Consider the following 72,089-nt stretch of genomic DNA (forward strand, 5'->3'; position numbering starts at 1 on the left):
GGGATTATTTTATAACATGACAAAAGATTGCAATATAAAATTTGTTCCAATTAACATTCTTAAAATGTTTGCCTGCTGGAGGAAGAACTTTTCTTTAAAGTGCTGTGGATTTTCTTTTGACATGTTGTAGTATAGTGAAACCTCCTGTTTCAGCTTAATGGAGTTGGCCCTAAATAGAGTGGGATGGAGCCAGGAAATTTGATATAAGACAGAAACTAGCATGGCTATACTCTTAGGTTGCAAAAATAAATCTTGAACAATAAAAACATTGGGGTTATTTATTATTGTCTCATTTTTAAAAAAAGATTTTATTTATTTGAGAGAGAGAGAGAGAATGAGCTGGAGAGAGGGGCAGAGGGAGAAGCAGACTCCCTGCCAAGCAGAGAGCCCAGGCCAGGCAGAGAAGATGCTTAACCAGCTGAGCCACCCAGGCGCCCCATTGTCTCGTGTTTTATTTGAACTTTTCTTCACTGGCCTGTAGAATTATGTAGGTCACTTATTCATTACTTAACAAATATTTGCTACAGATACAAAAACAGTTTAAAATAACTTATTAAGTGTCAACCTAAATAAAGAGGTAAACTGAGGCAAGCTCAAGTTACCAGAAATTGAGCTTATTCGGCACTAACAGAAAAACTGCAATTCACGAAAGAAGAAAAGCAGCAAGCTACAGAAATTCCCAGTGAAATTTGAGGGCAGACTGCATTTATGGGCAAAGAGTGCAAAACCAGCAGATGCAAGCCGGAAGCTCATTGGCTGGAGCATGGGGGAAGATGTGTTTGGCGGCTGCTCATTGGTCAGGAAACAAGTTCCGGTTTTCCGTAAATCAGGCATTTACGGGGTATCAGCCTGTGGGTTCTTAAGTTTCATATGCTTGAGGGCGCCTCTGAGGTTCTCCGTTTCCTGTCTTCCTGGTTCCGTTTTAGACAGAAATCCTTTGGTGCTAGAAATATAGTGTCTGCTTCGTGGCTTCATAGTGTAGAGCTTTTAGCCCTCACTCACAGGGCCAGGGCCAAAGACTAGTCAGCTGTGGGCCGTTTTCCGCTTTGCGAGGGGGATGAGGGGCCGCGCACCTGAGGGAAGCCCTTCCCGCTGCCCCTCGTCCCACGGAAGCCGGACGGGAAGGAGTTTGGCATCCATCCTCCCCACTCGGGTAAGTGAACATTTCCGAAGAATTTTTTACTTTCCTTTGCTACCTCGTTCTTCCCACCACTGAGGGGTTTTCAGCACCTCAGGAAGGTACTCTGAGGAGCAGATTTAGAGAAAGTGAAGGACACAAGGTTCTGCGGGGCTTGTTTTCACGGGTGAAGGGGCGATTTTGTGTCGCCCAAGTGTGAAGTGAAAAACACTGAAGCAAAACGGTAAACCAGGTGGTATAGTTGGACAGCTTCCCCGTTTTTTTCAGAGTTGGCATTTCATGCTCCAGTTTTATTATTTTTTTAAAATATTTTTATTGAGGTATAATTGACAGAACAATGTACTGGTTTCGGGTGTACAACATAATGATTCAGTATTCGTGTATATTGAAAAATGATCACGACTGAAAGGCTGTTTAACAATCCATTCCTATATATAGTGACAACATTTTTTTTCTTGTGATGAGAACTTTTAAGTTTTATTCTCTTAGCAACTTTCGAATATACAATGTAGTATTATTAACTATAGTCACCATGCTATAACCTTACATGCTGAAGTATCTATTTTATAACTGGAAGTTTGTGCCTTTCGGCTCCTTTTATCCATTTCGCACCTCCACCCCCACCCCCCTTCCTCTGGCCACCACCCATCTGTTCTCTGCGCCTATGTGTTCAGTTCTGTTTTGTTTTGTTTTTTAAGATTCTGCGGACATCGTATAGTATTTGCAGTTCTCTGTCTTAACTTACTGTGAACACTTGGGTCATTTCCATTATCTGGGCTGTTGTAAATAATGCAGCAATGAACATGGGGGTGCATATATCCTTTTGAATTAGTTTTTTTTTTCCCTTTGGATAAATACCCAGAAGTGGAACTGCTGGATCATATGGGTGTTTTTCTTTTTAATTTTTTGAGGAACCTCCATACTGTATTCCATAGTGGTTGCATCAATTTGCATTCCAACCAACAGTGCACAAGGATTCCCTTTTCTTCATATCCTCGCCAACACTTGTTATCTCATCTTTTTGTTGTTAGCTATTCTGATGTGAGGCAGTATCTCATTGTGGTTTTGATTTGCACTTCCCTGATGATTAGTGATATTGAGCACCTTTTCATGTACTTGTTGGCCATCTGCATGTCATCTTTGGAAAAATGTCTATTCATATCTTCCCATTTTTTAATCAGATTGGTGTGTTTTTTTTGCTATTGAGTTGTATGAGTTCTTTATATATTTTAGATTTTTTATATTTTTTTCCAAAGATTTTATTTATTTTTATTTTAAGGAGAGTGCGGGCACATGAGCAGGGGGAGGGGCCAAGGGAGAGAGGGAGAGAGGAAGGATCTCAAGCAGACTCCGGGCTAAGTGCAGAGGCTGACATGGGGCTCCATCCCATGACCCTGGGATCATGACCTGAGCTGAAACCGAGAGTTGGATGCTTAACCGACTGAGCCACCCAGGTGCCCCATATTTTGGACTTTTAAAATGTATTAAATTTACAAAATGTCAGCCTTTTTCTAGTGTCTACAAAATCTACAAATCTAAAAATACTAATAAACATGGCAAGTCATGGGCTAATAGAGTCATTGGCTCTCCATTATTATGAATGATTAAAAACTGATTTTATTAAACTAAGCAAGGAGTAAAGGGAAAGAGATGTTAAGAACTAATATTTCTTATTACCAATGTCATACCCACTTGAGACCCTTTGCAGTTACTATTCCCTTTGCCTGCTGTTTAACAGTCTAAATGTACCAGATCATCTTTGCATAATTAGCTCCACTTAGGTCACAACTCAAAGGGTACCTTTCCAGGGAGGCCTTCCCTGACAACCTGATAGAAGGGAGCTCTTATAACATCCTTCTTTAATTTCTTTGTAGCAATTAGATTTTTCTAAAATGTATTTGTTCATTTTATTTGTTTGCTTGCTAATTTTTTTGGTCTCTTCCCTCAACCAAGTGGAAGGAAGTCAGAGCTCTTGTGTACTTTGTTCATTGCTGCTTCCTATGGGTGTGTGGCCCATAGTAAGAGCTCTGTGATTAGTTTTTTAACAAATATATGTGAATGGGTAATATTTAATTGCTTTGGGTTTCTGTAGTATATTCTTCATTGGGAATCCCATGATGGATTCCGACATTTAGATGATATATGCCATCAAAAGGAATGAGATCTTGCCATTTGCAATGACGTGGATGGAACTGGAGGGTGTTATGCTGAGCGAAGTAAGTCAATCAGAGAAAGACATGTATCATATGACCTCACTGTCCCCTTCATTTTATAAAATATTCCTTGGGGTACTAATTCTTTTGTATGTCTGTCTCCTGCCACTGGAGTCTAGGGCCCCTAAGAGGAGGGCAGGGACTGTTTTGTTCATCTTGATGTCTCTAGCACCAGTTCCATTGCCTGGCTGATTGTAATTGGTCAACTATTGCTTGTTGAATTTCTTTTTTTTTTAAATTTTATTTATTTATTTGATATAGAGAGACACAATGAGAGAGGGAACACAGGCAGGGGGAGTGGGAGAGGGAGAAGCAGGCTTCCCGCCGAGCAGAGAGCCCAATGCAGGGTTCGATCCCAGGACCCTGGGACCATGACCCGAGCCAAAGGCAGACACCCAACGACCGAGCTACCCAGGCGCCCTGTGCTTGTTGAATTTCTTTGTAATTAATGCAGATATTATAGTAATTCATATGAGAGGGAAAAAGGTGAGGATTGGGATGACCTTAGAGAAGGTTCAGAGAAGTGATGTTGGTGGTGATCCTGAAACACTGGATAGGATTTGAGTTGACAGAGAAGAGATGGGCAAATATTTTAAGTAGGGCATGAAGTGAATGATATATGATGACTAGAAAGCACAAGGCTCATTCATAACCAATTAAAACATAATTTATTTTACAAATATTTTTACATATAATTTTAAACTTTTGTTGTAAAAAATGAAGGTACCGTATTATTGAACTCAAAGACCAGCTAATATTAATAGAATTTCTTTAGGGTATTGAAGAAAGTAAAAGTACAGTGGGGATTTGTAAAAAAAAAAAAAAGAAAAAAAGCCATTTTCTTATTAGTATGTTGAAAACTGGTAATAGACACTTTCCAACCCCAAATCTGTTTTAATCCTATTGCCCCCAATTCCCCTAAAAATGCCAGTGAGATTTGCTTTGATCTGTATCTGTATATCATTATTCCTCATTTCTCAGACTTACCTTGAAGTACATTTGAATCAGATGGGTTCAATATGTTCTATCCATTTGCCTTTGGGCCCTAGTAGCAGGTGCTCAAAATATTTTCTGTTACTATTTATTATTAATATTTATATTACTAGTAATAACTAATGACGTTGACTCATTATGTCAGTTGTTCTGTGAGGTTGGTGCCAAATTTAAGTCTATTTCTCAGTTGAGGAAATTGAGGCACAGAGAGATTAAATGATTAAAAGATGAAGTACCAAGTCACACCAGGAGTAAGTGGCTGCACCATGACTCAAGTTCAGATATGCCTAACACCAACACCACGCTGTTTTGAATCAACCTGATGGTTTGGAAAACCATATAGAACCTACCACATGTCATTCATACTTCCTATTTTAGTCCATGGCCAAATATCACTGTACTATAAGATAATGCATTATATATTATATACATTTGTGTGTGTGAATATGTAGATACAGGGTGATTTGCCTTTCTCACTTCCTGATGATAAAACCTGAAAAATAATTGCTGCTATGACACACAAATTGCATGTATATATATATTTTTCATTATTACAGACCCTGGAATGCTCATTTATCCCTCTTTAGCTTGGGAGTTACAACATGCTCATAGCTAGCAAGAGCGAGCCTGCTGCTGACGCCTTAAAGTCAGTGCTTAAAGAATCTCATAAAAAATTGAAATTTCCACCTTTATTCAAGCTTGTCAGGAAATCTCCCCATAGCTCTTTGTATCTGAAAATGCATTATAGCTTGTTTAAAGCACTGTGGGAAACAATTTTACATTTCTTCAGTTGCACATAAAATCACCTTATGAGCTGCCAAATGAAAACTGGGAAAGCTCAGTGAATGGGGATGCCTTCTTCAAAACCTCCTTGTGAAATGGAGCTGCCACGATCCCTGTTTAAAACCCAGAGATTGGCAGAATAGATTTAAAAAATGATCCAGCTACTTTCTGTCTACAACAGACACACTTTATATTAAAGATATAAATAATCTGAAAACAAAAAGGATGGAAAGAATATACTATACAAGCAATAACCAATAGAGAGCTGGAGTGATATACTAATTTCAGAAAAAAATAGAATTTAAGACAAAAGTTGTCACTAGAGAGAAAAAAGATCATTTTATAATGATAAAAGGTCAATTTATGGTCAATCTATCAGGAAGACATAGATTGTGTCTTAGAATCTGAAGTACATAAAGCAAAAACTGACAGAATGGAAGGGAGAAGTAGACAGTTCTGCAATCATAGTTGGGGTCTTCAATATCCCACTTTGAGTAAAAGATGGAAGAGGCAGAAGAGCGATATGGAAATGGAAGACTTGAGCAACACTATAAACACTATAAACCAGACATCTATAGACCACTTCAGTCAACAGTAGCAGAATACACATTTTTCTCAAATTCACATGGAACAGTCTCTAGGATCAACCATATGTTAGCCATGGACAAGTCTCAATACATGAAAGAGAACTAAGTCGGGGCACTTGGGTGGCTCAGTCGTTAAGCATCTGCCTTCGGCTCAGGTCACGATCCCAGGGTCCTGGGATCGAGCCCCGCATCGGGCTCCCTGCTCGGCGGGAAGCCTGCTTCTCCCTCTCCCACTCCCCCTGCTTGTGTTCCCTCTCTCGCTGTGTCTCTCTCTGTCAAATAAATAAAAATAAAATCTTTAAAAAAAAAAAAAGAGAACTAAGTCATACAAAATATATTTTCTGACCACAACAAAATTGAATTAGAAAAAAAATACCAGAAGGAAATTTGGAAAATTCACAATTATGTGGAAGTTACAAAAACAAAACAAAACCAAAACCAAAAACCAAACACTTCTGGATAACTATGGGGTCAAAGAAGAAATCACAAGGGAAAGTTGGAAGGTTAGAAAATACTTCGAGAACATATGTATCATATCAAAAACTGTGGGATATAGCTACATGGTGCTTAGAAGAAATTTTATAGCTCTAAAAACCTATATTTAAAAAGAAAGATCTCAAGTCAATAACCAACCTTCTACCTTAAACTAGAAAAAGAAGAGTAAAAAAAAAAAGTAAACTCAAAGCAAGCAGAAGGAAGGAAGAAAAAGAGATGATTTTCCAAATGTTAAGGTACTTCGTGATTCTTCTATAAACTCTTAGTGAAATTTTTCATTTGAAGAGCTTATTGTAATTTATAAGTAGAGAGACCATTTAAACTTTTATTTTATTGTTATAAAAGTCACACTAGTTCACTGTAGAAGGATTGGAAATTTCCTAAAAGTATTTTAAAAAATCACAAAAGTATTTTTAAAAAATCACCATTAACATTTTGGTACATTCCCTTCCAGTCTTTATTTTAAGCCCATATGCATAAAACCTATATAGTGGACAGGAAATACATACATATTTCTCTTTATTTTTTCACTCAAATTTGATTATAAGTTTCCCTGTATTAAAAACATTTCTTTGAGATATATTCATTGACTGTATGATAAGGTGCAAACTGCTTCATTTATTGAACCATTTCTCTATTTTGGACTTTTGGAATTGCTTCTATTTTTTTCTTAGAACAAAGTTATAGGTGTGAGATTACTAAATCAAAGATTAAACTGCTTTAAAGTTTTCACCTGTTGTGATTTGCTTTTCAGAAAGGAAGTGCTAATTTACATTACCACCAGCAGTGCATTAGAATGCCTGTGGATATATTTTCTGAATCCTAATGGAATCATATAATTTGACAAATACTAATATACTTATAGGATCAAAAGTTTAAAATATTTAAAGTCAAGACCATTCCAGAAAATTTAGAACATTATTTAAAAAATCAATAAAGAAATTACTGTTTTCCTTTTCACAAATGACCAAAATACTACTAACTTGAGTTAATTTTTTTTTTTTGCTACATCTAATCATAAAATCTAGAGGTGGAATTTAGAAGTCCTCGCGTTCAACTACTTAAATTTACAGACTTAGTTCATTCAAGGCTAGAGGAATAGAGTAGCTCAAGTCACACAGTTATGCTCATGACTTAGAGTCCAGCACACTTTGTTTTTTAAACAATTTAATATCTTAAAAATACAAGTAATATGTGAATATAATCCTAGGAAAATTCAAACATTACAGATACAGAGATGTAGATCTCTCTCTTTCTCTCTTTCTCTCTAAGAAAAAGTGAATACCCCCTTCCCCCCATCCTCAGTTCCATTCTACTTCTCAGAGGTTTGGTGGGGATCCTTCCAGACACTTTCCAAATTCTTAAACTTTAAGTTAAAATTTTTATTTTAGTATATCTTCAACTTGCTTTTTTCTTTTCTCTTTTTCACTTAACCATATATTCTAGAGATCTTTTCATATTAGCACATATCTACCTATATTTTTAACTGCTACCTAGTGGTATAATATGGACATATCATAATTTACCTAAATATCCTTTTAATGTTATTTGTTGTAATCTCTTGCTTTCTCGAATGATGCTACAATGAACATCTTTGGACATACACTTTCATGCAAATGTGCATGTGTTTCTGTAGGATAGATTTTCAATATCAATTGCTGGGTATGCATATACTGCCGAACTGTCATCCAAATAGGGTATACTATCTCTATTAGTATGATAGGCAGAATATGCCCCCTTTCAAAAAGGTCCACTTCCTAATTCTGAGAACCTGTGACTATGTTACCTTAGCTGGTAAAAAGAACTTTGTAGATGTGATTAAGATTAAGAACCTTGAAATAGGGAGATTAATCTGATGACCAGAATCCTTAAATAAGCAGTGACTCTTTCCCAGCTGTGGTCAGAAAGGGTCATGTGACTACAGAAGAATGCTCAGAGAGATACAACATTGCTGGCTTTAATGATGAATGAAGGAAGCCAGGTTGCTGGTATCTTTTAGAAGCTGAAAAGGTAAGGAAATGGATTCCCTCCTAGAGCCTCTTTCAGAAGGTAATACAGCCCAGGTGACACGTTGATGTTAGCCCACTGAAATCTGTATTGGACTTCTGACGTACAGAACTGTAAGATAATAACTTTGTGTTTTTTAAAAATTTTTTATGGTTAGGTTAATTACCATACATTACATCATTAGTTTTAGAAGTAGTGTTCCATGATTAATTGTTTATGCATAACACCCAGTGCTCCATGCAGAACGTGCCCTCTTTAATACCCATCACCTGGCTAACCCATCCTCCCACCCCCCTCCCCTCTAGAACCCTCAGTTTTGTGTTGTTTTTTAAGTAACTAAGGTTGTCACATTTTGTTACTACAGCAATGGAAAACAAATATGATTCATTTAAGAGAATACCTGTTTCTTGAAATTCTTAATGTTAGATATTTATCAATATTTTTAACTTTTGCTAATCTTATAGTCAAAAGTGGTGAACCAATGTGCTTTCATTTGAATTTCCCAGATTCCTGATGAGGCTCAGCTTCTTTTTTTTTTTTTTTTTTAAGATTTTATTTATTTATTTGACAGAGAGAGACACAGCAAGAGAGGGAACACAAGCGGGGGGAGTGGGAGAAGGAGAGGCAGACTCCCCGCTGAGCAGGGAGCCTCATGTGGGGCTCCATGTGGGGCTCCATGTGGGGCTCCATGTGGGGCTCGATCCCAGGATCCCAGGATCATGACCTGAGCCGAAGGCAGAAGCTTAACAACTGAGCCACCCAGGCGCCCCGAGGCTCAGCTTCTTTTCGTATGTTTTCGACCCTTTGAATTTCTTTTGTGACTTGGCAGGAAATAACCTAGGTTCATTCTTCTGTTGTACTGTTTGACATTCTGGTTGGTTTGTAGGTTCTCTTTCACATTTTTTATATTCTGCATTTAGTAACTTATAGCCTTTACTTGTTATGTGTGTGCCAAATATTTTTTTCCCAATTTGTCACTTATTATTTTGCTTTCTTGCCACTTATTCTACTTTATTGCAGTTGCTTGATCTGCCTCGTGATTTCTTAGCTCATCCCTCAGTGTTGTCTATGGTAAACACTGCCTGCACATGCCCTACACTAGGATGTTGAAATGGGAACTGTCTGTGCTGGTGTACTTCTCCAGGTTTGAAGAGATTAAAATACGGGTTTCCCCTGCTATCTGAAAGTAGAGCATTCCCTTGAAAACTTTTCTAAGCTGAGAAGGCATAAAGCAAAGAAGCAATTACCATTAATTTATATGGAAAAATCTTTGAGCGTTCCTAAATCCAAAACCTAACCTTCTATTCAGCTTTTCTAATACTTAAGGACACATGTTGCTAACTGGCACATAAAATAAATTGAGATAAAGCACAAATGCTCACAGACACTGTTCAAAGCTGTGGTGGCTTGATGCTGAAATGCGAAGTATAGTTCCCAGGGAAGGAGCTTGGTGGGACCCCTCGCTGCTCGCTGCTCCAGGTGTGTGCTGCCTCTGTCACAGCTCCACTGCAGAACAAACACTGAATGCTAGTTTTTGCTTTTCTCCTTTTTTTCATTAAGGCAAAAACCCTTTTCAGATTTCTTTTGATTGGTGAAAACAGGTATTAATGTAGGTCTTTTGTAAAAGTGAATTGGTGTAATGAACTTTCGAAAAGTGGGGGATACCTGTACTGCCTAATTCTATGGAGGAGGTTGCTTTCTTAAGAAAAGAATCCCCAGATGCTGTAAAATCAATGAACTGAGAAATTGAAAGATTGAGTCAGATGATATATTTTTTTCCTTCAGATGCTACATGAGCTATTGTACTGAACAAAGAAGTGTCCAGTTGAGCGTTTGGCCCATGTGTCTTTAGGGCCTGCTCTATTCTGTACTCACCCTATTCTGTTCTCACTAAACCAAAATTTTAAAAAGGAAATGTCTTGGGGACCTAGGAGAGTCAGGTACATTTAAAATAAAATATGTGGCTAGAAAGATTAAAAGCTAATATTTATTGATGAATTACTATGTGCCAAGCTTGCCACTTAGTCCTCACAGCAGTTCCATAAGGTAGGTATTATTATCCCATCATACAGATGAGAAAACTGAGGTTCATTTGAAGAAGCAACTTGCCCATGGTAGTATTAAAGGGTAGATCCCAGACTTGAGCCATAACTATTTGATTCAAAAGCCTTAACCACTGTTAACTTATGCCAGATATCACATCTGAAAACTAGTCTTAGCCATCCTACAATAAAAACTCTCCAATAATTTGAATTAGTAAAGCATTCTGAATTATATCTTATTACTTTTGATGTATAGTAACTAGAAATCAGGCTACAAAGTGTCCAGTAGGAGAAGATTAAAAAGAATTTGAGTAGGCAGCAGCGATTTATAGTCATTGATTTATCAGTTGATTACCTGTTGGTTGCTTCTGAAATAGTGAGGGATGCTTGTAAAGTGGCTTTCCTCATTCCTCTGCAGTCTTATTCATTCTATAATTTGCAAAATCAATCTATTCAGAAATAATAAATACAGGAACTTCATTATAGTTCCTAACTGATTTATCTCAAATGCTGGATTTGTGGAATCTAGACTAATGAGTTAGGCCTTGCATTCCTGGTTTCTCTTTACGTGCCTATGGTGGGGGCAGAAGGGAGAAAAGAAAGCATTCAACTGCTAGTGTGCAGGGAGAGTGCACTAATTGGTTTCTGGAAAGAAATCTATTTTGGGGACTTTTACAGGTGGTTTAGAAGCTGTCAGAAAACCCAGGGGCAGCGGGAGAGCCATAAGGCTGGTCTTACCCTCAGTCCTCCTGCCCCAAGGGGGGCTCCAGGACAAGCTCACACAGAGCCATCTCAGCACTCACCCCAGGCCTATGCCTTCCTGCCACTCATCTCACAAAATCTGAGTCTATGCTCACAGAAAAGGTTGAATCAGCCTCTTCAATAAAAATTCCTTTTCTGGTATCTTCCCAGAAGAAATTAACTACTTCATTGCTGAGAACAACATCAGGCACATTTTCACCAAATAATGGAAAAGTGTGTGTGTGTGTGTGTGTGTGTGTTCTTTGTTGTTTTAAATTTTAAAAGCCACACCTAATCAGGGGTGAGGATTTTTTTTTAACCCTATTTTCTGTAGTCCTAGCCTTTGCATTTTTCAATTTCAATAGTAACCTACTTCCTAAAGTTACTGTTATTAAAGATGTCCATTGTGTAGTAGACACAGGTTGTGTACCAGAATTCTTTCCTGTAAGGAACCACTGACCTCCAGTCTGTGCCCCCAGTGCTCCCAGAGATGGAATCAGGAGCCTCACTGTCTTTGAGAATGAGCCCTGACCCTGGCCAGTCATTGCTTCAAGAAAGGGCTTGATCCCTCACTGGCTTGGAAGCAAACTGTCAGAGCCCTCCCTGGGGTTTTTGTGAGAACCAACAGAAAATTCTGTCTCCTATTCTTGCAGATCATTCTCTCAGGAAGATCTGAAGTTCACTTGCCATTGGCCATATTTTTTAACTAGGTGAGGGAGGCAGCTGTCTGGGATGAAAAAGAATGAGGACAAAACATGGAGGCAGAATCAGTGGAGAAACTGAGGACATTGCCTGAGCCCCCATATCCAGCTACCTCTTGGGTCACTTCTACTTACAGGTTCATGGTGATACGAGCCAAACCACCTTTTTAAGCTTATACTAGTTCTGCTCAGTTCTGTCTTTTTTTTTTTTTTTTTAAAGAGAGAGAGAGAGTGCGCGTGTGATCAAGCAGGAGTGAGGGGTTGGGGCAAAAGGATAGGGGGAGAGAGAGAATCTTAAGCAGGCTCCATGCCCAGCATGGAGCCCGACTCAGGGCTTGAACTTAAGACTGACCTAAGCCGAAATCAAGAGTCGGATGCTTAACCAAGCCACCCAGGTGCCCTCAGTTCTGTCATTTTAACTAAAGATTGTGAGTAAAACTTTCTTCCATGTACCTTCAAACACCTCTTGCTCTCCTCCCACTTTTACAAAATAGGATCACTCTATGCATATTGCTTTACACCTAGCCTTTTCACTTTATGTGTCATTAGTACTTCTCCAGGTACTATATTTAGACCAACTTCATTCTTTTTAAAACAGTAGGGCATGACACAGGAATGCATAGGTCTATTTATTTTTAAACTGTTCATTGACGGGTGGACATTTTGTTTATTCCCCAGTTTTTGATACCACAACCTAGCCTGCAGTGTACATCTTTGCAACAATATCTTTAGGCATTTGGGTAAATATTGTTACAAGATAAATTCATGGCAGTGGCATTTTTGGGTCAAAAATTTCATAGAATTTTTCATAGAAATTTCATAGAAATTGCCAAACTGCCCTCCAAGAAAGTTGTGTCAATACTAGGCTCACAGCAACAGCATATATGAAAGAAAGGTCCCCTTTTCCACACCCTAACCAAGGTGTGGGATATTATTACTTTTAAAATCTTTGGCATTCTTTGAGATAAATACATATCTCATTGTTTTAAGATGTGTTTCTTTAAATATTAGTGGATTGAAACTTTCCTTCTACTTAACGGTTATGTGTGTTTTTTTTTTTATCTTGGACATGCTTGTACATACCCCTTCCCTCTTTTTCTGCTGGGGTCTTCATGTTTTTCCTGGTAATTTGTAACAATTTGTTATCTATCAAGTTTATCAATTCACTGCCTGTCATATAGCCTGTCATTTTTTCCTAATTTGTCTCACTTAAAAAAATTCTTATGTGTGATGTCTTCTGCCAGATTTAAATTTAAATTTTCACATAGCCAAATATATAAATATTTTCCTCTTTTGTTTTAAAAACTCAATAATGTTATAAATCTACTAACATTTATTCCCAAATATTGTAATAGTTACCTATAAGAATTTAATCTTGTTGGTGAGAACATTGTGTGCTAACATCTTTAGGCTACTAGATGTAGTTAGGAATAATTTTGTGAGGAAATTACTGTATATCTCTTTTAAAACCGTTCTATTACAGTGCATGTAGTGATTTTGACTCTGGACAAGTTTGCAGCCCACTCTCAAGTAATGATTGGCAAGAGTTGAGATGAGGGTTAAGGGATTGGGTTCTATTCTATCTCTGCGTTCATCTTGGTGAATGATCTTGAGTGAATCATGTAATCCCTCTGGGTTTCATTTTCTCCATCTTGAAAGGAGTGCATTGAATGAGATAAGCTCTGCAAACCTTTCTAGCACTAAACTGTCAAAAGTCTATGAATTCTTTGCACATGTTTTATTTAATAGAGCCAAGATTTGAATCCAGAGTCTGAAGTCTGTGTCTTAAAACTATTACATTGTCTCTTGTGCAGCGCTCTATGTCTCTCACTGAAGGGAAAGAAAGAGATGTCAAAGTCTGTGTCTGAGAGGGCAAGTGAGGGGAGAATAGACCTGGTGAGAAATGAGAGTACAGAAAAGGATGAAGGGAGAAGAATTGTCCTTGGGGTAATATGTGGTGATTCTAGAGGTGGAGATCAAGGAAGACCAGAGGTGGGAGGAAGGTTGGAGGAAAATAAGACTATCAGGGGAGAAAGGGAGTGGAAATAGACTGCTTGTTTCTAAGAAAATTTACTTTTGTTGGCCATGTGTCTGTCAGGGTTATGTACATCAAATGCTAAGCCAAATTACAGGGCATCTTAGTTTACTTCTCAAAGAACTGACATACTCAAGCTGCTTAATACATCTGCCCGTGATGAAATATAAAACTTTATAATAGAGAGTGGGAAAATGAAACATATGAAAGAGATATATTATTTGTTTGCTTGCTTTGCCTTTTAGAGAAATCCATGGAAAAATTCACAAGAACTGAGGAGAATGAAGAACCAGACAGAATTAAGGGAGGAAAATTGGGGGGAAAATATCTATGTGTTCTTTAGAAAGCAGTGAGTAAACTTATCAATCAAATAATACTGTTAACTAACTAGAATTTAAATAAAAAATTGAAAAAATAAAATAGTTTCCAATAAAAAAAAAAAAAAAACAATGAGACCAAAAGGATCAAAAGCCTATGCTCAACGAACATTGGGACTGTTCCTCTTATTTACTATAGATCTTCCAAATGTGTCCAGTGGGAAAATTTTTATAACATTGTTTTTGGACTATGCTGGTGAAGATGGTGAGATTTTCTCTTTGTAACATATGGACCCAAATTCCTGGAGGTGATAGAATCAGTGTACTAGGCTAATTTAAGCTTTTGAAGTTTTGCTGATCTGATGGTGAAATTTATAAGGCTATTGTTTTAATCTGAGCTTTTTTATCTGATTAAAATTGAGGTTGACATCTTTTAATGTTAATTGAACATTCTATTCTTCTGTGAATGCATCTTTATATCCCTTGCTTATTTTTCTGTTAGGTTGTTTGCCTTTTTCTTATTGATTTATAGCATTCTTTATATATTCTGGTTATAAATACTTGGTCAGTCCTATGTGTTGCATGTAACTGTGGAAGTCTGTAGTTTATATTTTATCTTTATAGTAAATTTCATCATACAAAAAGCTTTCATTTTAATGTCACATTTGTCAGGTTTTTTTTTTTGTTTTTTTTTTTTTACTATGGTTTGCACTTTTTGTGTCTTACTTACAAAGTTGTTCACTACCCCCATAGTCATAAAAACATTCCTTGTTTTTCCTAAAAGTTTAGAAATTTTGCTTTTCTTTAGGCATTACTCCATTTGGAATTGCTTTTTACATACAGTTTGAGATAAGGAGTTCACTATATTTCTTTATATTAACCAGTTATACCAATATAATTTATTAAATCACCTGTCTTTTCTATACTAAATTGGAGATTTTGTAGGATTTTTACATAGACAATTAGTATGGTATTGGAGTAAAGATAGATACATGGATCAGTGCAGTAGATTACTTAATAGAGACTTTCTACTCAATAGAGAGTCTCTATATAGTCAGTTGATTTGGGATAAAGTAGTTAAGGCAATTTAATGGAGAAATGATCATCTCTTCAGTAAATGGTGCTGGAACAATTGGGTAGCTTTATGCAAAAATAAAATGCACCTTAACCCTTAACTCATATCATATACAAAATTTAACTCAAAGTGGATCATAGTCTAAAATGTAAGCGTTAAAACTATAAAACTTCTAAAAGAAAATATAGGAAAAAATCTTAGTGACCTTGGATTTGGTAAAAGACTTCTTAAATATGACACTGAAAGTCCAAACCTCAAAATAAGAAGTCAATAAATTAAAAACTTTTGTTTTTCTTTTCTTTTTAAAAATGTATTTATTTGAAAGGGGGGAGGGCCAGAGGGAGAGGAAGAGAGAGAATCTCAGGCAGACTCCCCACTGAGCTTGGAGCCCAACATGGGGCTTGATCTTATGGCCCTGGGATTGTGACCCAAGCCAAAATCAAGAGTCAGACACTTAACTGACTGAGCCAACAGGTGCCCCAAAAACTTTTGCTTTTCAAAACAACACCATTATGAAAATGAAAGTCAAGCCACAGCCTAGAAGCAAATACTTGCAAAATATGTATCTTATAACTAATTAGCAAGATAAACAACCCAATAAAAATTGGTAGGATTTAAACAGACACATCACTAAAGAAGAAATATGGATGCAAAAAAACATGAAAAGATGCTCAACATCATTAGCCATTAGGAAATGCAAATCACTTTGCACCCATTAGAGTGGCTGAAATTCCAAAATTGATAAAACCTGACTGTACCAAGTGTTGTGGAGGATGTACAGTAACCAGCAATCTTCTACAGTGCTGGTGGGAATGTAAAATGGTACAACTGTTTTGGAAGACACCATGGCAGTTTCTTAAAAAGTTAAACATGCACTTATCTGTGACCTAAGAGAAAAGAAAGCACATGTTTATACAAAGATTTATACATAAGTGTTTGAGCAACTTTATTAATAAAAATTAAATATTAGAAACATCTCAAGTGACCATCAACAGGTGAATGGATTTAAAAAAACCTCTGGTATATCCACATGATGAATTTAAATGAATGAAGGAATATCTGGGAATTCCGGGGAAGATGGTGGAGTAGGAGGATTCTAGGCTCACCTTGTCCCATGGATACACCTAGATAACATCCACATCAGTGTAAATAACCCAGAAAAGGACCTGAAGACTGGCAGAACAGGTTCTCTGCAGCTAAATTTAGAGAAGAGGCCACATTGAAGAAGGTAGGAAGGGCAGAGACACAATTGGGAGCCAAAGTGACCTGTGAGACTGTCTGCAGGGAGGGAGGATACAGCAGAGTACACAGAGAGGAGAGGAGCAGACCCCACATCAAGCATTCCAGGCACAGGGGACCCAGGCTGGAAAGGCGAATCTCCATAATATCTGGCTTTGAAAACCAGAGGAACCTAACTTCATGAGTTCTTACAATCAGTGGGGCTTAACACCTGGAACTTTAAAAAACAGCAACTTCAGCTCTGGCAGAGCTGGAGAGCAGGAGGAAACTGAGTCCCTGCCCTTAAAGACACAGCACAACAAACAGCCCTGCTGAGACACAGCATAGAAGCAGCAGTTTGAAAAATGCCTGGGGTATGTGGGAGGGAGATTTGTTTACTAATCTCAGAGTTGTGCTGGAAGGGCAGGGATCTTTGGAGAATTCCTTAGGAATAGAGGAGCTGGTGGATGCCATTTCCCTCTCTCAGCCCCTCCAGCCTAGATACATGGACAGCTGTTGGAACCAGTGGACTGCAAACACTCTTTACCTAGCTTGCTAACAGTGTACCTTACCCCCATGCTCTTTTGTGGACCCGCTCCCTCCATCCTGGCCTGGGCAGCAGTTTTCCAGTGGCTGCAGGTCCCCTCCTGCAGCAGATTAGTGCAAACTTCACTAACAGTGCACACCCCACACCGAAGTTCTCTTGCAGACCCACCCCCTCCAACACACCCTTGGTAGGAGTCCATCCAGAGCAGTGCCACAAGCCTGGCAGTAGGCAGGCAGCCCCAACAAGGGCCAGAATTGCAGGCCCTGCCTGTCAATGAAAGCTTCTCAGGAGACAACACAGGGAGAGCGTCCTGCAATTTGGTGCTGTTGCACTTCTGGCAAATGCCTGATCTGACTCAACTCAAGCCCAAGGCAGCCCCAGACTGGTCCACTAATGACATAGGGAGCAAAACTGCCTGCAACAGGCAGAGAGACATTGCAGATGACTGGACTGAAGACAAATACAGTTTAGCCACAATAGTAGGGTACATATAGTAGGGTGCAACATACATAGGAGATACCCCTGAAGTGCCAGGTTCTAGTGAACAGGGAACATTGTGCACATTGACATTACAGGGCCTCTTCTTCATAAGGCCATTACTTTTAAGAGTAAGAGATCGAATTGACTTTCCTACACATAGAAATAGACAAAGAATTAGACAAAATGAGGAGATACAGGAATATGTCTTAAATGAAAGGACAAAACCACAGCAAGAGAGCTAACTAAAATATAAGTAATATGCCTGATAAAGAATTTAAAGTAATGGTCATAAAGATATTCACTGGGCTTGAGAAAAGAGTGGAGGACCTCAGTGAGACCCTCAACAAAAGAGATAGAAACACCAAAAGAACCAGAGATAAATAACTCAATAACTGAAATTAAAATTACACTGGAGGGAATAAACAGTAGACTAGAGGAAGCAGGAGAATGGATCAGTGACCTGGAGGACAGAGTAATGAAAAGCAACCAAGCTGAACAGGAGAGAGAAAAAATAATAAAGAATGAGAATAGATTAAGAGAACTCAGTGGCACCACCAAGCATAATAAATTTGCATTATAGGGATCCCAGAAGGAGAAGAGAGAGAAAAGGGGGCAGAAAATGTTTTTGAAGAAATGAAACTTTTGAAGTTGTCCTCTCAGACACTTTTGAAGTTGTTGAAGTTGTTTTGAAGAAGCTGAAAACTTCCTGAATCTGGGAAATGAAGCAGATATCCAGCTCCAGGAGGCATAGAGATCCAACAAAATCAAACCAGGGAGGTCCACACCAAGACACATAATAGTTTAAGTGGCAAAAAGTAGTGATGAAGAGATAATTTTAAAAGCAGCAAGAGAAAACAGTCACATACAAAGGAAATCCCATAAGACTATCAGCTGATTTTTCAGCAGAAACTCTGCAGGCCAGAAGAGTATGGCATGATATATTCAAATGCTGAAAGAAAAAAAAAACTGCTGACAAGAATACTCTATCCAGCGAGGCTTGCATTCAGAATAGAAAGAGAGATAAAGAGTTTCTACAAATGAAAGTTAAAGGAATTCATGACCACTAAACCAGCCCTGCAAGAAATGTTAAAAGGGATTCTTTCAATGGAAAGGAAAGACCATAAGCAGGAGTAAGAAAAGTAGGAAACACAAAAGCAGTAAAATGAAGTATATCTATAAAAATCAGTCCAGGGATTCACAAAATGAAAGGATATAAATTATGACACCATATACCTAAAATGTGGAGGGATAAAACTAAAGAATGGGTTCAAACTTAAGTGACCATCAACTTAATATAGATTGCTATATGCATAAGATATTGTATACAAACCTAATGGTAAGCACAAATCAAAAAACAGTGATAGAAATGCAAAAAATAAAGAGAAAGGAATTCAAGTATATCGCTAAAGAAAGCCAGCGAACTCTGAGAGAAGAGAGCAAGAGAATAAAGGAACAGAGAGCTACAAATGAAGCCATAAAACAAGTAACAAAGTGGCAGTACATACCTATCAACAATTACTTTGCATATAAATGGACTAAACACTCCAATCAAAAGACATAGGATGAAGGAATTAATACAAAAGCAAGACCTGTCTATATGCTGCCTACAAGAGACTCATTTCAGACATAAAGACACATGCAGATTGAAAGTGAAGCGATGAAAAAGCATCCATCAGACAAATGGAAGTGAAGAGCCTGGTTGCAATATTTATTTATTTACATAGGAAGCAATATTCATTTATTTAAAGTTCTTAAATTACTTATTTAGAGACTTTAAAACAAAGACTGTAGCAAGAGACAAAGAAGGACACTATATAATCATAAATGGAACAATCCAACAAGGAGATTTAACATTTGTAAATATTTGTGCACCCAACATGGAAGCACTCAAATACACAAAGCAGCTAATAAGAAAAACAAAGGAAGTAATCAATAGTAATACAATAATAGTAGGGGACATTAAAACCCCCTTTACACTAATGGATGGATCATCCAGACAGAAAATTAACAAGGAAATAGTGGCTTTGAATGACACATTGGACCAGATGCATCTAATAGATATATTCACAACATTCCATCCTAAAACAGCAGAATGCACATTCTTTTTAAGTGCACATGGAACATTCTCCAGAATACATCACATATTAGGCCACAGAACAAGTCTCAACAAATTCAAAAGGAATGAATTCATACCATGCATCTTTTCCAACTACAATGCTATGAAACTGGAAATCAACCACAAGAAAAAATCGGGGAAGATGACAAATACAATAGAACAGATCAATGAAACCAGGGGCTGGTTCTTTGAAAAAAATCAAGAAAATTGATAAACCTCTAGCTAGACTCGTCAAGGAAAAAAGAGAAAGGACTCAAACAAAATGACAAATGAGAGAGGGGAAATAACAAGCAACACTACAGAAATACAAACAATTATGAGAATATTATGAAAAATTATATGCCAACAAATTGGACAACCTAGAAGAAATGGATAATTCCTAGAAACATGTAACCTCCCAAAACTGAGTAAGGAAGATATAGAACATTTGAACAGACTAATTATCAGCAGTGAAATTGATTCAGTAATCAAAAAACTCCCAACAAACAAATGTCTAGGACCAGATGGCTTCTTAGGTGAATTCTACGAAACACTTAAATAAGAGTTAACACCTGTTCTTCTCAAACTAGTCCAAAATATAAAAGAGGAAGGAAAGCTTCCAAACTCATTCTGTGAGGCCAGCATTACCCTGATACCAAAACCAGATAAAGATACTACAAGAAAAGAGAACTACAGGTCAATATCTCTGATGAACATAGATGAAAAATCTTCAACAAAATATTAGCAAACTGAATCCAACAATACCTTAAAGAAGTCATTCACCATGATCAAGTAGGATTTATTCCCAGTATGCAAGGGTGGTTAGATATTCACAAATCAATCAGTATGATATATCACATCAACAAGAGAAAGGATAAAAACTATATGATCGATCCAGACTACATGTGCCAGGAAAACAGAGCCAGAAGGTGAGCACGGATCGAGCCCTGCAGTTGCAGGGGGTGAATTTGGAGGAGCGAGACACCACCCCGGTGAGAACCTGGAGGCAAGGTGACCAAAGCCACATAATGTCAGTAGTTTGTTCATCCGTCCATGCCAAATAGATCGTGGGGAAGGTGATTGGAACAGCAATGCAAAAAACAGCTAAAGTGAGAGTGACCAGGCTTGTTTTGGACCCCTATTTATTATTTTAATAAGCGTAAAACCTACTTTGCTCACGATGCTCTTCAGCAGTGCACAGTTGGGGATATTGTGCTTCTCAAAGCTCTACCTGTTCCACGAACAAAGCACATGAAACATGAACTGGCTGAGATCATTTTCAAAGTTGGACAGGTTATAGACCTAGTGACTGGAAAACCCTGTGCAGGAACTACCTACCTGGAAAGCCCAGTCAGCTTGGAAACCACCTGCCTAATCAAAAATCTGGAAGAACTCAATAGCTCTTCAGCACAGTGAAGGAGGATTGGAAGAAGGAGCCAAAGGGAAAGATTTATAAGTTTGCTTTATGAAAAAATGAAATTTTTCTAAGTTTCATTACAAAGTGTCCAATTTCTCTTCCGGTATTTATGGAATAGCTAAAAGTAAATGAAGTAAAGGCCTTGTTAAATCCTCATAAAAGTTTAAGGTAAAAACAACAACAACTATATGATCCATTTCAATAGATGCAGAAAAAAATCTGAGAAAGTACATTTCATGATAAAAACCCTCAACAAAGTAGGTTTAGAGGGAACATACATCAACATAATAAATATCTAAAATAAATTGGAAAAAATAGAATTATCTGTAATAAAAAGGAATAAAATATTGATACCTGCAATAACATGGATGAATCTCAAAATAATTATACTAACTGAAAGAAGCCAGATGAAAGAGAGTAGAGATCCCTTTCTATAAAATCCTATATAAACAGAACTGTCATGACTGAAAGCAAGTTAGTGGGTTGTCTGAGGAGGGAGGAATTATAAATGGACCTGAGGAAACTTTTGGGAGTGATGGTTGTGCTCATTATACTGATTGTGATGATGATTTCATGGATGTTTACTTATGACAACATTTATTAAATTATATACTTAAGTATATGCAGCTTACACAATAAAGTTGTAAAAATGGATATATTCAGAGTTTCTTTTGATGTCAGATAATGTACTAATAATGAAGACATCAACTTCTTTTAAATCAAAGACTTTTTCAAATTTCCATGCTTTTTTTAAAGCTTTTAATGGACAGCTCAGTTACTTGTGTATAAAGAAAATACTTCTTAATTGTAGCGTGTATATACCGGTGTTCTCCTATCATATATTGCTGGCATTAAAATTTTTTATTAACCCTGGAATGACTTTGCTGAGATCACCCAGAGTGGTGAGAAATTAATCTCTTAGGCATAGGAAGCAATGTTGGGTGTGTGGGATATAAATTTTTTTAAACCTGGAAAATAAAAAGCACTTAAGATTCTTTGCCTAAGATATAAACTTAGAATAATTTAATTCTGGTATTGTCTGCAAAAAAGAAAAAAAGGTGTTTTTATTTTCTTAAAAAATAAAACTTCTCAACTTTGATAATCAGATATAGTAAACATCAGAGATTTTAAACATGGCCTCTCCCATTCTGTTCTTGAACTGATTATTTGTAAACATCTAGGCCGTCATGCATAAGGACACACATTTTGTGTCTTCTGCTGGTACTGCCCTTTCTCCAAACATTTTCAAAATTTCTCTTTAGTAGAGTCATGTCTGAGCCAGAAGGAAAATTGGTCTCTTCGCTATTGTTATAAATCACCCAAAATGTTATTACAAACTTAAATAATCTACTCTGTCTACCAGATCTGGTTCCACATCATATCAGACTGTTTTCAAAATCCCCACAAATTAATTTCCCCAAACAAATATTTATAACAGTATTTTGAAAAAAATTCTATTCTTATTTGACTAGTAGGTTGCTTTACCAGTACCCTGGTACAAGGACGTGTCTTTTTAGCTTTGACAATAAAGAAATAAGATTTTATTTTTTTTTACATTTGAAATTAATACATTAGTTCTTCATGGAGAAATCAAGGCCTAAGATACATATACAATAATACCATGTTAATAAAAATAGAAGCCAGCCACATTCTAAGGTCATTTCCGTTAATGGCCATAATTTAAAAATAAGAAAATTAATTTTTCTTGATCCAAATTATGGAAATCTTAAAAATGGTTTTTCTCTAGAGAATATTATTTAAGAGAACAATGTCACTTTCAGATCTGTTCCGAAATTCAAACTCATTTTGCAGCAGAATTACAGAATAATGTTTTAATTAAATTTGTTTCTCAAAAAACTGTTAGATTTCCATTTCTTTGGGACATACTTCCACCAGTTAGCTGTTCAGTTTTCCAGGTTAAACTTTATTCATTGCTGTTGAAAATATTAGGGATATTAGAAATATTAGATTATATTCATTATTTTTTCATCTTATCAGAAAGACATGGCATCTTGCTAGACTAAATGGATATGTTTAAAGGCATGCAATCTTGGCATCCCCACAATGATTTTAAGGGAGGCACTCAAGGTACCAGTGATCTCATTAACAGGCATATCTTGCCACTCTTTAAAAAGAAGAGCTGAGCAAGTTAAAACTGACACTAAAAAGAATACTTAAACCATTTGGGGTCACTGTGTAGAAGGGTTCAGTATGTTCAGGGCCTTGTTTAGATAACCTGTTTGCCTTCATAGATTATAAGGTTTAGCAGCAGAATCCAGGCCAAGGAATGTCTCAGCTGAGGCTTTCCAGGAGAGTATTCTTTAAAGCAATGACTAGGCCTTTAACATAGCTGACTGAAGGCACTCCATCTGCAGAGTAGATGGTTATGTAACAAGAATATTTGTTTCCATGGTGAGGTTCTAACACAAAGATTAATAAGAATACTACAATGACAAGTATTGCAGAAACCCCAAAATATGGATCACCTTGTTTGCGAGACATTATTTAATATCTCTGTGCCCTCTTCATTTGGAGCATGAGTGACCATAACTGTAGATCTTAACAAGGACAAGAGTTCCCAATGGAGGCGCTAAGGTGACTGGCTCAAATGCATAAGCAGCCCAGTTGGCAATCTCACCAGCTCCCATTGAGAGCAGTCTGGCCCACAGCCTTTCTTTATAGTGATATTGTAATAGCATTTATTACATAAATAGCATTTATTACATAAGTCCGTGGCCCGACTTGTGGTGAGCATAGCATAATGTATAAACTTGTTGAATCACTGTGTTGTACACCTGAAACTAATGTAATATTGTTACATTATATATACTCAAAAATATTTTCAAAATAAAACAAATAATTCAAAACAAAACAAAAAGATTTGCATGGCCATGTTGATCTGCTTTCAGAGATCCTCTTCTGATAAGTTGCAGGAGACCTTGTTTTTGTTGGTTTTATTTCAAAATGCAGTTTTCTGTAATAAAAATACTGATGCTCATAGACAATCCCAGACTCATATAAAAGTCATATAATCCATGCTTCTGGATATAGCATTTGCTCCTAAAGCAGCTCCTATGCATCACATTGATCATAAAGGAAGAAAAACTGTTGATACTGGAAAGAATGTGGTTCAGTCTTCAAATCAGACTTTCACATTCCCATACAGGCTTTAGGCACCACCACAGCCTCTTCATGCCCCCGTCTTCATCTATGTCCTGTGGGAAGTAGGCATGGCCAAGGCTGCTGCTGGGCTCCTCTCCATGGAGAAGTGCCAAACTGTCCCTTCTAGGATGATCTTTGACCACTTTTGCTGCCACTGCTATGATGAGATCCTGTCTTAGTGGCACCTAATTCTGGACCTGTAATAATAGATATCAGCAATATATCTATATCTATATCAAGTATATTTTTTAAATTATAGTTGAGACACAGCATTACATTTGTTTCAGGTCTACAATATAGTGATTTGACATCTCTTCATGTTCTACTATGCTTACCACAATTGTAGCTACCGTCGGTCGCCATACAATGCTGCTACAATACAATTTACTATATTCCCTATGCTGTACCTTTCATCCCCATGACTTACTCATTGCATAACTGGAAGCCTGTGTCTCCCACTCCCCTTCACCCATTTTGCCCATCCTCCAACCACTCTACCCTCTGGCAACTACCAGTTTGTTCTCTGTATTTATGGGTCTGTTTGTGCTTTTTTTGTTTGTTCATTTGTTTTGTTTTTTAGACTCCACATATAAATGAAATATGGTACTTGTCTTTCTCTCTGACTTATTTCACTTAGCGTAATACCCACTAAGTCCATCCATGTTGTCACAAATGGCAAGATCTCATTTTTTTTATAGCTTAGTAATATTCCATTTACATACATACCACATCTTCTTTATCCAGTCATCTATTGATGGACATTTAGGTTGCTTCCGTATATTACCTATTGTAAATAATGCTGCAGTAAACACAGGGGTGCATATATCTTTTCAAATTAGTGTTTTTGTTTTCTTTGGGTAAATATCCAGCAGTAGAACTACTAGATCGTATGGTATTTCTACTTTTAATTTTTTGAGGAAGCGCCATACTGATTTTCACAGTGGCATTAATTTACATTCCCATCAACAGTGCACCAAGGTTTCTTTTTCTCCACATTCTCACCAACACTTGTTATTTCTTGTCTTTTTGATACTAGTCTGACAGGAATAACATGCTATCTCATTGTGGTTTTGATTTGCATTTCCCTGATAATTAGCAGTGTTGAGCATCTTTTCATGTGTCTGTTGCTTATTTGCATAGCTTCTCTAGAAAAATGTTCAGATCTTCTGCCCATTTTTTAATCAAATTTGGCTTTTTGGTGTTGAGTTCTTTAAGTTCTTTATATATTTTGGATATTAACTTCTTATCAGATATATCATTTGCAAATATCTTCTCCCATTCAGTAAGTTGCCTTCTCATTTTGTGGTTACTTTGCTTGCAAAAGCTTTTTTTTTTTTTTTTTTTAATGTAGTCCCAATAGTTTATTCTTGCTTTTGTTTCCCTTGCTTGAGAAGACATATTTAGGAAAATGTTGCTAAGGCCTATCTCAGAGAGGTTACTGCCTATGTTTTCTTCCAGGAGTTTTATGTTTTCAGGTCTCACATTTAGGTCTTTAATCCATTTGTAGTTCATTTTTGTGTATGGTGTAGGAAAGTGGTCCAGTTTCATTCTTTTGCATGTAGCTGTCTAGTTTTCCCAGCACCATTTATTGACGAGACTGTCTTTTCCCCATTGTTTATTCTTGCCTCCTTTGTCATAGATTAATTGACCATGTAACTGTGGGTTTATTTCTGGGCTCTTTATTCTGTTCCATTGATTTATGTATCTGTTTTTGTACTACTACAATACTGTTTTGATTATTATTGCTATGTAGTAAATCTTGAAATCTAGAATTATGATACCTCTAGCTTTGTTCTTCTTTTTCAAGATTTGCTTTGAGTATTTGACGTTTTTTATGATTCCATACAAATTTTGGAATTATTTTTTCTAGTTCTGTGAAAAAATGCTATTGGTATTTTGATAGGGATTTCACTGAATGTGTAGATTACTTTGGGTAGTATGGACATCTTAACAATATTAACTCTTCCAGTCCATGAGTATATCTTTCCATTTGTGTCATCTTCAATTTTTTATATCATTATTATATTTTTTATATCACTGTTTTATAGTTTTCAGAGTACAGGTCTTTCACCTCCTGGATTAAGTTTATTTATAGGTATTTTATTCTTTTTGTTGCAATTGTAAAGGGAATTGTTTTCTTAATTTCTCTTAATACTTTAATGCATAAATGAAACTTAAAAATAAATAAATAAATAAATAAAAGGAGAAGGATTCTCACCAAGCATGTAGCCTCTCAAACTGATTACTTAAAAAATGGTCTGAGGATACCTCGGTGGCTCAGTTGATTAAGTGTCCAACTCTTGATCTCAGCTCAGGTCTTGATCTAAGGATCATGAGTTCAAGCCCTATGTTGGGCTACACACTGGGTGTGGAGCCTTCTTAAGAAAAAAAAAAGTGCTCTGAATTTGTATATTTATGTGTATAACTCAGTGGGTCCAGTAAGGTCTGATTTTAATATGCTTAGGCTAGGAAATCCCAACCGAGGAGACAGTAAATGGAGAATCATCACAGAATACTTTCTTCAGGACACTGCTTTCAGAGTTGTTCATTTCTAATTGTGAGTATAAGGAAATAAGGGCCATTGGTCACTTTTTTTGAGTATCTATGCTTGACAAACGTCTAGGTACACTTGATAGTCTTTTCCTTTTCTCTCTCCCTTCCTTAACTTCCTCAAGTAATGCTTGGTGCCATCACATAAAAGAAAGTTGTCTCTGAGAGGAAAAAACAACAAAAAATCTTCATGAGATGCTCCTCCACTCAGAAACACTTTCAAGAAGAATTGAAAGGAGATCATTTGCTTCTTATTTTTCTAGAGACTTGTTTCCCTACCCCTACGTGTGTGTGGTATGTGTGTGTGTGGTCAGTACAAGTCCTCTGTATGCTTTATAGAGCTTTGCTTCACACGTAGACACAGACCGAAAGGACCACATTCCTGAATGAGGGGGTAAATTAAGGTCCACACTATTTAACCCCTTGGCTTTTTCTTGGTAGGGAAGTGGCAGGGAAAAGCTTCAGGTTGTGTACCAGCATAGACAATAGAAGCACCTTTTGTTTTTTTTTAAATTTTATTTTATTATGTTAGTCACCATACGATACATCATTAGTTTTTGATACAGTGATCCACAATACATTGTTTTCATTTAACACCCAGTGCTAATGGAAGCACCTTTTGCTGACATTGTTCTCTCAAAGCTTACAATTGCAAAATGAAACTTGTTGTTTCTAATCTAGAAAGACAGCTGGAACTTTCATCTGTCTGCTGTCAAGTGCATTGTTAATGTCATATTGGATCATATGATAATAGTGGGATAAATCTAATGGGTTATCTCAACCACACTGCAGACAGTAGAGTGAAGTGAAGTGGGCTAGGTAACAACCCAGAGAAGAACAAGAGGACTGAGTTCATGAGCCATGTTCGGTTACAGGATTGCATTTAGTTTGCTGTTTAGTTCACCATGTTGTCCCTACCAAGGGACCTTTTGGAGTATGAACCAAGCTTATTCCACTCATTAGAATTAACTTTGTCAGTTGATTTATTTATTTTCCATGTAAAACACACCTATGATGAAATAATGTTCATTACTTGCCATCACTGAGAGGGTCTGTCCCCATAATCAATTCTGTCCCCTGGTGTCATTCTCAGGGATGGGTGAGTAGGTGGCGAAGGCAATAGTTTTCTCTTACTTTGTTTCTTCCAAAAAACTTAAGAAGAGATCTGCCATACTGGCTGTTCATTGACCTAAGATTTGTTGCTCTTTACCTGACAGAGCTAACCTGGGTCATTCCTCTCAAGAGAGAGTTGGTAAGAAGGAAACACTGATGAGTTTGTGGTTGCGAATCCTGGGCTCACATCCAGGCTCTGACTTTGCCAGTTTCTGAACTTTCTGGGCTTCATGTCCTCATTTGTAAACTTCCGGGTTCAGAGAGTAAGAATCAAGTGAGATAATGGAAAATACTTCATATGTAGGAAAAGAGATGTACAAACATAAGACTTTATTATCTACCCACTAGACCAAGGGTTCCCAATTTGTCTGATCATGAGAGGTGTCTTGGAAGCATATTAAAAATACAGAATTCTGGGGCCCTGCCCACACCTACTGAATTAGAATCTCTGGAGGCAAGGCCTGGATTTCTGCAGTTTTATAGCGTCCTGAATAACTCTGATGCTCACTCAGGTTTGGGTATCACATTGCCAGGGTTTGAACTTCTTGAAGATGGGAACTGTGTATCTTAGTATTTTAAAATCTCTACACCTAGCACATAGTATTTATATAAGCCAATAATGACGGAATTTACTAAGGGCACACTGTGCCAGACACCATGCTAGCCAATGAGGAGACACAGCATAATCCTGGTCTGTGCTGAACTTACGTGCTGTAATCATTGGTGATGTGGATGTTGCAAGGCAAGTAGGATAGCTTCAGTACACTGTGCTGATGAGTGTCTGAGAACTAGAGTCATTGAAGGGTTTTAAGCAGTCCTTTGATATGATCTGATGCTGTTGGACTTGTCAGTCTTGCCTTTATGTTTGATGTCCGAGAGCATTCTATTTTCACTGCTTTGTTGTGGGCAATATTTCCTATAGAAAGTAAAAGCTTTAAAGAAAATATTTGATGGATTTTCCCATTGTTCAGATTTCTTGATTCCTCCTGGTGAGTTTCCCTGGATATATGCAGTATGTTCATTTTTACACAAACAACGTGTTGGGGGCAAGTGCTAGTGGAATTTTGAAATCTAAACACCACAGGTGCTGAATAGGAGCTACTGAAGGACATGCCATGAAAGGGGAGAATGAGAAAATAGATCCTCTGGGGAGTCTTACTCCAAGATGAAATAAACTTTTAAAACAGAAAGAGGCTACAGGAAGGAAAGTTAAAATTCCAGTATCTGTCTTGGGATGTGAAGAACAGCAAGTGTTCTTGACTCAACCCAAACATGGCCGACTGACCCCAGAGTCTGGCTGACCCTAGCATAGCTGGCTCACCCAAGTTTTGCCCATCCCTTCAACCAAATTTGAACCCTGTGTAAGCCCTGAAGTCATTTGGGAGATCATTTGAAAATATTTTCCTCTCTCTGTCTCCTTGGTTCGGACTAAGAATGCTCTGAAGAGAGCCATGTGGAACCACAGGGGAGAGAGCTCATTTTTCTATATGTATTTGTGCTTTTATGACCCTTTTCCTGCAAGTGTTGGGCAAGGAAGGAATGATGAGCATTGACTCCTTGATTCTTGCAGCGTGGTGTGAGCAAACGCAGTTTCCCATTGAGGCAATGTGGTGGGAGAGGAAGCACTGGATTCAAACTTAAAAGCCATAGTTCTGGTGTCCTGCTCTAAACAGCCCTTCAAAGCATGCTGCTGAATGAAGGAAGGATGGACAAATGAAGGAATGCCGGCTGGGCCTGGCCATTTCACCAAACATGAGGCTAAACTCAGCAACCTCAGGAACCAAGGACCAGGGATTACAACTTTGGGAGTGTAAATGTATCCCAGATGCGTGTGTGAGAAGTGAAGATCCAAGTTGTGGCCCCTGCTAGGTGTTCACAGTCTGAGGACCATTGAACGATAAACTTAGAATTCCATACGTAATTCATAAGAGGAGAGGTCTCATATCGGATTCCACATGAAAAAGGAGTAAGGACTCCGGCTGAGCTTTGAAGGGTGAAGAGGGTTTGGACAGACAGAAGAGAGGAGAAAAATGCATCTAATGTAGCAGGTAGAGAAAAGGCACAGAAGTGGTTTACATCCTAATGGTGGTGTTTGTGACACAGTGAGCTGATTGAGATGACTGAAGGAGGATTGGGGATGGAGGGGGAGCAGTGTGGGCCTGGGGGAGGCAAGAGAACAAGGTCTTGGTGTAGCAGGGGCACAAGAAAGAACAAGGTGCCACATGAAGATTTTAAGTTGAAGAGCATTGTCCTGGGTGACTTGTCTGGCAGAATGGGCCCCTCCACACCCACCTCTTGGCTGACTCGCTCTTTTGCACAGCCACTAAGCCTGGATGGAAATCCAGTGAACATTTCTGTTGCTCTCCCAGGTGATCAGATCTGCAGATATGTGGGGCAAGTTCCCTGGCGCACTCCCTTGTCTGAAAATTAACCAACATGATGGAGACTAGATCACACGCTTTCAAAACAAACCAAGTACTTCTTGCCTCTAATATGATTTACCAGATGACAGATGATCCCAATCCCTGTAATTACTTGGATACTATAATTGACTTTCAGTGGCAGTAATAAGTAACTGGAGTTCAGGCTTGTAGAATTTCCTTCCTAATTGTCACTGTTAAACCACTCATTATAGAGATAAATAACACACCACTTGATTTAAACCGTTTCCTCCATCCATGTAAATTCCAGTGGCAGTGCCCCAGCATTTGCAGGCTCCTAGGGGAGCCGTTTAGGGGTGAGGACCATGGGCAGTACACCTAGAGGGCTACCCAAGCTGGTTGGCTGTTTCCTTTGAATTAGCAAGCCACAAGTTTCCAACACTGACGCACTTCCTAGTGCTTTGGATTTAAAAAGCTGTAGAAAGGATAATTGACCACAGCTTGTCAGCACAAGAGATTTACTGTCATTAGTGCAAACTCAGATGAATTACTTTAATATCATGGAATAAAAAAACGGTCAGATACTTTCCTCTCTCAGTAAGTTAAGGGTACTTAAACAGCTTTTCACAGTTTACTTCTGCATCTGGTGTAAAGGAAGGAGGAAATCATAAAGGGCTGTGAGTGGGAGTGGAGGGGAGGAATGGGATTAACTTGGCAGAGGTAGGAAAAGGTAGATTTCAGATTCTCAAATCAAATCCAAGTGAACAGATTTCTTCAGGGTTTGCTTGTTTTTTAGGGTGGTATAAAAGCTAAATAAACATTTAAGTTCCCAATATTGATTTCTACTTTCCAGTGTAGTATTAATTTAGGTAATTCTGTTACAACTTGGGTTTTTCTGTTTGACTCAGTTGTAGAGAGAAAAAAACTGCAAATATTGCAGGGTAGTTCCTAAAGCCTTACACCATAGACACCAGTTTGGGAGACCTGAATTGTTTCATTCAGGGCCATGCAAATATGGCCCTCTAACTTGTTCTATTTTGTTTTGCTTTTCAATCATCTATTCTTCTGAGGATTGTGTAAAAGAGCACCAGTGCCCAGGCACAAAGAATGCCTAGGACTGGAGTAATTTATTTTTATTTTGCTTCCCTATGGTTCTTTTTGCAAAACTCTTTGCCTCCTAACTCTTAGAACCACTGGCAAGCCACCACTGGCAATTGTTTCATTTTGATTTTTGGGAGGAGGGCTCCATTCCTGTCTGATCATTGAAACTAGACTTGCTTTGCTGTCTCCTGCTTCCACTAAGATCTAAACATGTGGGCCTGGTTCCTGTGGTTATTATAACTGGAATGGAACTAATCTCATTTCTGTGTGGCTCAGCACTGTGGGTTAATATCTGTGAATGTTGTTGCCAATTACAGTTGCTGGATTAGTTGGTGGTAAGCACTATTTGTTCTTTCCCCTCTTTATTTCTCAAACACATTATAATATACCTGAGAGGTGAAAGTAATAGAAACTCCCTCTGAAACGAGAGAAGAAGTCTGTAAAAATCCAGCAGCATTTGTAATTACTGCATATTTGATTATTTCCCTTTCACCTCTGAGTCTTGTGAGAATCACACAGGGAAATGAACATAAAATAACCTCGCTAGTAGCTATATTGTTAAAAACATAAACAATAGCATCAACAAACAATAGCACTATGAACCCTGGCCATCATGCTGTAGGTCTGAAAGTGAGTGAGCTGGACTTCTCAGGATCCAGGAGAGGTGGAAATTCCAGAAACTTGGGCCTGCAGGGTCTTTACCCAACTCTGGTTTCTACTATTTTGAGTGAGTTGTAGCTTTGACTACATCCCATTAATCTAGTGATGGCTTGCCTCCAAATTGCTTTGAAAGAGTCATGGTTTGAGTTTCCTAATTCCATATTCAAAATTAAAAATTTAGCAGAGTCCCCAACCCCCTGGCCATTTGTCCAGACTTTGTGTGTTTGTGTAACATAGAAAAAGACATAATAATTATTTTTAAAGAAAAAAAGAAGTCATGTAAGATGGATAGAGTTAGGGTGGAGAGAGATTTGCAGAAGTAACTTCAAAGTTGTCTAAACTGAGTTATAAAATACTCTTCCATTACTACAAGATGGGTGGTAATGGAACTACCTTTATCATTGCAAAATGTGTGTGAAATGGTGGCACGAAAAAAGAAAATGGCAAGAAATAGCAGTGTACCTGACTGGGTTATATTACTGTGTGATGATTCCTTGTTGTAGCCAGGGGTCTTTCATGTTCTCCAACACAGATTGGATTCAGGCCTGACCAGGATGACAACATTACCTCTTGAATGGGTAGCCATCACTTTTAAATAAAATCTATGTGCTCTGACTCTGCTGGGGGTGCAGCTTTAACTGACCCATCATATGCCTGGCAGAGTGTCTGAGCCCAAAGCAGGTTGGAAATAAGGCAGCACATCAGATTGAAGGTGCTTGTAGAAGGGTTGGGAGGTACAGACTGGATGCTGGTCATGCCTGTGGCCAGGAGTGTGCAAAATGGACTTAGTCCATTTTCAAGGCCAGAATGCAGGGGAAAAAAACCTTTTATGTATAAATACGACCACCTGACACTCAGAAAGGCTTAGCATCTCTTTCCAGGGATGGCTTGGCCCATATGCTGGGTTATACAGGGTGTTTGAAATTTGCCAGAAAGAGAGACAGAGAGATTGAGAGATTGAGTGGCGGGTAGGGGGTAGGGGGTGGGGGGTGGGAGGAAGGACCAAGGGAAGAAAGAGAAAAAAACCAAAGGTTGGATTTAGTTTCTGTGCCTGTTTTGTTTTTTGTAGTAGAACGCTAATTAACCTATATTAAATGTTTTACCTGGATGTGAACTAATGAATGAATGCATTTCTGGATGAGGTAGGCATATGGTATGTGGGCATGCTTCCCTGGATGTCATCTGCCTTGTGGAACTCTTCCTTTTCACCTCCAGTTCCCCTGACAGCTCAGCTCATCTTTCTGATAATAGACCATCAATCACCAGCAGCCTGCCCATAAGTATTGGGGAAGGTGGAGGGAGGTGGCAGATATGAAGTCACTAGGAAGACAAGACTGTGTGTGGAGTGACACGAATGGGAAAACTCCAGGTCTTTTCTATAGTCATGATTTCCTCAAATGCTCACCATGTCACTGGGCATGGATGAACACAGAGGGGATTTTAGTCTCTATAGTAGGTCCTCGAGATTCTGTGGTATAGATTTTGATGGTTGACTTTAACATATTTCATTTGGCATTAATATTTGTATATCCCCTATTATTACATGTTTCCCCCAAAACTTAGTTTTACTTTTAGTCTCTTTCCAAGCAATTTATAAAAAGCAATTTATAAAATGCGCCTGGATGGCTCAGTCAGTTAAGTGTCTGACTCTTGGATTCAGATCAGGTCCTGATCACATGGCTCTAGGGATTGAGCCCTGAGTCAGGCTCCCCACTCAGCGAGAGTCCACTTGGACATCCTCTTCCTCTGCCCCTCCCCCTGTTCGTGCTCTCTTTGTGTCAAATAAATAAATAAATATTTTAAAAAATAAATAAAATGCAAAAGGTATAAAAAAGTAAGTGGAAATAACCTCTAATCTTACCACCCAGTGATAACCCATGTAATACTTTCATAAGTGTCTTTCTAGATACTTTTTCTATGCATGTATACACACAGACACATACAAACATAAATATGTAGACGTTCTTTCAGAAATCTTTTTTCATTTAGAAACATGTCATGGCCAAATTCCTATGCCCATAACTATGTTTTATGTCATTCTCTCCAATGACTTCTTGGTGTTAATTATTTTCACTATTGTGAAGTACTTGTGGGTACATCTTTACATATTTTATGACATCTTTAGGATAAATTTCTAGAAGTGGACTTGTTGATTAGAAGATTATGAGTGTTTGAAATTTGGCTATGTGTTCTCATGTTGTCTTCTGAAAGGTCATATTAATGGGAGGTATCATGGATGCATCCATGGTAGTTTTTTTTTTAAGTAATGCTTATATATCTATTTCCTCCCTTTCTACAGTACAGAAAAAATATCTAATTACTATGTAACACTCTTTTAGAAGGAAAAGTCATACTATAGTCAGATGACTATTTTGTCAAATTAATTGTCCTTTTATGGTTCCTGGGTTTTAGTTATTATTTGCTATTAAAAAGTAATATAAGTGGTCATTTCTTCAAGTTTCTTTGTGATTTTCAGTTGTCATTTTGTAATTTCAAGCTAATCATTCTGTGTGGGCATGATGATATTTGGGTAGTTTGTAGGGAGGCATATATGTTAGATTTGCTTTGAAGTTTAAATTGAAGAACAACTAGGTAATTCCTATGCACAGTGTAATGTGAAGGCAAGACAGAGGCACTGGGTGTCTCATCCCCATTCAGTCTGAAAACTGACTAGCAGCAGGCAGCATAAATATTCAGGCCATGCACATGTGAAGGCATATACCATGAAGACACATGGCAGATAGAGGTTCAAAGGTTCTTAGCCCGTTGCCAAGGAAACATGTCCGTAGTCTTATGAATAAACAGAAGATAGGTGAACTGAGAGTGTCACGTGTGGATGGGAGAAGAGGTAGAGAAAGAGTTATTGTAACAGAAAAGTATGGGACACATTGGAGTAGATTGGGGAAAATTAGGGACAGAAACCACCTTATCTAGGCTTTTTAGACATCAGCAAAATAATCAGATTAAGGCAAAAAATGTAGCCTCACTGGCAAAACTGAAACTCAGACATAAAATAAACAGTTGTATAAATTCAACCAGTTGGTTTTTAGTGATTTCAGTGCATGTGTATGTGTATGGCTGTGAGTTTGCATAGAGTTTATTGTTCAGTAGTGGGAAGACATACATCACACAGCCCGGTACGTTATATCGTGAAGCTCAGTTCTTTAAATATGAAATCACAGCCAGCCCCTCTGGGTGCAAACATAAGGCGTGAGAACTAGCCCAGCACCACTGCCGTTATCATCTGGTATCTGGGCCCTTCATTAATACTTATGGAGCCATAGATTAAGCATAGACCCCTCCATAATGCAAGGAACCAACTCTGCACTCAAAATAGTTTAATCTTGGCTTTTAATGTGAAAGCAAAAATTTTTAAATGTTTGCAAATCCCAAAAAAAAACGTGCCTTAAGATAGGCTACATGGCTTTAAAAAGTTCATTTCTCCTGAATTGAGAACCCATGTCCTGTTCTAAAATAATCCTGCAGATAATTTTGGCTCTTTTCCCTTCTGAATGGTCCTTTAAAAAAAAAAAGATTTATTTATTCATTTGAGAAAGAGGGAGAGAGTGCATGAGTGCGCACAAGCAGGAGGGGCAGAGGGAGAGAGAATAACAAGCGGACTCTGCACTGAGCACAGAGCTCCACACAAGGGCTTGATCTTACGACCCCAAGACCACAATCTTGGCAGAAATCAAGAGTTGGATGCTCAACCGACTGCACCACCTAGGCACCCCTGAATGGTCCTTTTTGAACTGCATCCCATAGGGATAATTTTCTTTGTCTCTCATTCTGTCTTGTTTTCTTATGGAGAAGGGAGGAAGGGATTAAAAAAAATTCCTATAATTAGCTGAGCACCTAATATGTGTCAGGCACTATACTAATTATTTTTTTTTAAGATTTTATTTATTTATTTGACACAGAGAGAGACAGTGAGAGAGGGAACACAAGCAGGGGGAGTGGGAGAGGGAGAAGCAGGCCCCCTGCCAAGCAGGGAGTGCAATGCGGGGCTCTATCCCAGGACCCTGAGATCATGACCTAAGCTGAAGGCAGACGCCCAATGACTGAGCAACCCAGGTGCCCCACTATACTTATTACTGTTACACACGTCAAATCATTCAATGCCATAGCCTTGTAAGATAGATCGTATCATCCAGCTCCAGAGTGGCTAAGTTGTCTGAAGTTGTACTAAGTTGGTAGAGAAGGATTCATATTCAGATTTGCATGACACCAAAGCTTTGTGATTTTTTTCCCTGATCTACATGTGAAAGTAGCAGAGTTCTTGGGATTCCTTGTTTATTCTTGGCATCATAGAAGTCATTATTAGAGAAACATGGCCCAGGGGCACCTGGGTGGCTCAGTCACTTGGGCGTCCAACTCTTCATGTTAACTTGAGTCTTGATCTTGGGGTTGTGGGTTCAGGCCCCACGTTAAGCTCCACGCTGAACATGGAGCCTACTTTAAAAAAAAAAAAAAGAGGGGGGGTGCCTGGATGGCTCAGATGGTTAAGTGTCTGCCTTTGGCTCAGGTCATGGTCTCAGGGTCCTGGGATCGAGCCCCGCATCGGGCTCCCTGCTCGGCGGGGAGTCTGCTTCTCCCTCTCTCTCTGCTGTTCCCCCTGCTTGTGCTCTCTCTCTCTGTCAAAAATAGATAAAATCTTAAAAAAAAAAAAAAAGAGGGGTGCCTGGGTGGCTTCATCAGTTAAGCATCTGACTCTTGATTTCGGCTCAGGTCATGATCTCAGGGCCATGAGACTGAGCTCCGAGTGGGGCTCTGTGCTCAGCAGGGAGTCTGCTGAAGATTCTCTCTTCCTCTCCCTCTGCCCCTCCCTCTGCTTGCTTGCTCTCTTTCTCTAAAATAAATAAATCTAAAAAAAAATATGGCCCAGAGTCTTTCTAACAGTATGTTTGTAATTCACACATTGTTGTAAAATGCATTTCTTATTCACCTATTTGTGTCCTCTTCTGTGCTCTGCATCATAAGGGCTGCAAGAGAAGTAAGATGTCTTAGTTTTAGCCCTATGAGAGCTTCTAGAGCTTCTAGTCCAAATTGCATCAATTAGCTGCCCTCAAAAACAACATTAGGCAATATACATTCATAGCCAGACCAGATGAGGTGACACAAAAGAGGATTCTGTGTAAATATTAGCTGCTTTCCCACAGAACAATGGCAAGCAGAATTGGGATACCAGTTGTTCTTCATGGTAGCCACAGTTTAGTGAATAGGGCCCCCAAAATGTGAAATAGTCCAAATATATGTTCAGGTAATTCTCAACATATTTCAAGAGAAATCTTATGCTTTCAATAACCTGGAAGAAAAAATTGAGCAGAGAATGCTTTACTAGTTTAAAATTTTTCTTTTGAAGTTACTTGCCCTAATTTGAAATTTAAGCATTATAATGATGATAATGATAGTGATGACTAAATTTATTGAGCACTCACTCTAAACTCTGTGCTAACACTTTGCTTGTATTACCTCATTTGGTCTTCATAACCATCCTATGAGGTATGTACCCATTTTACATATGAGGAAACTGAGACCTGGAAAAGTTGATTAATTCTCTTACAATCTCCGATAGAAAATTGTAGAGCCTGAACTCAAACACAGGTCTGTTTGATTGCTCCATATATACTTTTCTTTAAACAAAGGAAGCAAATTGTGCTAACAGTAACATTTGATTTTCATGTCTGCCTAGTAATGGACCTAGCTATGCACACAGGCTGCATGTAATGTGAGGGCTCCTGCTGAGTTGTGTCTGTCCACATTGGACCCATCACTCTCCGTGGTTCTTTTCAGGCCTGTCAGGATATTCCCTGCTTCTTATTTAATTCATAAATCTCACCATTTGTGTTCTTCCTCAGCTAGTCTGGCTCTGAGTCTGCATTGCTTAATCCTGTATCAGGGGCAGAAAAGTAAAATAAAAAGTCAAGGGATTAATTCTAGAAAGCTGCTATGGGGAAGTGCAGGATATAAGAGAGGAAAAGGTCCTAGGCATGGTTGGGGTTAAGGAGGGATCTTCTGTAAACTTCTACCATTTATGTCTTATCCCCATTGACTAGTGATCCCTTTGGAAATCATTTAGAAGTTGAACCTCAAGATATTGGCCATCGAGCAAGTGAGCTGCTCAGTTTAAGAAACCATCCCTGAATGTTCACTTTAGGTTAGGAGGAGAAAGTAAAAAGAGGAGAGGTTGTTAGATTGCAGAAGGCAGCACTTTGTTAATGGACACTTGGAAGGGCATGAGATGGGTGCCAGACATACAATTATTCTAGAGAGGTGAGTATTATTGTCCTTAATTAACAGGTAAAGTTGAGGTTCTGAGAGTCTAAGTTACTTATCTCAAGTACCATAAACAGTCATAGGTACAACAGGCTATTTCAAGTCCTGTACTCTTTCTAGAATCCTGCTGAAAACCAGAGACTGGCTTTTTGAGGCCTCTTTCAGCTCCAAAATTCAATGACTTTATGGGTTCTCTATTTTTTAGAGAGAGCCTCAACTTTACCTGTTAAGATTCTAGAAGCTTTGTTTAGAGTTTTCAAGTAAAAATCAATTTCTGGAGTATTTGCCATGTGTGAAGGGCTTTGTAGGGGCTATATAGGTAGACTTGACAGTTCCTGATTCATAAGGAACCTAAAGCAGTTAATAAATTCTAGTATAAGTCAACCTGTATTATTAATCCATTCTAATGCAAATCAACCAATATAAAAATAAAACAAAGGGTTGGGGACACAGGCAAAGATGACAAAGCACAATCAAAGAGCATGCTTTGATTTCTTCTTCTTACTTCATTTGACAAACTCTTTCTGACACTTTTGCATCCACTCAAACACTTCTTGAGCACCTAGTTCAAGCTCAGCACCATGATAAGAACACAAACATGATATGGACTCGGAGAGAAAGAAATAGAATGACAATCCAGAGTAGCTGATCTTCCTATAAGTAGGATCGAAGTACTTGAGGTGCTCATACAGGAGATGACTTTGGTCTGGATCTTGCTGGCTGGGGGCATTTCACATGACAGAGAGGAGCCAACAATCATCTTGTTAGAAGAAGAGCAAGAATTCCAGTACAATGTGAGTATAAGGCACATGGGAGGAGTTAGGGCTGGAGAAAGAACAAGGAACAAGTTTCTGGAGAAGCTTAGAAGTTGTGCTAGGGATTTTGGATTTTCCTAAAAGTTGCCAAAACCCCATGGAGATGTTTTGGCCAGGAAGTGACATGGTTTGTTTTTTTTCAGCGCTCATCTGCCTTCCGTATGAAGGACTGGCTGGTTGGTGGAAGATATTGGGGTGGCCTCTTCCCAGCTGTTTTGAAGGGAGTATCATTTCATTGAACTTGTAAACTCAGTTTGCTTTGCTCCTCATTCACCCATAAAAGGCCATAAGGTCTAGACTGTCTCTAGTCAGCTCTGGCCTCTTTTAGCATCAGTTTGGATTATCCTTTCCCACAGCTAACTTACCCTCTGTGGTTCTTTTCTGAGGCAAGCTTCTCGATCTAAACTTTTATCTGGAACAGGCATTTGGGATCATCTCCAGGTCTTCTAAATGGGTTGGAACAAAAAGGAACAAGCAGTGGTAGGGAGAGAAACAGGCCTCCGGAGGGCTTCTCTGCCTCTGACAATTAAAACCCCTTCCAGGATGAAAGAAGGAAAACATTAAAGACCAGATATGCTTTCAAAAATAGAGAACCCATAAAGTCATTGAATTTTGGAGCTGAAAGAGGCCTCAGAAAGCCAGTCTCTGGTTTTCAGCAGGATTCTAGAAAGAGTACAGGACTTGAAATAGCCTGTTGTACCTATGACTGTTTATGGTACTTGAGATAAGTAACTTAGACTCTCAGAACCTCAACTTTACCTGTTAATTAAGGACAATAATACTCACCTCTCTAAATGAAATTAAATATTATATGCAAAAAAAGGTAAAACCATGTATAACATAGCTGTGATTTCAGAAACTGAGACACAGGCAAGTTAAGTGGGCATATAGAAGGATAGTCCTTTCACTGTAGTGAGGGGATATCTTCACAGCCCTGACCTATGAAACCCCAGTCTGGCCTTCCTAAGTCTGTAAGCATTACCAAGCTGACACAACACTTTTAGTGAGAATGGCAAAATCTCTTTGCGTGCCCTGTGTTCTCATGTTCCCTAAATTTTGAACATTTCTTGCTTTAAAGTAGCTGATGGCATTGAACCCTGATTGTATGTCTGTCTTTGTTTTAGCAGTAAAAGCTTAGGGTGGGGATTTTACCTAGCAGTTCACAGTCTGTCTCAGGGGATGCCTTAGCATCTCAGCGTCTATATGTCACCTGAAAGCCCTCTGTGGTTTTTTTCTGGAATGAGTCCCAGTGCTTACCTCACACAGGTATGTTAGCACTTCAGTTTCACTCGGTTGTCAGAAAAGATGGTTGCCTAGTTGTTGACTCATGAGAAATTGGGCAGCAAAATAGATGATTCTCTTCACAGTTTTGCCCCTTTGCACATTAGCCTGGTCTTCTTTTCCTGCTCCTATGCAGACCTACTTTTTCTTTCTCAAGCCATGACGTGTTTGACAGGAAATGTGTTCTTTAGTAAGCCCAGTGGCTTGATTACATCAAAGCAGGAGATACCCAAGACTCCAGTGAAAAGGATTGATTGCAAGAATAGGACAGTTATCACATACTCAGAATGGCTTTTTAATAAAAACGCACTGAGAACAATTAATTTTTTCCTGATGATTTTATTTGCTGCCTTGACTGTGTTTACAAAGCTCCTATTGCTGGCCATGGCTACTAGAGTTGGTCACTGACGACTGGACCTTCTACAGTGGAGTCCCGGTTTTGATTATCTAAGATCAGGAGAATCATTCCTCAAATCTCTAGTTGTCTGCAACTGCTTCCTTTCAACCCTGCTTTGCTGCCTTTCCTGTCATGATGACAGTAACAAAAACAGCACTAATAATAACTAAAAATTGCATTAGTGCTTGCTTTGTGCATGAAGCTTTCCTAAGCATTATAGCTATGTTTAATTAACTAGTTCGATGTCTCCACACAGCAGATTTTATAATCTCAAGGCATCTAGGGACAGGAACTGTGAGTCAGAGATATGATAGGGGCCACTGTCAGACTGTGGGGACTTTAGAAACAAACAGTTGTCGGGCGCCTGGGTGGCTCAGTTGGTTAAGCGACTGCCTTCAGCTCAGGTCATGATCCCATGGTCCTGGGATCGAGTCCCGCATCAGGCTCCCTGCTCTGCGGGGAGCCTGCTTCTCCCTCTCCCACTCCCCCTGCTTGTGTTCCCTCTCTCGCTGTGTCTCTCTCTGTCAAATAAATAAATAAAATCTTTAAAAAAAAAAAAAAAAAAGAAACAAACAGTTGTCAACAGAGGCAGATTTTGACACGTCTGGAAATGTTTTTGATTGTCTCAACTGGGGGGTGCCACTGGCATCTAGTGGGTAGAGGCAAGGGATATGGTTAAACATCCTATAATGCACAGGCCAACCCCCCACAACAAAATGTTATCCAGCCTAAAACGTCATGAATGTGGAGGTTGAGAAACTTGGGAGCCACATGATTTAAGGACTCTCGTGCTGATTACATAAATTTCAATCCTGCTTCTGCACCTTACTAGTTGTGGATCTTGGGCAAGTAGCTTATCCTGTTGAGGCCTCAGTTTTCTCATCTTTAAAGTGGGAATGACAGTAGTAATATTATGTTACGAGGTTGATGTCATGATTAAATGTATTACGTTTAATTCATTAATACATGTAAAATGCTTAGCTTAGCATCTGGCACATAATAGATGCTCCATATAGTAGCTGCTGTTTTTATTAGATAGTGCCCTTCTGGTCTTAGGGAGACAAACTAGCTTCTCTTTAGTCTTGAGAGGATACCTTCAGTTCATGCCATCCAAGGGAATAGTTTGTTTTTCCATCTCAATCCTAAAAAAAATTCCTATCTAGCTCACTAGGAAGGTCAGGAAAAGTTATCTTTGATTTCTTCCATGGAAGGTGTCTTTTTCATGGTTTTTTTTTTTAAACAAAAGAAAGCCACAGTTCTCTGTCCTGCCCTTGCATTTTGTTGCTTCTCTGTTTCCATGCCTACCTTCTAAGGTCTAGTCTGTCCACCTGTTCCTGCTACATCATTACACCATGTGCATTGCTGAGAAGGGAGCGTGCTGTGGTTCATCCAAGTCTACATTGCTCTCCAGAATGGGCGTTCTCAGTACATAGAGAAGGAAAACTATGCCTGCTTAATCCTCAGGTAGAATTATGGGCTGATATCAGTGGAATCATCTAGGAACTGAGACAGAGAGGGGTTCGCTAATTTACCTGACTTATCCAAAAAGTGAGTGAGTGAGTTAGGAATACATCTAGCCTCTAGTCTCCCTCTTCCATGCTTTTGCATTACCCCCCCTAGGGGAATGTTAGTGAACTATGCCTACATTTAGGGTCTCCTGCAATTATTTACTGTGTTTTTGTGGTAGGAAGCTCACTCTGAACCTAAGTTGGTACATGATTTTGATTCAGGCCCACTGGGCTGGTAGAGTAGGGATACCAGAAGATTCTACCAGAAGAGGGAGACCATATTCTGAAGGAAATAGGAAGCTTGAAAAGTGTGACCTGGTAATAAAACTTCAGGGTCGTGGGGATAGGGAGCCGTCCCAAGAACAGAATGGTGTCTGTCACTTTGTGTCTATGAAGATGAATCTTTTCTGAGACCCAGTGAGTTTAAATGGGAGTCATGTGGTAAGCAAGGATTTAAAGATTTGTTTTAGGAAAATTTTATAAAATTTTGTGCCCAAGGAGCATAGCTATGTGTCTACCTAACAGAATGTGAAATGAAACAAAACACTGAATGGTTTGGCATGTATGGGGTTCTGATGCATTGGCTGAGGGGAAACATCTGTTCTGGGAGATTTTGGCAGAGTGCCATTAGATGCCTGGGGAAAGATGATGGAGAAGTAGGAATGCCTGCTAGAGTGGACATGAGACCCTTACTGCAGACTCAGTAGATATTCCTAATGTTTCTGCAGGGAAGAGCCTGTGAATTTTGATTTGTAATGTTAGTCTATTGGTATGTATAGGCCTGAGGAAATGGATGGTATCTGAAATTTCACTAAGATTTTGGTACCTCAAAATGCTAACAAATATGGTGATTTGTTACACTTTTTTTTCAGTCCTTCAAATTGGCATTTTCCCCTGGTATGCATTATGGATTATTACTTTCAAAAGTCTGCAACACATTGCTAGAATAAATATGCTTATAGAACAGCCTGAACCCTAGGAGAATGGTCCCATCATGTCATTTATCAATTACCTCAGTATCAGACAAGGCATTCACAGCAATCAAAACACATTAATTTTAAATGATGTTCTATGTTTTAGACAACTACTATATCCATATTGAAGTAGTTTATATATAAATGAGGCCCATAGAAATGTCAGGCAAAATACAACTGCCAAAATTATAAGATCATTGGCAAATGTTTGAATGGCAGCCAGTGCTGGGCCTTAAATGTTGAGAAGGAGCTTCCCAAAAGTAATTCAAGCTGTAAAAGCAAAGATACATTTTGGAATCCTATCCACTTGGAATTCATTTATACAGTGTGTTGACTACCTATGGCTACTGGGCATAGACTGGGTAGTGGTGATAGGAATGCTGTGAAGCTATCTGGAGGAGATTGGTAAAGAGAACTAGTGTCTCATTTATTTACTACTGCTTAGCAAAACCATCCCAGGATGTAGGAACTTAAAACAGCAATTCTATTATCTCTCATAATTCTATGAGCTGACTAGGCTCAGCTGGTCAGTTCTTCTCTCAGAGTCTCTTATGTGGTAAGAGAAGGTGGCTTAAACTGAATCACCCAAGATGATTCCACTCACCTCAGACATTGGCAGGATTGGCTGGAAGGCTGACACATCTTTCTTTCTATCTCCATATTTATCTCACTGTGCTGCTAACTTGGGCTTCTGAAACCTGAATCTCAAGAGGTCAAAAGCAAAAGCTGCTAGGTCTTCCGAAGGCTTAGACCCAGACTGGATAGTGTCACTGTCATCGTTCTCTATTGGTTAAAGCAAATCATAGGGTCAGCCCAGATTCAAAAGACATACTATACAATGCTGTGAGTACTGGGAAGTGTGGTTCATTGGTGGCCGTCCTTGGAGACTGGCTGTCACAGATAGCCAGGGTAATACCAGTGACAAAAAGATAGGGAAAGTGAGTTCTGAGCTTAGATGAAAAGAGCTGATTCATAAATAGATTAAAGCATGTTAAGTAGCATATATAGAAGCATCAGTTACTCCCAAAGTACAGAAAGTAATACCCACAGATGAATAGGGATTTTTTTTTTAATCCTGAAAAACATACTATGTGGCAAAGAATTGGATGAAGGTGACCTTGGGTTTCTCATGCTGAATATGTACTTCAGGTAAGGATGGCATTATGTTGTTATATGAAAAGAGAAACAGGACCTTATTCATTTGGAAGTTAAGAGGTAGAAGCCAGAGGAGAGGGAGACATTTTAAAGTAAAGCTTGAAAGAGAGGCTGTGGAATTCATACTGAATGCTCTTCATTTTCTTGGGGTAGTTAGAAGAATGATTATTTACTTAGGGTTGAGAACAGCAGAGTTAAGTTTGGCATGTGCTATGGAAAATGGAAAATGTTTCCAAATAAAGGGATCTGGTATGCTGAGAAGCACAGGGCCCAGCTGATACTGGACTTAGAAGCATGTGGCAAGGCCCATTGGCAGAGGCATATGGTTTTTTTCTACAGCACATTTACAGTCTGGGGCAGAGACAGTTGAATAGTTAGGTCTTCATAAAGAAGCAGGTGATGTTGGAGGTATGTTCCTCTTTCCTTTCTTCAGGGAAAACTATATGGAGATAGCTTGAGGATCTTGCAGGCATTACTTTTCAGGACCTCCATGCATCTGCTGTCTCCAAGGGGAGTTCTCCTGCCTGGCACAGCTTCCTCCCCAAGGGTGACTTCTTTCCAATAAACTCTGCATGCAAAACAAGGCGCATAGGACTCATTGTAGTTGAGTTCAAGTTCAAGATGGAAAAGATACTTGAGAAGAAAATTTATTTCTGTAGTATCTTCATATCAATAATTACAAAATTAAAATTTTTTCCTTATATAAATAATGCATGATTATAGAAAATTATAAAATATAGATGATCATAAAGAAGAAAACTTAAAATTACCTAATCCCACGTCTCAGAAATAATTGTGTCAATAAAAAGATTCCATTTTTTTCCCTTATGTATATACAAAATTGTGATAAAGTGTAGGGCAGTGATTACATTCAGGACCAGCTACATCATTTTGGGGGCCCAGTGTGAAATTAAAATGTGGGGCTCCTCATCCAAATATTAAGAATTTCAAGATGTTCACAAAAGAGCATTCAGCCAATTGTGGGGCCCTTCTAAGTGTTGGGCCCTATGAATGATACAGGTTGCATGTCCATGAAGTCAGCCCTGCTTATCCCCTAATCTCAAGCATAAACAATTTACTGCTGTTGAGCTTTCTCCTTCCTTCCCCTCTCCTAGCCTCAAGGGCAGCTTTGGGGCTGCCAGAGTATTTGCAGCTACAGATGTAGCTAAGTCAGTCCAGGGGACCCTCCTCAGGTTTCATCCTCAGCAACATGTACAAATGAGTAGTTTGTTTTCAGATATTTTCCATTTTCTCCTTTCAGTACATGTTAACCTCCCTTCAGCCTCATCTCCAAGGAAGCCTGGCCCTTAAAACCTACTGGAATTTGCCCTGCTGGGTTTTGGGATTATTTGGAAACTGCGATTCCTTTTTCCCTCTCAATTTCTACCCTTTGGAATGGGAATGCCTTACATATGTCTGTCCTACCATTGTATTTTGGAAGCAGATAACTTGTTTTCTAAGTTTCACCGGTGCACAGATGTAGAGTAATATGGCTCCAGTGTGGACCATGCCAAGTCTCACCCATACCTGATTGAGTTGATTTAGGAGGTAAGATTGGGACTTTTTGAGTTGATTTCATTTAGATGAAATCTTAGACTTAGAGTTGATGCTGGAATAGGTTAAGACTTTTAAAGATTTGGGGAAGGTGACGCCTGGGTGGTTCAGTTGGTTAAGCGGCTGCCTTCGGCTCAGGTCATGATCCCAGAGTCCTAGGATCGAGTCCCACATCGGGCTCACTGCTCCCTGCTGAGCGGTGAGCCTGCTTCTCCCTCTCACTCTGCCTACTCCCCGCCCCCCCCCCCCCCCGGCTTGTGCTCTCTCTCTCTCTCTGGCAAATGAATAAAATCTTAAAAAAAAAAAAAAAGATTTGGAGAGGAAGTGAATGTATTTTGCTCGTGGGAGAGATTAAGTTTTGAGGAGGCTAGAGGGTATTTGTACTAAGTTGAATTGTGTCTCCCCAAAAGATATACTCCAATCTTAGCCCTGGGCGCCTGTGAATGTGACCTTATTTGGCAATAAGGTCTTTGCAGGTGTGATCAAGTTAAGATGAGGTCATACTGGCTTAGGTGGACCCTAATCTAATGACTGATGTTCTAAAGGAGGGAGGCTGGACACAGAGACACACAGGGAGAAGTCTATGGGATGATGGGGTGAGACAGAGATTGGAGTGATACACTCCAAACTAAGGAGCACCAAGGACTGTTATCCTTGAGAAGATAGGAGAGAGGTGTGAAACAGAATTTCCAGAAGGAAGCAACCTTATCAACACCTTGATTTCAGAATTCTAGGCTTCAGAACAGTGAGAAGATAAATCTAGAAGATTTTAAACAGAAGGGGACACGGTCCCACTTATGATATTTGACAATTATCATTATAGCTAAGCATGGAAAATGGATTTTAGGGGGTCAAGAATGTCAGGAAGGAGACAAGTCACTCCCTTGTTTTTTCACTGGTTCAGACAAGAGATAATTGGTGACTCAGAAGAGGGTGGTTGTGACAGAAATGGTGATAGGTAGTTGGACCCAAATACATTTAGAAGATAGGGGTGACAGGACTTGCTAGTAGTTTGGAACAGGGTGAAGGAAAGAGAGGCACCAAGAATGGCTCCAAGGATCCTGGTGGAGCCCTGGGTAGATGTGGGTTCTTTTTTGGGTGAGGAGACTTGGAGAAGAGCAGGTTCTGAGGAGTTCCCAAGATTGAGTTCTTATTCAGAGCTCACATTGAAATGTCAAGTAGTAAAGTCCTTTCCTTAGTCCAGAGGGCAGCTAGGTGTCCAAAAACCTCAAAAGTCACCGTGGGAGAGAGTCTGCCTGAAAATGAAGTCTACAGAGAGACAGAGAACAATCTGATGACATTCTTTGAATTCCTGGATTTAGCCCATGCTTAAAGTCTGTGCCACTGCTTTAAGTTTTCATTACTCAACTCACAAACTTCTCCCATTTTTTATTGCTTAAATTTATTAAGTGAGGTTTCCATCATTTGTCTCCAAAAGAGGCCTGTATACAATAAAAACTCAGCAGATAGTGTAACAGAATTGATGACATAGCAAGGTCCTTTATAAATTGATTAAGCTTCTTAAAACTAAGCATCTATTTTCACCTATTGCGTTGGGGGGGGCAATTTGAAGTTATATAAGAGAGGATATGACATTAAAATATTACTTATTAAGCACATTTTTAAAAAAAACTCAGTTATTTCATAAAAACAAGACTGAGGTATGTTGGTCCTCTGCTCTGCTTCCTTCCCCAAACTCTCTCCCCATGACACTGCACAGCTCCCTCCCCTCCCAGGGTCCCAGGGAAGCAGTGGATGTCCCAGCACAAGTGCCTCTCTTAACTCAGTCTTTAGTTGCAAACCTCTGAGGCTTCAGAGTTAGATCTCATCTGTGGGCAGCTGGCTTGTGCTTTTGCCCCAGATCCTGGAAGCTGCATCCCTGAAGCTTACAGCCCTTCCCCGCACGCATGGGAAGAGCAGTGTGGCACTTATTTCTGAGGCACTGCTGGAAAGGAAGAGCAGGGCCAGGTTGGAAGTATTGTTAGCTTTGCCTTATTAATAAAATAAGGTTAATGATTTATTCATAGCTGAGACAGTGCCGCTCTGCTCTGGAGGACAGCACAGAACGGTTACATTCTAGACAAGCAGCTGCTGTGGAAGAGATGCAAGCCATCTGAGAAATGGTCTTGGGCTGTTTCTGTGAGGCTGTGAGCAGATTTATCTGACTACATCAGAGCTCAGAGGCAATTATTTGTATACTGTGGGTGTTGTAGGATAAATGCTGGTAATGGAGGTCCCTGGAAGGATGCCCCCTGCTTTTCCATTTCTCATCTAATGAGTATTTGTTCACCTTCTTTCTTTATCCTCTCTTTCTTGGTATCCGGAAGATCCCTGAGTTTGTAATTTGAGATGTGTTAGATGGGGAATATCAATATAATGCACATCTGAATGTGACCCCCATCAAAGGGAGCTCATCCCAAGAAGCAGAAGAGAGAAATGGTATTTAGGCTTTTCTGGTGCTGGGCTAAGTATACACTATTTTTAAAGACTAAATCTCTTTTTTTTAAAGATTTTATTTATTTATTTGAGACAGAATGAGAGAGAGAGAGCACATGAGGGGGGAGGGTCAGAGGGAGAAGCAGGCTCCCCGCCGAGCAGGGAGCCCAATGGGGGACTCGATCCAGGGACTCCAGGATCATGACCTGAGCTGAAGGCAGTCGCTTAACCAACTGAGCCACCCAGGCGCCCTAAAGACTAAATCTTTTAAAATTATATTTCTTCTTTCCCAAATGGACTGCAGAATTTTTTTATAAATAATTAGAAAAGAGATTTAATACGCTGCAGAATCCTGGTAAATAACTGGTGTGTGTATATGTATTTATATATATTTTTAAATGCTAATTACTGTCATTGGTTAAGGACGGAGTAGATTACCATTAGTTCAGGTATGTTGGATGATTCATTGGTTGATGTGGTTCAGAGGGCAAAGTGACGCAGGATTTGACAATTTGCAGAAAAACAAAAGCAAGTGTACTCACTTCCTAGCAAATCAAACCAGGCTTGGACAGAATGGACAAAAGTCAGATTTATTTACTGTCATATTGCTGCTTTTGCTCTGTTGGGCCCCCATCCGAGCTTCCATGTCTTTCCCGGAGACTTCAGATTTACATCAAATGTCAGAGAGGAGAGCGGGAAGTTTTCCCCTGACTTAGAGAGGAGAAACAAGGCCATAGGAGGTACTGAAGAAAATCTCATTGTTGGTGTATATGCTTCCACACAGCAAGGCTTCCTGAGGGACTCCCCTCACCTCTGCTCAGCTTCCTTGAGACAAGATCAAATGTTTCAAAGCATTTCTACCTTTACTAATTTTTAATGCCTCTACCAGACTGAGACTTGCCCACTGGAAAAAAAAAATATGTTCATGGAAGCAGCCAAAAATAAAAGTGATCCTCTAACAGTAGCACATTTAACTTCTTCGTAACTATTAGCAGGAGCCAAAGAGTATCGCTTTTGCCCAATATATTAAGCCTTAGAAATGTCTTAGGGTAATGATCACGCTGGAAATCAGAATATGTTTAAATATAATTCACAAAACTCAGAGTCTCCTTACAGAAGAATCAAAGAGGCTATCACCCAGATCCTTTGCTGTAACTTCTCCAGCTCCAGACCCCACCCTGCCCATTCCTTTTGTTTGCTCCTTTGCCCAGTTTCCCCCCAAAAGCCACCCACGAGGGTCCATGCAGGAGCCAGGAATGTAACCCTAGGATTTGGTTTCCCAGGCCATCAGGAGATAACACTGCCTATCAGCCAAAAAATAAAGCTTCCTGACTGCAGTTGGAGAAATTACAGCTAATTATACGCTCCATGCTTCCTGCAAAAGATATATATTTTAAGCTGCTGGGCTGACTTTCTCCCTTGGCTGTATTTAAAGGTTAGTTTCTGACCTGCTTCCTGGTTTAATGGAATAGTTTAAATATTACAAATCATTACTTGGTTCTAATGAATTATATCTCCCCTGGCACCTCACAAAATCCTTATCATGCCAGAGGAAATAGTTGGAAGGAATAAGGCAGTCTCCATGATAATAAACAGAATAACATGCCATAGGGTTATAGATTTCAGGATCCCCCAGCTTAGCTTCTTGGGTGGTTGAAAGCATCTGGCCCTTGGCCTCACACTCCCGGCACCTGAGGCATGTGGCTACGCAGCATGAACACCCTCTTGCCTGCCTCACATGATTGTTCACTCTGCTTAATTGTCAGCTCCTGCTAAGAACATGTACCATCTCATTTTCCCAGAGACTGTGGAAGTGTTGAGCTTTGCTTGTGGCCAAGTTGGGTAGCTGAATGTGCAGCGTTTCCTTCTTATTTGATAGGCAAATGCTGGGGGGGTCTGAACCTATCTGCACATAGAGGTCTTTTATTGAATTCCAGTTTCCAATTCTAGTGCAAATCGGGACCAAAACAGTTTCTCTTTGTATATAATTGTGTAGGCAGATAGTCTTATCCAACTTTGTCTGTTTACACGTATTGCCGTTCTTATTAAATAGAAGAAAGTAACCAAAACACAGGTATGCAGCAATAAAAGTGATATGCTAGGCTTGAAATAAAAGATCACATGAAAAGCCCTTCTCCCTCCCTAGGAGCAAGAGGGAAGAGATTCAAGTCTCTTTATTCCAGTGAAGTAAAGAATAGCAAGGTAAGACTGTGGAGAGGTCTCTCAGCATTGACAACTAAATTGCAAATTTCCATGTCGTTAGCTGTTTGACAAAAACACCCATGGGGAAAGTGAAAAATCCAACCACTTGTACAGATGATTTGTTTCTGTTGTTCTGAATGCCCTGATTTCCCCCTCAGTGACTCGAAGATTTGAAAACAAAGTGAGTAACCATTGAAGTATCAACCATGCATCAGATCTCAGATCTCTTATTATGTGGAATTCACTCATACTATATTGAACTATGAATAATGTAACTTCTGAAATAGCTGATAATACATAATTATTTTTATAAAGGAAGCCCTGTGAATATATAGGTTTAAGCTGCTGAGTTGATGTGACTCAGAGCCCAACTTATTCCATGACGTATTAAAAAATCTCATACCACCCTATGCAGCTAATTCCATCTTAGAAACAAATTTGTTCTTTTCCTCAGGAGGGTCCCCATTAAAATTTAAAAGTCCCTGGAAGAGGTAATTCACCTTAGGAAGGGCCAATTTATCAGACTGTTTTCTAAGATGATGGGTAAGACCAAAATGAACTCAGTGTATATGCCTTGAGGGAGAAGATAGTAAATGTGGAAATGTCCAACAGGGGCTGAAGGAGTTCCAAAGCAAGCCTGCCCATCTTTGTGGTGTGCACAATGTCAGGAGCTGTTCTCTTATAAACCATTAGCTAAAAGGAGAAATGACCTCCCACTGGACAGATGCTGATTATTCCCAAATAGAGAGGCAAATACCCACATGGAAAAGTAAAGTTCTTCTATGTGTGTATATGTATATAATACTACACTAGTAAAATTAGTATTTGGAGACTTTTATTTTTAAGGTTTTTATTTCTTAGAACACCAAAATGGAAAAGAAGGGCCCTTAGAGTCACTTTCTTTGAGGAAAGTTAAATGAAACCAAAACTCTACTAGGGATAGATTTGAGGGTAGATGCAAAAAAACCCCCAAAAATAAAAAACAAAAAAAATGCAATTTTCAAGGAAGATCACATCTAAAAAGATGAATGTCATGAAACTTGGTTTTTTGTTTTGCCCAAAGAAGAGAAAAGCACAGGAAACTGGGGAAATCTCAGCTGATTTTTCGGGGGGGGGGGGGGGGGAAAAAAATGTTTCACAAATTCTAGTTTGCTTTTTATTGATTGATTGATTGATTGGGGGGGGTGGCAGAGGGAGAGAGATAATCTTAAGCACGCTCCACACCCAGCACATGAGCCCGAGATCATGACCTGAGCCGAAATCAAGAGTTGGATGCTTAACTGACTGAGCTACCCAGGCGCCCTGACAAATTCTAGTTTGCTTTAAAAGGAGACACATCTAGGGGCGCCTGTGTGGCTCAGTTGGAGACACATGTAATGGGTGTGACACAGATAACTGCGGAAGGAAGATTTTAACATAATATCTCTTTCAGCAAGATAGTTTATCACACTCAACAGAAATGACAGCAAAAGGAAAAAGGATGGGAAACCATTCTGGGGTGAGCAAAGGGTGACAAAAGAATGGGAAAATCCAGCTTCACCAAATATTTATTCATGCTTTTATAAACCTCAATTAGCTATCTTCAAATGTTAAGTCTCTGCTGAAGAGAAGGAGCATTTGGAAATATGACTTGGAAGTTGGTTGGTGTCAGTTATTTTGCTGCATTGTTGATTAATGTAATTGAAGTATATACTACAGAAACGGAAAAGGAAATGTGACTTCTTCAGGGACCCATTAATTTCTTAAGGATAAAATGTTTGAAGGTTCAAAGACTTTGTTGAAGCTTATTTTAAATTTAAAATTTCTATTGCCAAGGGATTGATTACCATTCTTACATTAGCTTTGTCAAACACCAAGTTGATTTCAGTTCTTTCCAAGTTTTGTGGCACTTAACTATTTTCAGAGCATTTTTTTTTTTAAAGAGAAGGCTGTCTTACAAGTTCTCCCAAGGACAAACTTGCTTTCCCTTTACAAGAACAGCAAGATGAAAATTTCTAGAATCTTAAAAAGAGCAATTCCCACTCTCCCCTTCTTTGGGACCTTGAAAGTCATTCCTGCAAGTCAGGTACAGCACCTCTTCATTCAAACACATTCCCATATTAGTTTCTGTTTGGTTTCCCTTTGACTTTAAGACATCTTATTTAAGTGTCTTTGTGCTTTTGAAGCTTAGTAATGTTGTTTAGGGACTGCTCAGTAAAAGTATTTAAGCTTTTTCCATCCCTCCACCCCAATGACTATACACAGTTCTTTTTATAATTCTCTGCTGTCTTCCTCTGATCACTGTTTAAGGCGCTCTCATAAACACCCTTCGAAAGTGAGCCAAGATGTCCCAAGCACCAGTTATTAGTTATGCTGTCCCAATAGTGAACTTGTTAGTTCAAGAAGTCAGACAGCAGCATTTCCGGCTCCTTGGAAACCCAGCCAAAAAAGAAAACTGTCATTTCACACAAGAGCAAGAACAGGAAATATGCCATCGGGAAATCAGGGTTAAGGTGGCAGTACCATCCACCCAGATGAAAGTGGTCTGAGAGGACCATGAGGCTGCATTAGAAACAATAGCATTGTGACCTAAGGCTTTGCCACAGGAAACCAATAATGAGATTGCTGACACCATAAGAGCATTTCAACAGAAAATCTTTCTTCCTACAAGAAGAAAGGTGTTTTCTCCTCACCAATTTTGCCTTTCCCTACCTTTCCAGTCCTGGTGCTACTGCAAGATGTTGGGAGTGTGAAGTTCAGTCAGCAGGGGACGCTCTGTTGGACTGTACCTCCTTTGGGGCTGTCTCTAAGTACATTGGGAAGTGTGGACAGACCTAAAGGTTCAGACCTTGAGAACTGCCCATCCATAGCCGTACCAAGGCTTGATTCCATGTAGCCCTGAGAAATCTGGCCTCCGCTAACAGGGACACAGGACCACCTGCTTCTAAATCCTCCAATCCCAAAGAATTGGCAGGAGAAGCTGGACTGAAATGGCTTTAATGGGCTCCCAATCTCTAGTGACATTTGTATATTAACTAGCTCTCTTACCCCTTGACTGAAAATAGGGAGTTGTGAATGAGTGGGATGTGTGTGTGTGTGTGTGTGGGTGTGTGTGTGTGAGTGAGTGTAACTAGGTAAAACCAGTGGTGAAGACATTTGGGGACTGAGATGTGTGGGGAGCAGTTTCCTGTCATGTTAGAGCAGGAGTAGGCCTGATCCACTGTTGTACAGACAGCCAAATGCCTAAAGATGGATCCTTAGTACAGGCAGTGGATGATGATAATGATGATGATATGGATTGAAGAAGAAGGGAGAATGTGATGTAGAGGCACAAAACCAGAGGCTGCTACAAGACCATTGATGCTAAAAAAATATCCCCAGTGGGTGTCTGGTGGGCAGCATGGAGAAACACTTAAGGGGGCTGGGCTTTGCCAACATGGTTAAGCTAAAAGCCCCCTCCTGGATATCACATTCTAGTCTGGTGAGCACAGGAAAGAGGCTGAGCTGGCTCTTCCATGGGGAATTCAGAGGTTCTGTGTTTTTGCATCATTTTCAAACTTTACAGGCCAGTTTCCTCTATAGCTAAGAGCTTGGGGACAACCTTGGTATTCTCTACTCTCAAGGAGCCTTCCTCTGTGAGGAGCTCAAGAATAGAGCTGGTGAATGACCTCTGCTTAGTGTTTCTGATTAACAGTAAGAGGGTAGATGCACTGGTGGGGACCTATCTCCTCCCCCACTTTTTCTTCAGTATTCAACAAACACGGATTTACATCCTCATCCTAGGGTCAGGGACTGTCCTAGGCATTCAGGATACATAGGAGAAAGTGGTCCCTGCCAGGAGTTGGGGATGTAAGTTGTATTATCACCATATGGCAGATGGCAAAACAGAGTCAGAGAAATTAAGTGGCTCAGAACCAGGGTATCATAAAGGATTTCAGTAAATGATCAATTTGAGAATTTGAAGGCTGGATTTCAGATGGTTTTCAGTCATTTCTCCGTCAGGAGAGGCTACACAGAAACAAACCTATGATACTACTCTCCCCCACTTTCATCTCCATTAAAAGGACGGAGAATCTGAGCTGGAGTGGTTGTGACTGGCTGGATCATATTGATTTGTTCAACCCCCAGTCACTCATTTTTCAATACCATCCTAGACCACTGAGTCATGGTGATGGCACATAAGATTGTGACTACAGCAATAACAGCTACTACTTCTATCAATACCATATCTGCTGATACTGTTTTCATCTAGGTGTCACTTTCACTACTGAGTGCTATATAAACATCAACCCTGCAGGTGTCATTTTTACCACTGCAGTGTAGTTGTTGAGAGCATGAGCTTGTGAGTCAACCAGACCTGGATTTGAGTCACTATTGTCATATTTTACCCATGAGGAAACTGAAGCATATAGGACTGTTATTGACTGAGATCACATAGCTTGTAAATATTATAGCTTGTAAATAGAAAAACCATGCCAGAATTTGACCTGTTCTGATCTTACTCCAGAACTGACATAGTTTGGGATGCTATCTACCCATATTAATCCCAGCATTTATTGATAATAGGAACTATTTGTCAGACACTTACTGTGAATCAAGCCCTATACATATTGTGTCATTGAATTACCTTCAATTATTCTTTATAATGACCTCCATTTTATGGAAGAGAGAAGGAAGCCTAAATATACCTTGCCCAGCATTTTACAGTTAGAAAGTAGTAGAACTCAACTTGATCCCAGGAGTGTCGACTCTGAAGCCCATTTTCTTAACCACTATGTATGCTGTTCAGACAAAAGATTTGGAAAGGACTGATGGATTGGTGTCATATTCAAAATTTCCTTTCATCATTGGGTAGAAGTTTCCAACACTGCCTTCTTGGATACAGAGAAACTGTGAGTATCCAGTGGGAACGCCAGGTTAGCAGCACAGGTGAAACAAATATACACAAACACAGCCCTCATTAAATCCCCTTTGAGGTAAAGGGGTCCTTTCAGATCGTGTAGTCCAACTTCTTTGTTAGTTCAGAAAGTTGATGTTTTCATGTTCCTGCCAGATGGAGGAGATCTCATAGTTTTAGCCCTGCATTACCTAAAATGTGTTTTTTTCTAAAATTTGATTTATTTTAAAGAGCAAAGATACCCAATATCAGATTTGGGTTGTTAACACTGATAAATGTGGTACTATTTTTAATTAGACTTGACTTCCAAACCATGCAGATTAACTGTGAGTAGTGGGATTAATGGATTTTTTTTTAAACTGTGCTTTTCTGTGTTTTCTAAGTTTTCCATTTTTTAAAATATATGATTGCCCCACAATTAGAAAAGGAATGCTATTTTTAAAGAGAAAAGATCAATCAGATTTTACTGGTATTAAACAGTGAAGTGGAAACAGCATAGATCTCAGTTAAACAAACCTGGCTATTGAATCCCTGCTCTGTTCCTTACGATTTGTGTGGTGTTAGCCTCTTCTTAACCTCTCTGAACCTCCTGTCTCCATGGGTCAATGGATGTTTTCACCTACCTTCCAAGACTGTGTGAGGCTTAAATGAGATACTGGTGTAAATCACTGTTAAATCTCTTCCCTTTCCCTTGTATTCCTTTCATCAGTTAAAAATACAACTTGCAGGGGGCAAGGGCAGCTGGGTGGAAGGGGAATGTTATATTGAAGTTCCTAAAAGCATTTGGCAAATGATGAATTACATAGTCCTTAGGTTCTTTCTACAGTGTCTTGGGGATCGCAGTTAACAAACTTATAAACATAAAACAGACAAAAAGAAAATTGGACAAGAAGGAGGAGGAGGTAGAAGAGATACAGTAAGGAAACATTTCAAGAGTCTATAGCTTTGTAATTTAAGTTCTCATCTGCATCTCATTATCTTAATAATCCAAAACAACAGCCCTTCAATGCCTCACACAGAGGGAGGATGGGAAATAATTTCCTTGGACAGGGTCCCCGGCCTCTCTATCACATTAGATATTATTTCCAAATGTTGAGTGTCAAGGGAGTGTTTCACATTCTCCTACCCGTTAAACCGTTTGGCTCCCTTTGGGAAAAGGATGAGTTTAGCAATCCACAGAGCAGCCTCCTGGAAGAGACTTCTCTGGAATTCCAGAGCTCCAACATGAATATGGTGCAGCATGTGGAGCCTCCACAAGAAGCAGTTTATCCAAATATGCATCCTCCTCTTAGAGCCTATAGACAGAACTCCATTCAGTGGGGCCATGTAGGATTTATTTCATTTTTTTTTTCTCCTGGGAAATTCAATGTATTTTAAAAACTGTTTATTTTGAAATACTTCAGACTTAAAAGGAGTACAGTAATAGTACAAGGGATCTTGTATACCTTTCATATAAATTCCTTAAATGTTAACATTTTAGTGCAGTTGCTTTATTATCTAATTATGTGTAATTATTTTTTTTCACCTTTGGGCAATTTTTAAAAATACTTTTTTATTATGTTATCACCATACATAACATCATTAGTTTTTGATGTAGTGTTCCATGATTCATTGTTTGCGTATAACACCCAGTGCTCCATGCAGTACATGCCCTCTTTAATACCTATCACCAGGCTAACCCATCCCCCCATGCCCCTCCCCTCTAGAACCCTCAGCTTGTTTCTCAGAGTCCATAGTCTCTCATGGTTCGTCTCCCCCTCCGATTTCCCCCCCTTCATTTTTCCCTTCCTGCTATCTTCTTCTTCTTCTTTTTTTTTTTTTAACATATAATGTATTATTTGTTTCAGAGGTACAGGTCTGTGATTCAACAGTCTTACACAATTCACAGTACTCACCATAGCACATACCCTCCCCAAAGTCTATCACCCAGCCACCCCATCTGTCCCACCCCCCACCACTCCAGCAACCCTCAGTTTGTTTCCTGAGATTAAGAATTCCTTATATCAGTGAGGTCATATGATACATGTCTTTCTCTGATTGACTTATTTCGCTCAGCATAATACACTCCAGTTCCATCCACGTCATTGCAAATGGCAAGATTTCATTCCTTTTGATAGCTGCATAATATTCCATTGTATATATATAGCACATCTTCTTATCCCTTCATCTGTCGACGGACATCTTGGTTCTTTCCATAGTTTGGTTATTGTGGACATTGCTTCTATAAACATCAGGGTGTACGTACCCCTTCGGATCCTTACATTTGTATCTTTGGGGTAAATACCCAGTAGTGCAATTGCTGGGTCGTATGGTAGCTCTATTTTCAACTTTTTGAGGAACCTCCATGCTGTTTTCCAGAGTGGCTGCACCAGCTTGCATTCCCCTACCAACAGTGTAGGAGGGTTCCCCTTTCTCCGCATCCCCGCCAACACCTGTCATTTCCTGACTTGTTAACTTTACCCATTCTGACTGGTGTGAGGTGGTATCTCATTGAGGTTTTGATTTGGATTTCCCTGATGCCGAGTGATGTTGAGCACTTTTTCATGTGTCTGTTGGCCATTTGGATGTCTTCTTTGGAAAAATGTCTGTTTATGTCTTCTGCCCATTTCTTGATTGGATCATTTGTTCTTTGGGTGTTGAGTTTGATAAGTTCTTTATAGATTTTGGATACTAGCCCTTTATCTGATACGTCGTTTGCAAATACCTTCTCCCATTCTGTCGGTTGTCTTTTGGTTTTGTGGACTGTTTCTTTTGCTGTGCAAAAGCTTTTTATCTTGATGAGGTCCCAATAGTTCATTTTTGCCCTTGCTTCCCTTGCCTTTGGTGATGTTTCTAGGAAGAAGTTGCTGCAGCTGAGGTCGAAGAGGTTGCTGCCTGTATTCTCCTTTAGGATTTTGATGGACTCCTGTCTCACATTTAGATCTTTAAACCATTTGGAGTCTATTTTTCTGTGTGGTGTAAGGAAATGGTCCAGTTTCATTCTTCTGCATGTGGCTGTCCAATTTTCCCAACACCATTTGTTGAAGAGACTGTCTTTTTTCCATTGGACGTTCTTTCCTGCTTTGTCAAAGATTAGTTGACCATAGAGTTGAGGGTCCATTTCTGGGCTGTCTATTCTGTTCCATTGATCTATGTGTCTGTTTTTGTGCCGGTACCATACTGTCTTGATGATGACAGCTTTGTAATAGATCTTGAAGTCCAGAATTGTGATGCCACCAGCTTTGCTTTTCTTTTTCAACATTCCTCTGGCTATTCAGGGTCTTTTCTAGTTCCATACAAATTTTAGGATTATTTGTTCCATTTCTTTGAAAAAAGTGGATGGTATTTTGATAGGAATTGCATTGAATATGTAGATTGTACATTGACATCTTCACAATATGTGTTCTTCCAATCCATGAGCATGGAACGTTTTTCCATTTCTTTGTGTCTTCCTCAATTTCTTTCATGAGTATTTTATAATTTTCTGAGTACAGATTCTTTGCCTCATGGTTAGATTTATTCCTAGGTATCTTATGGTTTTGGGTGCAATTGTAAATGGGATCGACTCCTTCATTTCTCTTTCTTCTGTCTTGTTGTTGTATAGGAATGCCACTGATTTCTGTGCATTGATTTTATATCCTGCCACTTTACTGAAATCCTGTATGAGTTCTAGCAGTTTTGGGGTGGAGTCTTTTGGGTTTTCCACATAAAGTATCATATCATCTGCAAAGAGTGACACTTTGACTTCTTCCTTGATGATTTGGATGCCTTTTATTTCTTTTTGTTGTCTGATTGCTGTGGCTAGGACTTCTAATACTATGTTGAATAGCAGTGGTGATAGTGGACATCCCTGCCATGTTCCTGACCTTAGGGGGAAAGCTCTCAGTTTTTCCCCATTGAGAATGATATTTGCTGTGGGTTTTTCATAGATGGCTTTTATGATATTGAGGTATGTACCCTCGATCCCTATACTCTGAAGAGTTTTGATCAAGAAAGGATGCTGTACTTTGTCAAATGCTTTTTCTGCATCTATTGAGAGGATCATATGGTTCTTGTTCTTTCTTTTATTAATGTATTGTATCACATTGATTGATTTGTGGATGTTGAACCAACCTTGCAGCCCAGGGATAAATCCCACTTCATTGTGGTGAATAATCCTTTTAATGTACTGTTGTATCCTACTGGCTAGTATTTTGGTGAGAATTTTTGCATCCATGTTCATCAGGGATATTGGTCTGTAATTCTCCTTTTTGATGGGGTCTTTTTCTGGTTTGGGGATCAAGGTAATGGTGGCCTCATAAAACGAGTTTGGAAGTTTTCCTTCCATTTCTATTTTTTGGAACAGTTTCAGAAGGATAGGTATTAATTCTTCTTTAAATGTTTGGTAGAATTCCCCTGGGAAGCCATCTGGTTGGGAGATTTTTGATTACTGCTTCAATTTCCTTAGTGGTTATGGGTCTGTTCAGGTTTTCTGTTTCTTCCTGGTTCAGTTTGGTAGTTTATACATCTCTAGGAATGCATGATTTCTTCCAGATTATCTAATTTGCTGGCGTAGAGTTGCTCATAATATGTTCTTATAATTGTTTGTATTTCTTTGGTGTTGGTTGTGATCTCTCCTCTTTCATTCATGATTTTATTTGGGTCATTTCTCTTTTCTTTTTGTTAAGTTGGCCAGGGGTTTATCAATCTTGTTAATTCTTTCAAAGAACCAGTTCCTAGTTTCGTTGCTCTGTTCTACTGTTCTTTTGGTTTCTATTTCATTGATTTCTGCTCTGATCTTTATGATTTCTCTTCTCCTGCTGGGTTTAGGCTTTATTTGCTGTTCTTTCTCCAGCTCCCTTAGGTGTAGGGTTAGGCTGTATATTTGAGACCTTTCTTGTTTCTTGAGAAAGGCTTGTATTGCTATATACTTTCCTCTTAGGACTGCCTTTGCTGCATCCCAAAGATTTTGAACAGTTGTGTTTTCATTTTCATTTGTTTCCATGAATTTTTTAAATTCTTCTTTAATTCCCTGGTTGACCCATTTGTTCTTTAGTAGGATGCTCTTTAGCCTCCATGTATTTGAGTTATTTCCAGCTTTCCTCTTGTGATTGAGTTCCAGTTTCAAAGCATTGTGGTCTGAAAATAGGCAGGGAATGATTCCAGTCTTTTGGTATTGGTTGAGACCTGATTTGTGACCTAGGATGTGATCTGTTCTGGAGAATGTTCCATGGGCACTAGAGAAGAATGTGTATTCTGTTGCTTTGGGATGGAATGTTCTGAATATGTCTGTGAAGTCCATTTGGTCCAGTGTGTCATTTAAAGTCTTTATTTCCTTGTTGATCTTTTGCTTAGATGATCTGTCCATGTCAGTAGGGGGGTGTTAAAGTCCCCCACTATTATTGTATTGTTGTCAATGTGTTTCTTTGCTTTTGTTATTAATTGCCTTATATAATTGGCTGCTCCCATGTTAGGGGCATAGATATTTACAATTGAATGATCTTCTTGTTGGATAGACCCTTTAAGTGTGATAGAGTGTCCTTCCTCATCTCTTATTATATCTTTGGTTTAAAATCTAATTTGTCTGATATAAGGATTGCCACCCCAGCTTTCTTTTGGTGTCCATTAGCATGGTAAATGGTTTTCCACCCCCTCACTTTCAATCTGGAGGTGTCTTTGGGTCTAAAATGAGTCTCTTGCAGACAGCATATGGGTCTTGTTTTTTTATGCAATCTGATACCCTGTGTCTTTTAATTGGGGCATTTAGCCCATTTACATTCAGATTAAGTATTGAAAGATATGAATTAGAGGACCCCTTTCAATATTTCTTGTAGGGCTGGTTTTGTGTTTGCAAATTCCTTTAGTTTTTGTTTGTTCTGGAAGCTTTTTATCTCTCCTTCTATTTTCAGTGACAGCCTAGTTGGATATAGTATTCTTGGCTGCGTATTTTTCTCATTTAGTGCTCTGAAGATATCATGCCAGTCCTTTCTGGCCTGCCAGGTCTCTGTGGATAGGTTTGTTGCCAATCTAATGTTTCTACCATTGTTACAGATGTCTTGTCCCGAGCTGCTTTCAGGATTTTCTCTTTGTCTCTGAGACTCGTTAAGTTTTACTATTAGATGTCAGGGGGTTGACCTATTTTTATTGATTTTGAGGGGGGTTCTGTGTGCCTCCTGGATTTTGATGCCTGTTTCCTTCCCCAAATTAGGGAAGTTCTCTGCTATAATTTGCTCCAATATACCTTCTGCCCCCCTCTCTTTTTCTTCTTCTTCTGGGATCCCAATTATTCTAATATTGTTTCATCTTATGGTATCGCTTATCTCTCAAATTCTGCCCAGTAGTTGTTTTTCTCTTTTTTCTCAGCTTCTTTATTTCCCATCATTTGGTCTTCTATATCACTAATTCTCTCTTCTGCCTCATTTATACTAACAGAGCCTCCATTTTTGATTGCACCTCATTATTAACGTTTTTGATTTTGACTTGGTTAGATTTTAGTTCTTTTATTTCTCCAGAAAGGGTTTCTCTGATATCTTCCATGGTTTTTTCAAGCCCAGCTAGTATCTTTAAAATCATAATTCTGAACTCTAGTTCGGACGTCGTACTAATGTCCGTATTGATTAGGTCCCTGGCAGTTGGTACTGCCTCTTGTTCTTTTTTTTTTTTGAGGTGATTTTTTCCGTCTTGTCATTTTTTCCAGAGGAGAACAGATGAATGAGAGAACAAAATGCTAACAGGGTAAGAATGACCCCTGAAAAATATACACTAAACAAATCAGAAGAGACCTGAAACCAGGGGAAAAGGAAGGGAAAGAAAGAAAAAAAAAGAAAAAGATAAAAACAAACAAAAAACAAAACAGAATGTGATCAAATATGATCAGGCTGGTGCATAGGTCAGTGCCACACACTAGATTTGGGGTGTATTTTGGTCTGTTAGAAGAAAGTGCCTTTCAAAATTTTAAAGAAAGAAAAACTTAGATATGTACAGAAGTAAGGGTGAATATGATGAAGGGATGGAATATGACTGTAAAGATGAAAATTATAAAAGATTTTATAAAAGGAATTGATAAGATAAGTTGGTTGAAAAAAGAAAGAAGAGGATTTAAAAATAAAAGGTGGGGGAGAGAATGTGATCAGGCAGGAGACTAGAACAAAGGCATACACTAGAGATTTAGGGTATATTTTGGTCTGTTAGAAGAAACTGTATCCCAAAATTTTAATGAGAACACAACTTATATATATATATATACCAAAAATAAGGTCTCCTACTCCTCTGCCATCTTGCTCCTCCCCCCCCGTAATTACATGTAATTATTATCGTTACTATTTTCTAAAACCATTTGAGAACAAGTTGCAGATATGATGCCTCTCTGCGCCTAAATACTTGTGTCCTTTCTAAAAACAAGGGCATTTTCTTACATAAACACATTAAAATTATTTTGATCTTGAAATTAACACCACTACAACACTATTATCTAAACCTCAGACCTTATTCAAATGTCATCATTGTCCAGTGATCAACTTTCTGACTTAGGATCTGATCTAGAAGCAGGCATTGTTTTTGGTCTCTTTAGTTTTTTTCAATCTTGAACTCTTCCTCAGTCCTTTCAGGTCTTCTAGGACTTGACATTTTTTAAGAGTAAAGGCCATTGATTTTGTAGAATTGGCCCTTAATTTGGATTTGTCTAATGTTTCCTCATAACTATTTTCAGATTGTGCATAATTGGCAGGAATATTATAAAAGATATGTTAGCTCTTTCTCAATGTATATACCAGGAGGCACCTGATGTCAACTTGTCCTATTATTACCATCCTAACTGGAATGCTATTGTTCTCTTTGTCATTAATACAAATCTTGTATGGAGATGTATTGAGACTACTTAAATATTGTGTTTCTCCTTAAACTTCTACCCACTGGTTTTATCTTTAAAAATAGTTTAGAACTGGGCGCCTGGGTGGCTCAGTGGGTTAAGCGACTGCCTTCGGCTCAGGTCATGATCCTGGAGTTCCAGGATCGAGTCCTGCATCGGGCTCCCTGCTCGGCGGGGAGTCTGCTTCTCCCTCTGACCCTCCCCCCTCTCCTGCTCTCTCTCAAATAAAAAAAAAATAGTTTAGAACTTGCCACTTTTTTGTAACTTTTGGCTAAAAATCACAAAGGTTTACTATTAGTTACAGTTCTTCTCCCTAGAAAGCCATGTGTAAGAAGGGTGCACTTTAAGGCAATGAGGCAGCTCCATGACAGGGCCAAGATTCCTGAAGACCAGACTTGTTCTCTCTAGGTGTCTCTGAAGCTCATTTTGTCTTTAACAATTCCTTCTACTCCCACTGGGAAAGAACTCTTTCAAACAGTCCTCCAAACTGGCATTGGGATGAGATGGCCCCCTGCCAATCTCCAGAGAACCTCCTGTACCATCTTACTCCTGTCCCTCAGACTGCAGTCTGGTGGTTTCTTCTGAGAGCTTTTTGTGGAGCTTTTGTTTTTTCATGTCTGTGAATCTCTTTATGATGGCTTCTTATTGTTTACTTTGGAAATTGTTAACTTTTGCCTCTGGCAGGGCCCTAAGCTCTGAGCCCTGCATCTGAACTGGTAGACTAGAGTGGTGACCAGTTGGGAGGTCATCAGAAGGGCAAGAAGCCACAATGTGAGAGCTCAGTCTCTCTATTCCTCAGAAGACCTTGTGAAAATGCACACAGCTTGGGAGTTGTCCCTTAAGCTCTGCAGACACCTGTCCAGGAGGAGTTCCTGCCCTGATTGTATGTCTTCCCACCACAGTCCCATGGGTGCTCACTCTGCTCCTTCTCCCTCCAATTCATATCCCCTGGGAGAGCCCACCATTGCGTCTGACAGAACACATTTGTGGGGTCAGCCTTTTCCTTTCAAATCCTGCCTTCTGATTTAGAAACAAATGGGGGAAATTTTTAAAAGAAAGATATTGGCATTCTTTTCTGTCTGCCCAGATCTGGTGGCGATTTGCAGCTGCCACAGTCTGCAGTACCTGCCATGGTCATTTAGATGGCCTGGGCTGGAACTGCTGAATTCAGTGCTGGTGCTGGCAGCCACACTCCACTCCAGGGGAAGCCAAATGCATTCTCTTTTCTTTTTTTCTCTTCTCTTCTCTCTCTCTCTTTTTTTTCCAAATCCATGATATGAATTGAAATACAAGGAGGAGTTGGGTTCCCCCCCATATAACAGACTTATTGAGATATAGTCCACATACCATACAGTTTGCCAGTGATCAAAGTATACAATTTAGTGGTATTAGTATATTCACAGAGTTGTGCAACCATCACTACTATCAATTTTAGAGTATTTATATCACCTCCAAAAAGAAACTCCATACCCATTAGCAATAACTCTCCAGGGGTAATTTTAAAAATGCCAGACTCTTTCTCTTGAGCAATAGTCCATCATTCTTTCTTGGGCTTAACTATTCAGTAACTGTCTTCCACCAGATGAGTTGTGCCTGAAGTAAGCTCTCTTAGAACACTTAATTAATTGATGGAAGCCCTGTAGTTAGGTTTCCTTGTTCCTTGGAGAATAGTGAGTGGGTTATTCTTAGGAAAAAACCTGATTATGGGAATCATCTTTTCTGGGATTTATGGTTTTAGTAGCACTTTCATATATACAGTATTACTTCATTCTCCCAAACAACAGTTAGAAGTAAAAATAACAATAGAATTCACTTATAAAGTGCTTCTTCTGTATCTGGCAGTTCTAAGTGGTTCACATACATGTATTAACTTATCTAATCCTCAACCACCAGATGAGACAGGGCTCTGTTAAAATTTGCCAGAAATGCAGAGAGGTTAGATGATGACAAGCCCAAGTTTGTAGAACTAGTAAGGGCAGGGCTGAGATGCCAGCATATGCAGTTTGATTCCAATCTGAACTCTAAGCACCACTTTAATTGCCTCCAATATTCCCATTTCAGAAGCAAGCACCGAGGCTTTGAGAAGTTATCCATTATGAGAGGAACTAGTTAGGACTTGAATACAGGTAATTGGACCCCAAGCCCAGTGTTATGAGGCAGCATACCTCCATCGATGACTTAGTTCAATATCTTGCTAGATACACAGAATCAAGTTACTCAGTTAAACCAACACCCTTACCTCAGCAAAAAAGAGGAGGGGGATAGAAAATATTCCTTATTGAAGCTTAGTATCATCAGATATATTGTTATTGTGACATTACTAGCATGTAGAACAATTACCAAAATATGAGGTTGGATATACTTTTGGTGGACCAGAAGTATTTTTAAAACCAATCTCAGGGTCAGTTTTCCCTTCTCTACTTTTGCCTTCCTTTGCAACATCTCTTGATTTCTCTTTCTCAGTATTTCCTATTCACAAGTAGGGAATGAAGCACATGGATTTAATAACCAAGGCAGTGATTCATGTATATTTCCATCTAATCAGAAAGCAGTGGCAGGCCCACGAACTCATTTTGGTTGTGTATCATTTTAAAAGAGTTGACACACATGTCCTTTAGAGAGAAAATAATAAAATTTAAAAAGCAAAAGCCAGCTTGGACCTGCCAGCTGCAATGATTGGTTACACAGAAGAGATCCATGGAATTCTGAAGTCATTTGGGTTTTGTTTTGTGTGCTGCAATGGCACCAACTGTGATCTCTACCACTTTAAATGGTTTAATGACTTCTGGATAAGTCTTCAGAGTTAAATGGTTAAATCACCAAATGCTCCAGAAAATAATTATGCAAACAATTTTCTGGCTAATTATCTAACATGAACAGAAGCGCACAGCTGCTAAGATATATAATTGCTGTTTCATCAGGGCTGGCTGTTGTATTTACATAATTCCTTCACTGATCTCGGTGTGGTTTGGTAGGAGGCCACTAACATATCTCATGAAATGAACAAGTTAAAGTAACAGCTCTGGTCTCAGCTAGTGACTTACTTTGATTTTTTTTAAGGGAATGGATTAGGGCCTTCAAATTAATCCATAATGGACAAGCATATAAGTAGTATGTACATTTGTATAGTGTACCTAAGTCTTGGACATGTATATTTCAATTGTCTAGTGTGGGTAAAGATTAATATTTTAACTTATTGGATATATAATATATAGAAAATCACATGTGTCATAATTATACAGTTTACAAATGAACAATCTTATGTAACCAGTTTTCAAAGTAAAAAAAAAGGTGGCATAGCTTTGGGACCCAGAAGCCCTCTTTGTAACCCCCTTCCAATTCCTACTCCTTCCAAAGGTAGTTACTATCTTGACTTCTATCAGCAGAGATTAATTGCACCCGTTTTATACTAAATTTGAATGAAATCATACAGTGTATGTCCTTTTGTGCCTAGCTACTTTCATGTAATACCATGTTTATAAAATTCATCTGTACTCTTGCAATTTATCCATTCTCATTGCTGTATGGTATCCCATTGGTTGAATACACTATAGTCTATTTATCATTCTACTGTTGAGAAATGTTTTGATAGTTTCTAGTTTGGGGATATTATGAATAAAGCTGCTATTAAACATTGTGCATATATCTTGGTAAATACATGCACACATTTCATTTAGGTCTATAGTATGTATGTGGGGAATTTCTGGGTTATAGTGTATCTTTAACTTTAGTAGATACTGCCAAACAGTTTCCTTGAACAGTTGTACCAATTTTCACTCATACAGCACTAGAGAAGAGCACTATGGATGAATGTTTTGAAGAATTCTAATTGATGCATGCTAACTTCTAAAGGGCAGTGCAGAGTAGGACTCTAGCAATATATCCTCAGAAGGAAAGGGTAGGGTTAGAGGAAGTGGTCATATTCAAGGTCTTCTTGTAGATGGGAAAAGTCTCTGTGGAAGTTTATCATCCAGTCCCCTTCTGTAGCACACAACATGGTCCTAGAGAATCTCCCCAGGCCTTTCTCCCTTTTCTCTTCAGTCCATGTGGCTCATGCTCCAGGGCCTCTCAGGTCTGAAGCCCCATTCTGGAGGCTTGGGGATGCCCTCCCTCTTAATATGGCTGCCTTTGCTGGGGTATACATAAACTTAACAGTGGTATCTACTCCCTCTGAAGCAAGGAGAAGGAAGGATGAGAAGTGAAGAGCAGGCAAAAAGAAATCAGAGAACAGCATGAAAATCTGACTTGAGTCCAGCTATCTGGTTGTGTAACTTTAAGCAAGTCGCTCAAATTATCTCACAGCTTTGGTTGCCTCAGCTGCAAAAAATGAAGAAAACAGTTTTTTTGTTTTTGTTTTTGTTTTAAAGATTTTACTTATTTATTTGACAGAGAGAGACATAGCGAGAGAGGGAACACAAGCGGGGGGAGTGGGAGAGGGAGAAGCAGGCTTCCTGCGGAGCAGGGAGCCCGATGTGGGGCTCCATCCCAAGACCCTGGGATCATGACCTGAGCCGAAGGCAGACATTAACGACTGAGCCACCCAGGTGCCCCAAGACAACAGTTCTTAATTCACTAGATTTATTTGATGATCAGGTGAATTAAAACAATGTATGTAGAAATGCTTTGGAAACTTTAAAAAACAAACCTTGGGTATCTTTTTTTAGGCTATTATTATTAATAATCAAAGTGTTACTTTAAAGTAGGAATGTATCTCTAAGAAGTGATATTTGTTCCATTTTTCTATTCAAATTATAACATTCACATTAACAGGCAAAGAAATAATCTTCTCAGCAATGTTAACAGGAGTAACTGTTGGAATGTTGGAAATAATGGCATTTCCTAGGATGACCCAGGATTCATTGCTTCACTCATCCAGACCTCCATCCAGACTCGCATCCATGAATTAATTAGTTTAACAAACATATATTTATTGAGGACTCCTTTAGGGCAGTTCTAGGCAGAGATTCATAACAGCATTCAAAGATAGACTTCAAGGAGTCTCTGAATCTCCTGATTTTGTATGGAAGGGAATGTGGTAGTGACTTCTGACATCAGATTCTCACAGAACTCTCTCAACCCCCCTCTCTAAAAAAAAAAGGTTAAGAAGCACTGTTTTAGGGAATGTGTGGAATAAAGGAATATGAAACTTTATGAAATAATATGTGATTATCTATATAGGAACTGTAAATTACAAGCTCCCTAGTAGCAACAATAGATACCACAGAATAACAATAATATTTTCAAAATGTTGAGGGGAAATAAATATTATCTTAGAATAATATACTAAGCTTGATTATTATTCAAGTGTTGGGTGAAATAAAAACAAAAAGCATTTTCAGAGAAACAAAGATTGGGAGAGTTTACCAACTTTAAACCCTTGCCAAAATAACTATTAATGAATATCCTTCAGGAAATAGGAATTTTAAGTCCTAAATAAAAAAGCAAGAAGGAATGATGAGCAAAGAAATTTGTAAACATGTTTATAAATCTAAAGAAGCACTGTTTTTATTTAAAGATCAGTTAGGGACTTGTTCAAATAATAAAAAACTAAAATGCTTGGTGACAATAACATGTACAAAGGGGGTGGAAGAGACTGAAATTATAAATTTCACGTTCACGGTATTATTTGGGAGGAAGATAGAGATAGATTTATTCTAGACTTTGAGCAGGTATGTCTTTTAAGATTTAAAAGTAACACTAAACGACCAGGAAAAGAAAACAAGTACATACAAAAGAAAGGATTAAGAAACACTAGAGTAATCTAGTAAGCAGGGAAGAGAAAAAAATAAGTGAAGAAAAGACAATAAATAGAAAAAACAAAATATATTAGAAAAAGTTTAGATGTATTAGTAATCTCATTAAATGCAGACTAATCAGATTAAGTTAGTCAGATCATATTTAAGAAACACAACCCAGGGCGCCTGGGTGGCTCAGATGGTTAAGCGTCTGCCTTTGGCTCAGGTCATGATCCCAGGGTCCTGGGATCGAGCCCCACATCGGGCTCCTGGCTCAGCGGGGAGCCTGCTTCTCCCTCTCCCTCTGCCTCTCCCCCTGCTCATGCTCTCTCTCTCTGTGTGTCTCAAATGAATTAAAAAAAAAAAAATCTTAAAAAGAAACACAACCCATGTATGTGCTCTTTACAAGAAATGTCTAAAATATAAGGATAATTATAGATTGAAAAGGATGGAAGAAGATAAAACAGGTGAAGACTAATATTGCTGGAGAAGCAATATTTAGGCAAAAAACCATCATTTGGAATAAAGAAGGTCGCAATTTGATGACTGAAGAGCAGTTCACAAGGAAGCAAGGGCAGTGCTGAATCTGTATGTTCTAACAAGACAGGCTTCTTTTTTTTTTTTTTTAAAGATTTTATTTATTTATTTGAGAGAGAGAGAATGAGAGAGAGCAAGCACATGAGAGGGGGGAGGGTCAGAGGGAGAAGCAGACTCCCCGCCGAGCAGGAAGCCCGATGCGGGACTCGATCCAGGGACTCCAGGATCATGACCTGAGCTGAAGGCAGTCGCTTAACCAACTGAGCCACCCAGGCGCCCCACAAGACAGGCTTCTAATTTACAAAATAAATTTGAAAAATTTGTCTTAAAGGGAAATATTTTTGCATGCTTCTTTGATGAATTGATGAAAAGGTAAAAATTGGTAAAGATACAGATATTTTGGACAGCACAGGTAACAGATCAGCTTAAAGGAGTCATATATAGAGCCTGTATTCCTCACAAAAGGATTCACTTTCTTTTCAAGTATACTTTGAAAACACTGACCACAAAAGAAGTCCAAGGAATACCAAAGAGTCAGTAACACAGAGCACATCTCTTTCTACAATGCAATAATATTAGACATCAACAACAACAAAAGAGCCCCCCAAACCCATATATTTAGAAATGAAAATGATCTTATAAATATTCATGAATCAGAGAAGAAATAATGATGGAACTTATGAAATATTTAGAACTGAATGACCACAAAACACTACCTAGAAAAACTTGTGGGATGCCAGCATGGCCTTAAATTTATGTCATTAAAACAATGTGGTGACTGTGATGATAGAGCTAGACAAGGCTATTGTGTAGGAGAAGAGGATCAGAGGAAGTTTCTGAAGGAGCAATATCTGATATGAGACTTAAAATATAGGAAATAAGTGGAGGAGAACATTCTTGAAAAATATTCAGTGCTAAATTATACAAAGAAGGAACTATTGTGCCTAAAGATAGTTACACTGGTTTTTTGGAGCTTTGTTTTAGGTATACCCTCTTGAGTTTTGTTATATAACATATTCCTTTAAAATAAAAATGGAAGATGATTAAAGTGATAAACCTTTAATTGGATGGCTGTTTATAGCACAGGATAATTGAAAGTGACAAGGAGTGCATTTTCATACAACATTATATGGTAATCCGTAACCAGGGGTAGGAAATGGTTGCTGGAAAAAGAGACTGTGAAGGAATTGGGATAATTGAGATCAAAATTGTATATTGGGGTCCTAATTCCTGTAAGGGAAAAATAGCTTTTACTGAGATGTGTTCCTGCAGATACTGGATGGAAAAAGAAATGTTTGAAGGCACTGGACAGTGACCAGAAGTAGGCAGAAACATTGACCAGTTACAGAAGGGAGTTTGTCCCCTGAGGAGATTCCCAGGTTGCATGCTACATGGAGTGCTAGAACTCAAGCAAAAAAACCCCACAGGTTTTGTTTGTTTTTGTTTGTTGGCCTGAAGGGACAGAGAACAGAGTGTGGAGTAGACAGAACTGCTGGAAATTGAGGGTGGAGATCCCAGAAAGGATGAAGCCATGGTGAGGAAGGACTTAAATTCTGCAAATAAACTCCTTTTAAATCCTTAACTGACTTCTGAGCAGTACAAGCATGAGTGGGATTCCAAATATCCCAGTGAGAAAGTGACATCTAGGTAGCTGAAAGAGCTGAGGGAAGATTGTAGCAGCTGGAACCACAGGGGGAAACAGTTTGGAGTTTGAGTCTTGAAGTTAAAAGCACGTGATAAACTCTTTGGACTTTTCATTGAAATACCAGAGAGACCTTAAGAGTAAAGAATACATAACGGAACTATCGGGTTCACTCCAGAACTAAGGGAAAATGAAATATAGATACAATAAAGGATAAAACCAGGCCTCCAGAAGTTAATGGTGACCTGTTAGTAATTTGACTGCTTGCTTGAACAAAATTGATGGATGCTCTTCAGGGGAAGATTACAGAAGAGCCTGTATAATTTATCATTTCAATAATTAAAAATTACTAGACATGCAAATTTTTTATTGTGATGTATAGTCAAGAGGAAAAATCAATTAGATGGGCAAGTGATCCAGATATTAGAATTATAAGATAGGAATTTCAAGAGAGGTTTAAAGACTTTTAGTCTTTTTAAGGAGCCAAATCGAAATCCTAAAACTGAAAAATTCATTATCTGGCATTTTAAAAAGTTATTACATGGAATTAACAATATATAAAGAAATCAGAAAAAATATCAGGGAACTTGAAGGCAGATCAATAGAAATTATCCAAAATGAAATGCAGAAAGAAATAAGATTGGGAAAAAAATCAACAGAGTCTCAATAACATGTGGGTCAGTATTAGGTGACCTCATGTAGGTTTAAATTGATTTCCAGAAGGAGATGAAAGAATAGAGAGAGAAATAATAGTTAAAGAAATAATGGTTCAATATTTTTAAAGTTGATTAAAAATAAGCCCAGCATCCCTTGGATCAAGGATGTTGAATGAATCCCAGTAGATTAATATTAAGAACCCCAGAAGGATAAATATAAAGATAACCACATCTAGGAACATCATAGACAAGCTGCTGAAAACCAATAATAAAGAAAAAATCTTTTTTTAAAAAAAGATTTTATTTATTTATTTGACAGAGAGAGAGAGAGACCGCTAGAGAGGGAATACGAGCAGGGGGAGTGGGAGA

At 38.9% G+C, this 72,089-nt stretch overlaps 2 pseudogenes; one reads left to right on the forward strand and one right to left on the reverse strand.

Annotated features, from left to right (window-relative positions):
* The first annotated feature begins 20,241 nt into the window (after positions 1-20,241).
* LOC118020737 lies at positions 20,242-21,076 on the forward strand (annotated as a pseudogene).
* A 1,657-nt stretch (positions 21,077-22,733) lies between these two features.
* On the reverse strand, positions 22,734-53,296 carry LOC118021275 (annotated as a pseudogene).
* Positions 53,297-72,089: the final 18,793 nt, after the last annotated feature.

The sequence above is a fragment of the Mirounga leonina genome, unplaced genomic scaffold (assembly GCF_011800145.1).
Source record: "Mirounga leonina isolate KUSES-001 unplaced genomic scaffold, KU_Mleo_1.0 Mir_174, whole genome shotgun sequence".
NCBI lineage: Eukaryota > Metazoa > Chordata > Mammalia > Carnivora > Phocidae > Mirounga > Mirounga leonina.